We start from the raw sequence: 72089 nt of genomic DNA on the forward strand, positions 1-72089 counted from the left end.
ACCAAGAAGAATACCTTATTCCAATATACAGTAAACCCCTCAGGACAGGAAACTTCACAAATCTAGATGATGAAAGCCCCATGCTACAGTTTCAAAACCTTGAAAAACTAAAGGAGGTCCAATTATCTCTGAACCATCTACGGCATGGAGTAACATTTGGAGGGGCCACCCTCGTTGCGATAACATTTCTTTGTGTCTTTTTCGTTTATCTCTACAAGCAAATCAGGCCAACGGTAGACAAGAAAGCAGCCGAATTCCTGCCGGAGCTCCTCACAGCTACAAGAGTGGACGAGAGGACAGACAACGAAAGCATCCCGTCAATTAACATCAGCCATGAGAAGACAGATCGAAGTACCAAACCAACGTTGAGAATCGAGCTGCCAGAACATCAAACGAGGACGCTTGAAACTCAGGGGGGAGACGTTACACGCGAGACTCCCTGGTAACACGTACTTCAACATCGACGCCCAACAACGTGGACGACGACGCTCACCGAGAAAGACGCCGGCGGCAGGCCAACACGCCACAGCGATCAACCGCCGCGATCGTTGAACCACGGAGGTGATGACACAGCATAGCAACAGCCAGGCGAACCAGCGAGTCGACCCCAGACGTCCAACAACGTGGACGCCGATGCCGATGCGATGGATTTATGCTGATTAATTAAATTGAATTGATAAAAGGGACAGTTGAGGGAAAATTAGTTTAGTTCGTATTGTATTGTAACAGTGTAGAGTCACGATTAAATTTAATAAATGTTTTTTTTTTATGAATGTTAGTGAACATCCATAGCTTATATATATATATAATATATATATATATATATATATATATATATATATATATATATATATATATATATATATATATGTATATATATATATATATATATATATATATATATATATATATATATATATATATATATATATACAGGGTGTTTGTTTCCGGACTTTAAATAATTTGGGGGCGGATAGGTCTTAATGAGACATGAAAAAGTGCTCAAGGAACATGGGGTCGCAAATCACTGCTAAGTGAGTTATTCAAAATTCTATGATTTTTAACATGCAAAACTTCAAAAAATTGTATCTCAGCTATCTTTGATCAAAATCTCAATCTTTTTGCATGAATTGAAAGCGTGAACCATTGTGCTGTTATGCTTCTTGGACAAAAACTCGATTTAAAGTGATTAGCATGCTTAAATTTTGGAAAGTTTGCGGCAAAAGCAGAAAAAAATGCTCTTTTTTTAGGTATTTTTGTTGTTTTTTAATAAAAACACGTAGTAAAGTAGAAAAGTGATATTCCACAAAAGATTGTTTATGTTGTTTTCTACCAAACTCTCTTTGGGACCAACATTGAATTTTTTGTAGTTTGGCCACAATAATTAATTCAAAGTTAGGTAAGAAACTCATCGAATTGCGAAAAACATCGCCCCGATTTCATTGAACCGTGCTTTGGCAGCACTTCCCGTTCGTGTGCTTGCTGTTTACTCTCTCAACAGCAGGCAAGAGAAACTATTGCAACGCACATGCATAGCCAAACATTGCCACACAACCAACCAACTCGTCCTGATTGGTGTTATGTTTGGTCGTGCATAACAAACATTGCACCAATCTGGGTGAGTTGGTCGTTCGGGTGGAGAGCCGGAGAAGTTTGTAGCCATGACCATGCCTCTGTTATTGTTGATGTGGAGAATGCGCACAGTTCAAAGCGGCACATCGAATTTCCGCTATGACGGAAAGCAATGCGGAGGTTGCGTGCGAAAGGACGCGCGCAAGATTTTTGAAACATTGCTATGCTAGTAGCGATACCAATGTTGGTCGCAGAGAGCAAGACGAGCTGCGTGGTGTTTAAAATCCTCTGCCGAGTTGGGTTTCCTTGCACTCGCAGTCAAACTGCGGTGCTATTCAGATGGGGTGGGGTTATGCTGACGAAGTCAGATATTATTTTATTGATTTTAAATAAGTAATTTAATGAATAATTCCATAATTAATGTGTGTTAATTAAATAGTGTTGTATAATTACAGCTAATTTGCTAAATAAGCTGTGATTATTCTTTTTTCTGGCATTACATACCATCGGGTACACAGTCTGTTCTGTACTATTTAAGGTATGAATGGGAGATATTAAGGATGGATTATTGCGGGAAGTTGGGGGTTTAAAATAAATGTTCGGTAATTTAAGATAACATTGGGCGGCATTCTGAGGGAAGTTGGGTCTTCCCAATGAGTGTTCGGTAATTTTAGGTGATATTGGGGGACAGTCTTAGGAAAGTTGGGTCCTCCCAATAAGTGTTCGGTAATTTTAGGTGATATTGGAGGGCATTCGAAGGGAAGTTGGTTCCTCCCAATAAGTGTTCGGTAATTTTAGGTGATATTGGAGGGCATTCGGAGGGAAGTTGGTTCCTCCCAATAAGTGTTCGGTAATTTTAGGTGATAGTGGGAGGCATTCTGAGGGAAGTTGGTTCCTCCCAATAAGTGTTTGGTAATTTTAGGTTATATTGGGAGGCATTCTGAGGGAAGTTGGGTCTTCCCAATGAGTGTTCGGTAATTTTATGTGATATTGGGGGACAGTCTTAGGAAAGTTGGGTCTTCCCAATAAGTGTTCGGTAATTTTAGGTGATATTGGAGGGCATTCGAAGGGAAGTTGGTTCCTCCCAATAAGTGTTCGGTAATTTTAGGTGATATTGGAGGGCATTCGGAGGGAAGTTGGTTCCTCCCAATAAGTGTTCGGTAATTTTAGGTGATAGTGGGAGGCATTCTGAGGGAAGTTGGTTCCTCCCAATAAGTGTTTGGTAATTTTAGGTTATATTGGGAGGCATTCTGAGGGAAGTTGGGTCTTCCCAATGAGTGTTCGGTAATTTTAGGTGATATTGGGGGACAGTCTTAGGAAAGTTGGGTCCTCCCAATAAGTGTTCGGTAATTTTAGGTGATATTGGGCGGCATTCTGAGGGAAGTTGGGTCTTCCCAATGAGTGTTCGGTAATTTTAGGTGATATTGGAGGGCATTCGGAGGGAAGTTGGTTCCTCCCAATAAGTGTTCGGTAATTTTAGGTGATATTGGGGGACAGTCTTAGGAAAGTTGGGTCCTCCCAATAAGTGTTCGGTAATTTTAGGTGATATTGGGCGGCATTCTGAGGGAAGTTGGGTCTTCCCAATGAGTGTTCGGTAATTTTAGGTGATATTGGGGGACAGTCTTAGGAAAGTTGGGTCCTCCCAATAAGTGTTCGGTAATTTTAGGTGATATTGGGCGGCATTCTGAGGGAAGTTGGGTCTTCCCAATGAGTGTTCGGTAATTTTAGGTGATATTGGAGGGCATTCGGAGGGAAGTTGGTTCCTCCCAATAAGTGTTCGGTAATTTTAGGTGATATTGGAGGGCATTCGGAGGGAAGTTGGTTCCTCCCAATAAGTGTTTGGTAATTTTAGGTTATATTGGGAGGCATTCTGAGGGAAGTTGGGTCTTCCCAATGAGTGTTCGGTAATTTTAGGTGATATTGGGGGACAGTCTTAGGAAAGTTGGGTCCTCCCAATAAGTGTTCGGTAATTTTAGGTGATATTGGGCGGCATTCTGAGGGAAGTTGGGTCTTCCCAATGAGTGTTCGGTAATTTTAGGTGATATTGGGGGACAGTCTTAGGAAAGTTGGGTCCTCCCAATAAGTGTTCGGTAATTTTAGGTGATATTGGGCGGCATTCTGAGGGAAGTTGGGTCTTCCCAATGAGTGTTCGGTAATTTTAGGTGATATTGGAGGGCATTCGGAGGGAAGTTGGTTCCTCCCAATAAGTGTTCGGTAATTTTAGGTGATATTGGAGGGCATTCGGAGGGAAGTTGGTTCCTCCCAATAAGTGTTCGGTAATTTTAGGTGATAGTGGGAGGCATTCTGAGGGAAGTTGGTTCCTCCCAATAAGTGTTTGGTAATTTTAGGTTATATTGGGAGGCATTCTGAGGGAAGTTGGGTCTTCCCAATGAGTGTTCGGTAATTTTAGGTGATATTGGAGGGCATTCGGAGGGAAGTTGGTTCCTCCCAATAAGTGTTCGGTAATTTTAGGTGATATTGGAGGGCATTCGGAGGGAAGTTGGTTCCTCCCAATAAGTGTTCGGTAATTTTAGGTGATATTGGAGGGCATTCGGAGGGAAGTTGGTTCCTCCCAATAAGTGTTCGGTAATTTTAGGTGATATTGGGGGACAGTCTTAGGAAAGTTGGGTCCTCCCAATAAGTGTTCGGTAATTTTAGGTGATATTGGGGGACAGTCTTGGGAAAGTTGGGTCCTCCCAATGAGTGTTCGGTAGTTTAAGGTGATATTGGGGGACAGTCTTAGGGAAGTTGGTTCCTCCCAATAAGTGTTCGGTAATTTTAGGTGATATTGGGCGGCATTCTGAGGGAAGTTGGGTCTTCCCAATGAGTGTTCGGTAATTTTAGGTGATATTGGGGGACAGTCTTAGGAAAGTTGGGTCCTCCCAATAAGTGTTCGGTAATTTTAGGTGATATTGGGCGGCATTCTGAGGGAAGTTGGGTCTTCCCAATGAGTGTTCGGTAATTTTAGGTGATATTGGGGGACAGTCTTAGGAAAGTTGGGTCCTCCCAATAAGTGTTCGGTAATTTTAGGTGATATTGGGCGGCATTCTGAGGGAAGTTGGGTCTTCCCAATGAGTGTTCGGTAATTTTAGGTGATATTGGAGGGCATTCGGAGGGAAGTTGGTTCCTCCCAATAAGTGTTCGGTAATTTTAGGTGATATTGGGCGGCATTCTGAGGGAAGTTGGGTCTTCCCAATGAGTGTTCGGTAATTTTAGGTGATATTGGGGGACAGTCTTAGGAAAGTTGGGTCCTCCCAATAAGTGTTCGGTAATTTTAGGTGATAGTGGGAGGCATTCTGAGGGAAGTTGGTTCCTCCCAATAAGTGTTTGGTAATTTTAGGTTATATTGGGAGGCATTCTGAGGGAAGTTGTGTCTTCCCAATGAGTGTTCGGTAATTTTAGGTGATATTGGGGGACAGTCTTGGGAAAGTTGGGTCCTCCCAATGAGTGTTCGGTAGTTCAAGGTGATATTGGGGGACAGTCTTAGGGAAGTTGGTTCCTCCCAATGAGTGTTCGGTAATTTTAGGTGATATTGGGCGGCATTCTGGGAGAAGTTGGGTCTTCCCAATGAGTGTTCGGTAATTTTAGGTGATATTGGGCGGCATTCTGAGGGAAGTTGGGTCTTCCCAATGAGTGTTCGGTAATTTTAGGTGATATTGGGGGACAGTCTTAGGAAAGTTGGGTCTTCCCAATGAGTGTTCGGTAATTTTAGGTGATATTGGGCGGCATTCTGAGGGAAGTTGGGTCTTCCCAATGAGTGTTCGGTAATTTTAGGTGATATTGGGGGACAGTCTTAGGAAAGTTGGGTCCTCCCAATAAGTGTTTGGTAATTTTAGGTGATATTGGGCGGCATTCTGAGGGAAGTTGGGTCTTCCCAATGAGTGTTCGGTAATTTTAGGTGATATTGGGGGACAGTCTTAGGAAAGTTGGGTCCTCCCAATAAGTGTTCGGTAATTTTAGGTGATATTGGGCGGCATTCTGAGGGAAGTTGGGTCTTCCCAATGAGTGTTCGGTAATTTTAGGTGATATTGGGGGACAGTCTTAGGAAAGTTGGGTCCTCCCAATAAGTGTTCGGTAATTTTAGGTGATATTGGGCGGCATTCTGAGGGAAGTTGGGTCTTCCCAATGAGTGTTCGGTAATTTTAGGTGATATTGGGGGACAGTCTTAGGAAAGTTGGGTCCTCCCAATAAGTGTTCGGTAATTTTAGGTGATATTGGGAGGCATTCTGAGGGAAGTTGGGTCTTCCTTATGAGTGTTCGGTAATTTTAGGTGATATTGGGGGACAGTCTTAGGAAAGTTGGGCCTCCCAATAAGTGTTCGGTAATTTTAGGTGATATTGGGCGGCATTCTGAGGGAAGTTGGTTCGTTCCAACGAGTGTTCGGTAATTTTAGGTGATATTGGGGGACAGTCTTAGGAAAGTTGGGTCCTCCCAATAAGTGTTCGGTAATTTTAGGTGATATTGGAGGGCATTCGGAGGGAAGTTGGTTCCTCCCAATAAGTGTTCGGTAATTTTAGGTGATAGTGGGAGGCATTCTGAGGGAAGTTGGGTCTTCTCAATAAGTGTTCGGTAATTTTAGGTGATAGTGGGAGGCATTCTGAGGGAAGTGGGTTCCTCCCAATAAGTGTTCGGTAAATTTAGGTGATATTGAGGGACAGTCTTGGGAAAGTTGGGTCCTCCCAATGAGTGTTCGGTAGTTTTAGGTGATAGTGGGAGGCATTCTAAAGGAATTTGGTTCATCCCAATAAGTGTTCGGTAATTTAAGGTGATAGTGGGAGGCATTCTGAGGGAAGTGGGTTCCTCCCAATAAGTGTTCGGTAATTTTAGGTGATATTGAGGGACAGTCTTGGGAAAGTTGGGTCCTCCCAATGAGTGTTCGGTAGTTTAAGGTGATATTGGGGGACAGTCTTAGGGAAGTTGGTTCCTCCCAATAAGTGTTCGGTAATTTTAGGTGATATTGGAGGGCATTCTGAGGGAAGTTGGTTCCTCCCAATAAGTGTTTGGTAATTTTAGGTGATAGTGGGAGGCATTCTAAAGGAATTTGGTTCTTCCCAATAAGTGTTCGGTAATTTAAGGCGATAGTGGGAGGCATTCTGAGGGAAGTTGGTTCCTCCCAATAAGTGTTCGGTAATTTTAGGTGATAGTGGGAGGCATTCTGAGGGAAGTGGGTTCCTCCCAATAAGTGTTCGGTAATTTTAGGTGATATTGAGGGACAGTCTTGGGAAAGTTGGGTCCTCCCAATGAGTGTTCGGTAGTTTTAGGTGATATTGGGGGACAGTCTTAGGGAAGTTGGTTCCTCCCAATAAGTGTTCGGTAATTTTAGGTGATATTGGAGGGCATTCTGAGGGAAGTTGGTTCCTCCCAATAAGTGTTTGGTAATTTTAGGTGATATTGGGAGGCATTCTGAGGGAAGTTGGGTCCTCCCAATGAGTGTTCGGTAATTTTAGGTGGTAGTGGGAGGCATTCTGAGGGAAGTTGGTTCCTCCCAATAAGTGGTCGGTAATTTTAGGTGATAGTGGGAGGCATTCTGAGGGAAGTTGGTTCCTCCCAATAAGTGTTCGGTAATTTTAGGTGATATTGGGAGGCATTCTGAGGGAAGTTGGTTACTCCCAATAAGTGTTCGGTAATTTTAGGTGATATTGGAAGGCATTCTGACGGAAGTTGGTTTCTCCCTATAAGTGTTCGGTAATTTTAGGTGATATTGGAGGGCATTCGAAGGGAAGTTGGTTCCTCCCAATAAGTGTTCGGTAATTTTAGGTGATATTGGAGGGCATTCTGACGGAAGCTGGTTCCTCCCAATAAGTGTTCGGTAATTTTAGGTGATATTGGGAGGCATTCTGAGGGAAGTTGGTTCCTCCCAATAAGTGTTCGGTAATTTTAGGTGATATTGGAGGGCATTTTAGGTGATAGTGGGAGGCATTCTAAAGGAAGTTGGTTCTTCCCAATAAGTGTTCGGTAATTTTAGGTGATATTGGAGGGCATTCTGACGGAAGTTGGTTCCTCCCAATAAGTGTTCGGTAATTTTAAGTGATAGTGGGAGGCATTCTGAGGGAAGTGGGTTCCTCCCAATAAGTGTACGGTAATTTTAGGTGATAGTGGGAGGCATTCTGAGGGAAGTGGGTTCCTCCCAATAAGTGTTCGGTAATTTCAGGTGATAGTGGGAGGCATTCTGAGGGAAGTGGGTTCCTCCCAATAAGTGTTCGGTAATTTTAGGTGATATTGAAGGACAGTCTTGGGAAAGTTGGGTCCTCCCAATGAGTGTTCGGTAGTTTAAGGTGATATTGGGGGACAGTCTTAGGGAAGTTGGTTCCTCCCAATAAGTGTTCGGTAATTTTAGGTGATATTGGGAGGCATTCTGAGGGAAGTTGGGTCTTCCCAATGAGTGTTCGGAAATTTTAGGTGATAGTGGGAGGCATTCTGTGGGAAGTGGGTTCCTCCCAATAAGTGTTCGGTAATTTTAGGTGATAGTGGGAGGCATTCTGAGGGAAGTGGGTTCCTCCCAATAAGTGTACGGTAATTTTAGGTGATAGTGGGAGGCATTCTGAGGGAAGTGGGTTCCTCCCAATAAGTGTACGGTAATTTTAGGTGATAGTGGGAGGCATTCTGAGGGAAGTGGGTTCCTCCCAATAAGTGTTCGGTAATTTTAGGTGATATTGAAGGACAGTCTTGGGAAAGTTGGGTCCTCCCAATGAGTGTTCGGTAGTTTAAGGTGATATTGGGGGACAGTCTTAATGAAGTTGGTTCCTCCCAATAAGTGTTTTGTAATTTTAGGTGATATTGGGAGGCATTCTGAGGGAGGTTGGGTCTTCCAAATGAGTGTTCGGTAATTTTAGGTGATAGTGGGAAGCATTCTGACGGAAGTTGGTTCCTCCCAATAAGTGTTCGGTAATTTTAGGTGATATTGGGAGGCATTCTGAGGGAAGTTGGTTCTTCCCAATAAGTGTTCGGTAATTTTAGGTGATATTGGAGGGCATTCTGACGGAAGTTGGTTCCTCCCAATAAGTGTTCGGTAATTTTAGGTGATATTGGGAGGCATTCTGAGGGAAGTTGGTTCCTCCCAATAAGTGTTCGGTAATTTTAGGTGATATTGGAGGGCATTCTGAGGGAAGTTGGTTCCTCCCAATAAGTGTTCGGTAATTTCAGGTGATAGTGGGGGACAGTCTTATGGAAGTTGGTTTCTCCCAATAAGTGGTCGGTAATTTTAGGTGATAGTGGTAGGCATTCTGAGGGAAGTTGGGTCCTCCCAATAAGTGTTCGGTAATTTTAGGTGATAATGGAAGGCATTCTGAGGGAAGTTGGTTCCTCCCAATAAGTGTTCGGTAATTTTAGGTGATATTGGAGGGCATTCGGACGGGAGTTGGTTCCTCCCAATAAGTGTTCGGTAATTTTAGGTGATAGTGGGAGGCATTCTGAGGGAAGTTGGTTCCTCCCAATAAGTGTACGGTAATTTTAGGTGATATTGGGGACAGTCTTAATAAAGTTGGGTCTTCCCAATGAGTGTTTGGTAATTTTAGGTGATAGTGGGAGGCATTCTCAGGAAAGTTGGTTCATCCCAATAAGTGTTCGGTAATTTTAGATGATAGTGGGAGGCATTTTGAGGGAAGTTTGTTCCTCCCAATAAGTGTTCGGTAATTTTAGGTGATATTGGGGGACAGTCTTAGGGAAGTTGGTTCCTCCCAATAAGTGTACGGTAATTTTAGGTGATATTGGAGGGCATTCTGAGGGAAGTTGGTTCCTCCCAATAAGTGTTCGGTAATTTTAGGTGATAGTGGGGGACAGTCTTATGGAAGTTGGTTTCTCCCAATAAGTGGTCGGTAATTTTAGGTGATAGTGGGAGGGCATTCTGAGGGAAGTTGGTTCCTCCCAATAAGTGTTCGGTAATTTTAGGTGATAATGGAAGGCATTATGAGGGAAGTGGGTTCCTCCCAACAAGTGTTCGGTAATTTTAGGTGATATTGGGGGACAGTCTTAGGAAAGTTGGGTCCTCCCAATAAGTGTTCGGTAATTTTAGGTGATATTGGAGGGCATTCTGAGGGAAGTTGGTTCCTCCCAATAAGTGTTCGGTAATTTCAGGTGATAGTGGGGGACAGTCTTATGGAAGTTGGTTTCTCCCAATAAGTGGTCGGTAATTTTAGGTGATAGTGGTAGGCATTCTGAGGAAAGTTGGTTCCTCCCAATAAGTGTTCGGTAATTTTAGGTGATAGTGGGGGACAGTCTTATGGAAGTTGGTTTCACCCAATAAGTGGTCGGTAATTTTAGGTGATAGTGAGAGGCATTCTGAGGGAAAATGGTTCCTCTCAATAAGTGTTCGGTAATTTTAGGTGATAGTGGGTGGCATTCTGAGGGAAGTTGGGTCCACCCAATAAGTGTTCGGTAATTTTAGGTGATAATGGAAGGCATTCTGAGGGAAGTTGGTTCCTCCCAATAAGTGTTCGGTAATTTTAGGTGATAGTGGGGGACAGTCTTATGGAAGTTGGTTTCACCCAATAAGTGGTCGGTAATTTTAGGTGATAGTGAGAGGCATTCTGAGGGAAAATGGTTCCTCCCAACAAGTGTTCGGTAATTATAGGTGATATTGGAGGACAGTCTTAGGGAAGTTGGGTCCTCCCAATGAGTGTTCGGTAATTTTAGGTGATAGTGGGAGGCATTCTGAGGGATGTGGGTTCCTCCCAATAAGTGTTCGGTAATTTTGGGTGATATTGGAGGGCATTCTGAGGGAAGTGGGTTCCTCCCAATAAGTGTTCGGTAATTTTAGGTGATATTGGGGGACAGTCTTAGGGAAGTTGGTTCCTCCCAATAAGTGTTCGGTAATTTTGGGTGATATTGGAGGGCATTCTGAGGGAAGTGGGTTCCTCCCAATAAGTGTTCGGTAATTTTAGGTGATATTGGGGGACAGTCTTAGGGAAGTTGGGTCCTTCCAATGAGTGTTCGGTAATTTTAGGTGATACTGGGAGGAATTCTGAGGGAAGTTGGTTCCTCACAATAAGTGTTCGGTAATTTTAGGTGATATTGGGGGACAGTCTTAGGAAAGTTGGGTCCTCCCAATAAGTGTTCGGTAATTTTAGGTGATATTGGGGGACAGTCTTAGGAAAGTTGGTTCCTCCCAATAAGTGTTCGGTAATTTTAGGTGATATTGGGGGACAGTCTTAGGAAAGTTGGTTCCTCCCAATAAGTGTTCGGTAATTTTTGGTGATGTTGGAGGGCATTCTGATGGAAGTTGGTTCCTCCCAATAAGTGGTAATTTTAGGTAATATTGGGAGGCATTCTGAGGGAAGTTGGGTCTTCCCAATGAGTGTTCGGTAATTTTATGTGATAGTGGGAGGCATTCTGAGGGAAGTTGGTTTCTCCCAATAAGTGTTCGGTAATTTTAGGTGATAGTGGGAGTCATTCTGAGGGATGTTGGTTCCTCCCAATAAGTGTTCGGTAATTTTAGGTGATAGTGGGAGGCATTCTGAGGGAAGTGGGTTCCTCACAATAAGTGTTCGGTAATTTTAGGTGATATTGGAGGACAGTCTTAGGAAAGTTGGGTCCTCCCAATGAGTGTTCGGTATTTTTAGGTGATAGTGGGAAGCATTCTGAGGGAAGTTGGTTCCTCCCAATAAGTGGTCGGTAATTTAAGGTGATAGTGGGAGGCATTCTGAGGGAAGTTGGGTCCTCCCAATAAGTGTTCGGTAATTTTAGGTGATATTGGAGGGCATTCTGAGGGAAGTTGGTTCCTCCCAATAAGTGTTCGGTAATTTTAGGTGATATTGGGAGGCACTCTGAGGGAAGTTGGGTCTTCCCAATAAGTGTTCGGTAATTTTAGGTGATAGTGGGAGGCATTCTGAGGGAAGTTGGGTCCTCCCAATAAGTGTTCGGTAATTTTAGGTGATATTGGAGGGCATTCTGAGGGAAGTTGGTTCCTCCCAATAAGTGTTCGGTAATTTTAGGTGATATTGGGAGGCACTCTGAGGGAAGTTGGGTCTTCCCAATAAGTGTTCGGTAATTTTAGGTGATAGTGGGAGGCATTCTGAGGCAAGTTGGGTCCTCCCAATAAGTGTTCGGTAATTTTAGGTGATATTGGAGGGCATTCTGAGGAAAGTTGGTTCCTCCCAATAAGTTTTCGGTAATTTTAGGTAATATTGGAGGGCATTCTGAGGGAAGTTGGTTCCTCCCAATAAGTGTTCGGTAATTTTAGGTGATATTGGAGGGCATTCTGAGGGAAGTTGGTTCCTCCCAATAAGTGTTCGGTAATTTTAGGTGATATTGGGGGACAGTCTTAGGGAAGTTGGTTCCTCCCAATAAGTGTTTGATAATTTTAGGTGATAGTGGGAGGCATTCTGAGGGAAGTGGGTTCCTCCCAATAAGTGTTCGGTAATTTTAGGTGATATTGGGGGACAGTCTTAGGGAAGTTGGGTCCACCCAATGAGTGTTCGGTAATTTTAGGTGATAGTGGGAGGCATTCTGAGGGAAGTGAGTTCCTCCCAATAAGTGTTCGGTAATTTTAGGTGATATTGGAGGGCATTAGGAGGGAAGTTGGTTCCTCCCAATAAGTGTTCGGTAATTTTAGGTGATATTGGGAGGCATTCTGAGGGAAGTTGGTTCCTCCCAATAAGTGTTCGGTAATTTTAGGTGATAGTGGGAGGCATTCTGAGGGAAGTTGGTTCCTCCCAATAAGTGTTCGGTAATTTTAGGTGATATTGGAGGGCATTCTGACGGAAGTTGGTTCCTCCCAATAAGTGTTCGGTAATTTTAGGTGATATTGGGAGGCATTCTGAGGGAAGTTGGTTCCTCCCAATAAGTGTTCGGTAATTTTAGGTGATATTGGAGGGCATTCTGAGGGAAGTTGGTTCCTCCCAATGAGTGTTCGGTAATTTCAGGTGATAGTGGGGGACAGTCTTATGGAAGTTGGTTTCTCCCAATAAGTGGTCGGTAATTTTAGGTGATAGTGGTAGGCATTCTGAGGGAAGTTGGGTCCTCCCAATAAGTGTTCGGTAATTTTAGGTGATAATGGAAGGCATTCTGAGGGAAGTGGGTTCCTCCCAATAAGTGTTCGGTAATTTTAGGTGTTATTGGGGGACAGTCTTAGGAAAGTTGGGTCCTCCCAATAAGTGTTCGGTAATTTTAGGTGATATTGGAGGGCATTCTGAGGGAAGTTGGTTCCTCCCAATAAGTGTTCGGTAATTTTAGGTGATAGTGGGGGACAGTCTTATGGAAGTTGGTTTCTCCCAATAAGTGTTTGGTATTTTAGGTGATAGTGGTAGGCATTCTGAGGGAAGTTGGGTCCTCCCAATAAGTGTTCGGTAAGTTTAGATGATAATGGAAGGCATTCTGAGGGAAGTTGGTTCCTCCTAATAAGTGTTCGGTAATTTTAGGTGATATTCCTCAGAATGCCTCCCACTATCACCTAAAATTACCGAACACTCATTGGGAGGACCCAACTTTCCTAAGACTGTCCCCCAATATCACCTAAAATTACCGTACACTTATTGAGAGGAACCCACTTCCCTCAGAATGCCTCCCAATACAGTCGAACCTCCATGAGTCGATGTTCCTTGACTCGATATCGACTCATGGAGGTAAATTTTTCCATACTGAAAAATAATTTCTGGGTTACTATGATGGTCCCCCAAAAATGCTTCCCAAAAGATTTTTGTTCCACTACTCGATATTTCCTTGAGTCGATGGTCCCTTCAATATCGACTCATGGAGGTTTTACTGTATTACCTAAAATTACCGAACACTTATTGAGAGGACCCAACTTCCCTCAGAATGCCCTTCAATATCACCTAAAATTACCGAACACTTATTGGGAGAAACCAACTTCCCTCAGAATGCCTCCCACTATCACCTTAAATTACCGACCACTTATTGGGAGGAACCAACTTCCCTCAGAATTCCTTCCACTATTACCTAAAATTACCGAACACTCATTGGGAGGACCCAACTTTCCTAAGACTGTCCCCCAATATCACCTAAAATTACCGAACACTTATTGGGAGGAACCAATATCACCTAAAATTACCGAACAGTTATTGGGAGGAACCAACTTCCCTCAGAATGCCTCCCACTATCACCTAAAATTATCGAACACTTATTGGAACGAACCAACTTCCCTCAGAATGCCTCCCACTATCACCTAAAATTACCGAACACTTATTGGGAGGAACAAACTTCCCTCAGAATGCCTCCCACTATCACCTAAAATTACCGAACACTCATTGGGAGGACCCAACTTACCTCAGAATGCCTCCCAATATCACCTACAATTACCAAACACTTATTGGGAGGAACCAACTTCCCTGAGAATGCCCTCCAATATCACCTTAAATTACCGAACACTCATTGAGAGGACCCACTTCCCTCAGAATGCCTCTCAATATCACCTAAAATTACCGAACACTCCTTGGGAGGACCCAACTTCCCTCAGAATGCTTCCCAATATCACCTAAAATTACCGAACACTCATTGGGAGGACCCAACTTCCCTAAGACTGTCCCCCAATATCACTTAAAATTGCCGAACACTTATTGGGAGGAACCAACTTCCTTAAGAATGCCCTTCCACTACCACCTAAAATTACCGAACACTTATTGGGAGGAACCAATTTCTCTCAGAATGCCTCCCACTATCACCTAAAATTACCGAACACTTATTGGGAGGCCCCAACTTCCCTCAGAATGCTTCCCAATATCACCTAAAATTACCGAACACTCATTGGGAGGACCCAACTTTCCTAAGACTGTCTCCCAATATCACCTAAAATTACCCAACACTTATTGGGAGGAACCAACTTCCATCAGAATGCCTCCCACTATCACCTAAAATTACCGAACACTCATTGGGAGGAACACACATCCCTCAGAATGCCTCCCACTATCACCTAAAATTACCGAACACTTATTGGGAGGAACCAACTTCCCTCAGAATGCCTCCCACTATCACCTAAAATTACCGAACACTTATTGGGAGGAACCAACTTCCATCAGAATGCCCTCCAATATCACCTAAAATTACCGAACACTTATTGGGAGGAACCCATTTCCCTAAGACTGTCCCCCAATATCACCTAAAATTACCGAACACTTATTGGGAGGAACACACTTCTCTCAGAATGCCTCCCCATATCACCTAAAATTACCGAACACTCATTGGGAAGACCCAACTTCCCTCAGAATGCTTCCCACTATCACCTAAAATTACCGAACACTTATTGGGAGGAACCAACTTCCATCAGAATGCCCTCCAATATCACCTAAAATTACCGAACACTTATTGGGAGGAACACACTTCCCTCAAAATGCCTCCCACTATTATCTAAAATTACCGAACACTTATTGGGAGGAACCAACTTCCCTAAGACTGTCCCCCAATATCACCTAAAATTACCGAACACTTATTGGGAGGAACCAACTTCCCTCAGAATGCCTCCCACTATCACCTTAAATTACCGACCACTTATAGGGAGGAACCAACTTCCCTCCGGATGTTCTCCAATATCACCTAAAATTACCGTACACTTATTGGGAGGAACTGACTTCCCTCAGAATGCCTCCCACTATCACCTAAAATAACCGAACACTCATTGGGAGGACCCAACTTTTCTAAGACTGTCCCCCAACATCACCTAAAATTACCGAACACTTATTGTGAGGAACCAACTTCCCTCAGAATGCCTCCCACTATCACCTAAAATTACCGAACACTTATTGGGAGGACCCAACTTCCCTAAGACTGTCCCCCAACATCACCTAAAATTACCGAACACTTATTGGGAGGACCCAACTTTCCTAAGACTGTCCCCCAACATCACCTAAAATTACCGAACACTTATTGTGAGCATCCAACTTCCCTCAGAATGCCTTCCACTATCACCTAAAATTACCGAACACTCATTGGGAGGAACCAACTTCCCTCAGAATGCCTCCCACTATCACCTAAAATTACCGAACACTCATTGGAAGGACCCAACTTTCCTAAGACTGTCCCCTACTATCACCTAAAATTACCGAACACTTATTGGGAGGACCCAACTTCCCTCAGAATGCCTCCCACTATCACCTAAAATTACCGAACACTTATTGGGAGGAACCAACTTCCCTCAGAATGCCCTTCAATATCACCTAAAATTACCGAACACTTATTGGGAGGAACCAACTTCCCTCAGAATGCCCTCCAATATCATCTAAAATTACCGAACACTTATTGGGAGGACCCAACTTTCCCAAGACTGTCTCTCAATATCACCTAAAATTACCGTACACTTATTGGGAGGAACCCACTTCCCTCAGAATGCCGCCCAATATCACCTAAAAATACCGAACACTTATTGGGAGGAACCAACTTCCCTCAGAATGCCCTACAATATCACCTAAAATTACCGAACACTTATTGGGAGGAACCAACTTCCCTCAGAATGCCCTCCAATATCACCTAAAATTACCGAACACTTATTGGGAGGAACCAACTTCCCTAAGACTGTCCCCCAATATCACCTTAAACTACCGAACACTCATTGGGAGGACCCAACTTTCCCAAGACTGTCCCTCAATATCACCTAAAATTACCGTACACTTATTGGGAGGAACCCACTTCTCTCAGAATGCCTCCCACTATCACCTAAAATTACCGAACACTTATTGGGAGGAACCAACTTTCCTCAGAATGCCTCCCACTATCACCTAAAATTACCGAACACTTATTGGGAGGAACCAACTTCCCTCAGAATGCCTCCCACTATCATCTAAAATTATCGAACACTTATTGGGAGGAACCAACTTCCCTCAGAATGCCTCCCACTATCATCTAAAATTATCGAACACTTATTGGGAGGAACCCACTTTCCTAAGAATGCCTTCCACTATCACCTAAAATTACCGAACACTTATTGGGAGGAACCAACTTCCCTCCGAATGCCCTCCAATATCACCTTAAATTACCGAACACTTATTGGGAGGAACCAACTTCCCTAAGAATGCCTCCCACTATCACCTAAAATTACCGAACACTTATTGGGAGGACCCAACTTTCCTAAGACTCTCCCCCAATATCACCTAAAATTACCGAACACTCATTGGGAAGACCCAACTTCCCTCAGAATGCCTCCCAATATAACCTAAAATTACCAAACACTTATTGGGAGGAACCTACTTCCCTCAGAATGCCCTCCAATATCACCTAAAATTACCGAACACTTATTGGGAGGAACCAACATCCCTAAGACTGTCCCCCAATATCACCTTAAACTACCGAACACTCATTGGGAGGACCCAACTTTCCCAAGACTGTCCCTCAATATCACCTAAAATTACCGAACACTTATTGGGAGGAACCCACTTCTCTCAGAATGCCTCCCACTATCACCTAAACTTACCGAACACTTATTGGGAGGAACCCACTTTCCTCAGAATGCCTCCCACTATCACCTAAAATTACCGAACACTTATTGGGATGAACCCACTTCCCTCCGAATGCCCTCCAATATAACCTTAAATTACCGAACACTTATTGGGAGGAACCAACTTCCCTAAGAATGCCTCCCACTATCACCTAAAATTATCGAACACTTATTGGGAGGAACCCACTTTCCTAAGAATGCCTCCCACTATCACCTAAAATTACCGAACACTTATTGGGAGGACCCAACTTTCCTAAGACTCTCCCCCAATATCACCTAAAATTACCGAACACTCATTGGGAAGACCCAACTTCCCTCAGAATGCCTCCCCATATCACCTAAAATAACCGAACACTTATTGGGAGGAACCCACTTCCTTCAGAATGCCTACCACTATCACCTAAAATTACCGAACACTTGTTGGGAGGAACCCACTTTAATAAGACTGTCCCCCAATATCACCTAAAATTACCGAACACTCATTGGGAAGACCCAACTTCCCTCAGAATGCCTCCCAATATAACCTAAAATTACCAAACACTTATTGGGAGGAACCAACTTCCCTCAGAATGCCTCCCACTATCACCTAAAATTACCGAACACTTATTGGGAGAACCAACTTCCCTCCGAATGCCCTCCAATATCACCTAAAATTACCGAACACTTATTGGGAGGAACCAACTTCCCTTCGAATGCCCTCCAATATCACCTAAAATTACCGAACACTTATTGGGAGGAACCAACTTCCCTCCGAATGCCCTCCAATATCACCTAAAATTACCGAACACTTATTGGGAGGGACCAACTTCCCTCAGAATGCCCTCCAATATCACCTAAAATTACCGAACACTTATTGGGAGGACCCAACTTTCCTTAGACTGTCCCCCAATATCACCTAAAATTACCGAACACTTATTGGGAGGAACCCACTTCCTTCAGAATGCCTCCCACTATCACCTAAAATTACCGAACACTTGTTGGGAGGAACCCACTTTAATAAGACTGTCCCCCAATATCACCTAAAATTACCGAACACTCATAAGGAAGACCCAACTTCCCTCAGAATGCCTCCCAATATCACCTAAAATTACCAAACACTTATTGGGAGGAACCAACTTCCCTCAGAATGCCCTCCAATATCACCTAAAATTACCGAACACTTATTGGGAGGAACCAACTTCCCTCAGAATGCCCTCCAATATCACCTAAAATTACCGAACACTTATTGGGAGGAACCAACTTCCCTAAGACTGTCCCCCAATATCACCTAAAATTACCGAACACTCATTGAGAAGACCCAACTTCCCTCAGAATGCCGCCCAATATCACCTAAAATTACCGAACACTTATTGGGAGGACCCAACTTTCCTAAGACTGTCCCCCAATATCACCTAAAATTACCGAACACTCATAAGGAAGACCCAACTTCCCTCAGAATGCCTCCCAATATCACCTAAAATTACCGAACACTCATTGGGAAGACCCAACTTCCCTCAGAATGCCTCCCAATATCACCTAAAATTACCGAACACTTATTGGGAGGACCCAACTTTCCTGAGACTGTCCTTCAATATCACCTAAAATTACCGAACACTCATTGGGAAGACCCAACTTCCCTCAGAATGCCGCCCAATATCACCTAAAATTACCGAACACTTATTGGGAGGACCCAACTTTCCTAAGACTGTCCCCCAATATCACCTAAAATTACCGAACACTCATTGGGAAGACCCAACTTCCCTCAGAATACCGCCCAATATCACCTAAAATTTCCGAACACTTATTGGGAGGACCCAACTTTCCTAAGACTGTCCCCCAATATCACCTAAAATTACCGAACACTCATTGGGAAGACCCAACTTCCCTCAGAATGCCTCCCAATATAACCTAAAATTACCAAACACTTATTGGGAGGAACCAACTTCCCTCAGAATGCCTCCCACTATCACCTAAAATTACCGAACACTTATTGGGAGGAACCAACTTCCCTCCGAATGCCCTCCAATATCACCTAAAATTACCGAACACTTATTGGGAAGAACCAACTTCCCTTCGAATGCCCTCCAATATCACCTAAAATTACCGAACACTTATTGGGAGGAACCAACTTCCCTCCGAATGCCCTCCAATATCACCTAAAATTACCGAACACTCATTGGGAAGACCCAACTTCCCTCAGAATGCCGCCTAATATCACCTAAAATTACCGAACACTTATTGGGAGGACCCAACTTTCCTAAGACTGTCCCCCAATATCACCTAAAATTACCGAACACTCATTGGGAAGACCCAACTTCCCTCAGAATGCCGCCTAATATCACCTAAAATTACCGAACACTTATTGTGAGGACCCAACTTTCCTAAGACTGTCCCCCAATATCACCTAAAATTACCGAACACTCATTGGGAAGACCCAACTTCCCTCAGAATGCCGCCCAATATCACCTAAAATTACCGAACACTTATTGGGAGGACCCAACTTTCCTAAGACTGTCCCCCAATATCACCTAAAATTACCGAACACTTATTGGGAGGACCCAACTTTCCTAAGACTGTCCCCCAATATCACCTAAAATTACCGAACACTCATTGGGAAGACCCAACTTCCCTCAGAATGCCTCCCAATATCACCTAAAATTACCAAACACTTATTGGGAGGAACCAACTTCCCTCCGAATGCCCTCCAATATCACCTAAAATTACCGAACACTTATTGGGAGGAACCAACTTCCCTCCGAATGCCCTCCAATATCACCTAAAATTACCGAACACTCATTGGGAAGACCCAACTTCCCTCAGAATGCCGCCCAATATCACCTAAAATTACCGAACACTTATTGGGAGGACCCAACTTTCCTAAGACTGTCCCCCAATATAACCTAAAATTACCGAACACTCATTGGGAAGACCCAACTTCCCTCAGAATGCCGCCCAATATCACCTAAAATTACCGAACACTTATTGGGAGGACCCAACTTTCCTAAGACTGTCCCCCAATATCACCTAAAATTACCGAACACTTATTGGGAGGAACCAACTTCCCTCCGAATGCCCTCCAATATCACCTAAAATTACCGAACACTCATTGGGAAGACCCAACTTCCCTCAGAATGCCGCCCAATATCACCTAAAATTACCGAACACTTATTGGGAGGACCCAACTTTCCTAAGACTGTCCCCCAATATCACCTAAAATTACCGAACACTCATTGGGAAGACCCAACTTCCCTCAGAATGCCTCCCAATATAACCTAAAATTACCAAACACTTATTGGGAGGAACCAACTTCCCTCAGAATGCCTCCCACTATCACCTAAAATTACCGAACACTTATTGGGAGGAACCAACTTCCCTCCGAATGCCCTCCAATATCACCTAAAATTACCGAACACTTATTGGGAGGAACCAACTTCCCTTCGAATGCCCTCCAATATCACCTAAAATTACCGAACACTTATTGGGAGGACCCAACTTTCCTAAGACTGTCCCCCAATATCACCTAAAATTACCGAACACTCATTGGGAAGACCCAACTTCCCTCAGAATGCCGCCCAATGTTATCTTAAATTACCGAACATTTATTTTAAACCCCCAACTTCCCGCAATAATCCATCCTTAATATCTCCCATTCATACCTTAAATAGTACAGAACAGACTGTGTACCCGATGGTATGTAATGCCAGAAAAAAGAATAATCACAGCTTATTTAGCAAATTAGCTGTAATTATACAACACTATTTAATTAACACACATTAATTATGGAATTATTCATTAAATTACTTATTTAAAATCAATAAAATAATATCTGACTTCGTCAGCATAACCCCACCCCATCTGAATAGCACCGCAGTTTGACTGCGAGTGCAAGGAAACCCAACTCGGCAGAGGATTTTAAACACCACGCAGCTCGTCTTGCTCTCTGCGACCAACATTGGTATCGCTACTAGCATAGCAATGTTTCAAAAATCTTGCGCGCGTCCTTTCGCACGCAACCTCCGCATTGCTTTCCGTCATAGCGGAAATTCGATGTGCCGCTTTGAACTGTGCGCATTCTCCACATCAACAATAACAGAGGCATGGTCATGGCTACAAACTTCTCCGGCTCTCCACCCGAACGACCAACTCACCCAGATTGGTGCAATGTTTGTTATGCACGACCAAACATAACACCAATCAGGACGAGTTGGTTGGTTGTGTGGCAATGTTTGGCTATGCATGTGCGTTGCAATAGTTTCTCTTGCCTGCTGTTGAGAGAGTAAACAGCAAGCACACGAACGGGAAGTGCTGCCAAAGCACGGTTCAATGAAATCGGGGCGATGTTTTTCGCAATTCGATGAGTTTCTTACCTAACTTTGAATTAATTATTGTGGCCAAACTACAAAAAATTCAATGTTGGTCCCAAAGAGAGTTTGGTAGAAAACAACATAAACAATCTTTTGTGGAATATCACTTTTCTACTTTACTACGTGTTTTTATTAAAAAACAACAAAAATACCTAAAAAAAGAGCATTTTTTTCTGCTTTTGCCGCAAACTTTCCAAAATTTAAGCATGCTAATCACTTTAAATCGAGTTTTTGTCCAAGAAGCATAACAGCACAATGGTTCACGCTTTCAATTCATGCAAAAAGATTGAGATTTTGATCAAAGATAGCTGAGATACAATTTTTTGAAGTTTTGCATGTTAAAAATCATAGAATTTTGAATAACTCACTTAGCAGTGATTTGCGACCCCATGTTCCTTGAGCACTTTTTCATGTCTCATTAAGACCTATCCGCCCCCAAATTATTTAAAGTCCGGAAACAAACACCCTGTATATATATATATATATATATATATATATATATATATATATATATATATATATATATATATGGAAAACATGGAAAAGTGATTTGTTGATATCTTTGTCATCTTTCATTCAATTTTTCTTGGCTTATTTGAAACAAAATAAATGATACTTACACCAGGGTGGCAACATCGACATAGCAACAACAAAGTAAGGCGCCGTGCCACATTGGACGAACGAGCAGGCGCTATGAGGAATTGCACTTTGGCAAACGCATAAACTGATGACACGCATTAATCGATTCGACCGATCACCCGATCGACGACGGACCCACAGAGGAACAGTTACCAGGCGGATAGGTTTGCTGAGTTGACATAATGAGTTTATAAAAGCCACTTTCAGTGTCTAGAATAAGTTAGTCTTAATCGTGAGTTGTAACTTAGTGTTTAATTGAATAAAATTATTTTTTTTATCGAATGCTAGACAGCATTCTAATTATTGGCGCAGTCTTCGGAAAAGTGTGTGGAAGTAGTGAAGGACTTTGAGTGAAAATAGTGAAACCAAAGACATTACGAAATTTCCAACTTTAGCAAACTTCAGTGTGAAGAACCGGATCATCGGCAACAATCACAGTTGAGGGAATATCATTCTGTTTGAGTGATTCGGAAGCGACAGAAGGACCCACACGCAACAACCTACAACCCACGGGACAACCACGAGACGACTCCGGGATGAAAATTATTCTCCTGTAAGTAAAACCTTCTTTTTTTAAATCATAAAGTGATCGAAAAGAACCACATTCAAATAACCAGTGCTAGTGATACGAGTGAAGAGGGCATATCTTTCATTTCCATCCACGGCATTTAATTATTTTCATACGCGATCAGTCGCACAATAAACCCAAGTGAAACGGGAAACATAGTGTCTAGTGACAAAACAAAGAAAAAAAAACTACAATCATGAATAATGGTTACCAAGATCAACAAGACGGGGAACTGCCAGACGTTCCATCGCCAACACTTGAAGAGCAGCTAATTGATCAAATTACTCAGCTCACAAACAATCAAAACATGCTGATGCAAATGATTGCCGAACTGAAGGCAAAAAACGACGATCCGTTCCTAGCTTTTAGAACACCGGATCCCGTCAAAAATCTGCCCACATTTGGTGGCAATAAAAAAGAAACTAGCGCATGGCTAGAAGATGCAGAAAATACTCTTGACTTATTTAAAAGACACCGATCAAGAAAGCGATGGAATGACGGTACACTCCGCGGACTCTAGTGACGATTATTACATACGTTACACTGAGAGACCTATAAACTTTTTCAGAACCCAAGTGATTTTCAGAATAAGTGGCAACGATATCAACACGTACGAACAAATCTTCCCCAGATATCATAGACACATAATCGCCAAGAGTGAATTTACAGAAGAGGATATAGTCGAAACCCTTAAGCAAAAACTTAACCCTAGAGGAATAAGCTGCATTAAAATTCCTATATCTCTAGCTCAATTACTCCAAGAAACATTTAAAAAACATTTCTCATCTAACAAAATCTATAAAGTATTCATTTCAGAAACTTTACTACAGGACGTGAGAATGGACAACGAGCAGGACGAGCTCGTGAGAGAAACACACAACTATGGGACAGAGGACCCAGCACAGAGGACCCAAAGAGAACCGAATACAAATCTTACAACAATATTTCTTCCCACAGCTCGACCGAAAGCTTAAAATTTTTTATGAATCTTGCGATATCTGTAAAAGAGCCAAATATGACAGAAGGCCACCAAAATTAATTCATAAAAGCGTATTTGGAGATAACCCTTTCGATCGAGTACACATTGACATATTTTTTCTCAAAGGGCAAACGTGGCTTACTATAGTAGATTCTTTCTCAAAATTTGCAAACGCGATCCCATTACCATCCAGAACAATAGTCGACATAAAAAACGCTATTACAGAGCACATACGACATTTTGGCAGACCAAAAACTATAGTAGGTGACCAAGAGCCATCTTTCAGGTCAATTGATTTTATCGGGTTTTTGAACGACTTAGGCATCGAAATGCATTTCGCTAGTAACTCTAACTCCAACGGAATAGTAGAGCGTTTCCACTCTACACTTATCGAAATTTACAGAACGAACAAATCGAAGTTTGAAAATTTGAATACAACAGAAATGATCAACATCGCGGTTGACATTTGTGGTAGTTTGGTACTCATCAAGTAGGCTGATGACAGGAGTTCAATTCATGACCACTCCAACTGTCAAGAAGCAAGCACGGAACCCACCACAAATGGCAGACGAAGATCGGATCTTACTGAATTTCAATGAAGATAAAGAATAATTCGAAGACTCTTTAAACGAAAGCCCTTCGCCCGGCCCCAGAACCAATGAATCGGCCGGATTTCAGTACCATGGAGATGACGAAGAAAAATGAAAATCAAACGAAGCGATCAAATCTAAAGTGGCAGACCACCTCAAGATGCACGAGAAACAAAATAAAGTCCTTCACGGACAACCGGTTGGTTGGTCCGGTGGAGGCACGACTACTAAAGCCCTTCACGGACAACCGGCTGGTTGGTCTGGTGAAGGCATGACTAATAAAGTCCTTCACGGACAACCGGCTGGTTGGTCCGGTGAAGGCACGACTACTAAAGTCCTTCACGGACAACCGGCGGGTTCTTCCGGTGAAGGCACGACTACTAAAGTCCTTCACGGACAACCGGTTGGTTGGTCCGGTGGATGCACGACTACTAAAGCCCTTCACGGACAACCGGCTGGTTGGTCTGGTGAAGGCATGACTAATAAAGTCCTTCACGGACAACCGGCTGGTTGGTCCGGTGAAGGCACGACTACTAAAGTCCTTCACGGACAACCGGCTGGTTGGTCTGGTGAAGGCATGACTACTTAATAAAGTCCTTCACGGACAACCGGCTGGTTGGTCCGGTGAAGGCACGACTACTAAAGTCCTTCACGGACAACCGGCGGGTTCTTCCGGTGAAGGCACGACTACTAAAGTCCTTCACGGACAACCGGCTGGTTGGTCCGGTGGAGGCACGACTACTAAAGCCCTTCACGGACAACCGGCTGGTTGGTCTGGTGAAGGCATGACTAATAAAGTCCTTCACGGACAACCGGCTGGTTGGTCCGGTGAAGGCACGACTACTAAAGTCCTTCACGGACAACCGGCGGGTTCTTCCGGTGAAGGCACGACTACTAAAGTCCTTCACGGACAACCGGCTGGTTGGTCTGGTGAAGGCATGACTAATAAAGTCCTTCACGGACAACCGGCTGGTTGGTCCGGTGAAGGCACGACTACTAAAGCCCTTCACGGGCAACCGGCTGGTTGGTCCGGTGAAGGCACGACTACTAAAGTCCTTCACGGACAACCGGCTGGTTGGTCCGGTGAAGGCACGACTACTAAAGTCCTTCACGGACAACCGGCGGGTTCTTCCGGTGAAGGCACGACTACTAAAGTCCTTCACGGGCAACCGGCGGGTTCTTCCGGTGAAGGCACGACTACTAAAGTCCTTCACGGACAACCGGCTGGTTGGTCTGGTGAAGGCATGACTAATAAAGTCCTTCACGGACAACCGGCTGGTTGGTCCGGTGAAGGCACGACTACTAAAGTCCTTCACGGACAACCGGCTGGTTGGTCCGGTGGAGGCACGACTACTAAAGCCCTTCACGGACAACCAGCTGGTTGGTCCGGTGAAGGCACGACTACTAAAGCCCTTCACGGGCAACCGGCTGGTTGGTCCGGTGAAGGCACGACTACTAAAGTCCTTCACGGACAACCGGCTGGTTGGTCCGGTGAAGGCACGACTACTAAAGTCCTTCACGGACAACCGGCGGGTTCTTCCGGTGAAGGCACGACTACTAAAGTCCTTCACGGGCAACCGGCGGGTTCTTCCGGTGAAGGCACGACTACTAAAGTCCTTCACGGACAACCGGCTGGTTGGTCTGGTGAAGGCATGACTAATAAAGTCCTTCACGGACAACCGGCTGGTTGGTCCGGTGAAGGCACGACTACTAAAGTCCTTCACGGACAACCGGCTGGTTGGTCCGGTGGAGGCACGACTACTAAAGCCCTTCACGGACAACCGGCTGGTTGGTCTGGTGAAGGCACGACTACTAAAGTCCTTCACGGACAACCGGCGGGTTCTTCCGGTGAAGGCACGACTACTAAAGTCCTTCACGGACAACCGGCGGGTTCTTCCGGTGAAGGCACGACTACTAAAGTCCTTCACGGACAACCGGCTGGTTGGTCTGGTGAAGGCATGACTAATAAAGTCCTTCACGGACAACCGGCTGGTTGGACCGGTGAAGGCACGACTACTAAAGTCCTTCACGGACAACCGGCTGGTTGGTCCGGTGGAGGCACGACTACTAAAGCCCTTCACGGACAACCAGCTGGTTGGTCCGGTGAAGGCACGACTACTAAAGCCCTTCACGGGCAACCGGCTGGTTGGTCCGGTGAAGGCACGACTACTAAAGTCCTTCACGGACAACCGGCTGGTTGGTCCGGTGAAGGCACGACTACTAAAGTCCTTCACGGACAACCGGCGGGTTCTTCCGGTGAAGGCACGACTACTAAAGTCCTTCACGGGCAACCGGCGGGTTCTTCCGGTGAAGGCACGACTACTAAAGTCCTTCACGGACAACCGGCTGGTTGGTCTGGTGAAGGCATGACTAATAAAGTCCTTCACGGACAACCGGCTGGTTGGTCCGGTGAAGGCACGACTACTAAAGTCCTTCACGGACAACCGGCTGGTTGGTCCGGTGGAGGCACGACTACTAAAGCCCTTCACGGACAACCGGCTGGTTGGTCTGGTGAAGGCACGACTACTAAAGTCCTTCACGGACAACCGGCGGGTTCTTCCGGTGAAGGCACGACTACTAAAGTCCTTCACGGACAACCGGCGGGTTCTTCCGGTGAAGGCACGACTACTAAAGTCCTTCACGGACAACCGGCTGGTTGGTCTGGTGAAGGCATGACTAATAAAGTCCTTCACGGACAACCGGCTGGTTGGACCGGTGAAGGCACGACTACTAAAGTCCTTCACGGACAACCGGCTGGTTGGTCCGGTGGAGGCACGACTACTAAAGCCCTTCACGGACAACCAGCTGGTTGGTCCGGTGAAGGCACGACTACTAAAGCCCTTCACGGGCAACCGGCTGGTTGGTCCGGTGAAGGCACGACTACTAAAGTCCTTCACGGACAACCGGCTGGTTGGTCCGGTGAAGGCACGACTACTAAAGTCCTTCACGGACAACCGGCGGGTTCTTCCGGTGAAGGCACGACTACTAAAGTCCTTCACGGGCAACCGGCGGGTTCTTCCGGTGAAGGCACGACTACTAAAGTCCTTCACGGACAACCGGCTGGTTGGTCTGGTGAAGGCATGACTAATAAAGTCCTTCACGGACAACCGACTGGTTGGTCCGGTGGAGGCACGACTACTAAAGTCCTTCACGGACAACCGGCTGGTTGGTCCGGTGAAGGCACGCTTAAACATTCAGGCCATTGTGTATGAAGAAAAGCTCTTCTTATAAAGAAAAGGAGCCATCTTTATAAAGAAAAGGAGATGTGGTAGTTTGGTACTCATCAAGTAGGCTGATGACAGGAGTTCAATTCATGACCACTCCAACTGTCAAGAAGCAAGCACGGAACCCACCACAACATTTATAATAATACATTTCATCAATCGACGAAACGACAACCGCGTAGTTTAATTTTTAACGAATCAAAAGTCATAAATATGGAAGAAATTACGGAAAAATTCAAAAATCTGCATTCGGCGGTAAAAGTAGAACTTCTTAAGAGGAAAACTAAATACGAGGAAAAACACGAAAACAAAGAAAAACCTAAACCCCTTGAAGCCGGAGAAAAGAAATACGTTAAAATATCTCAAAGATTAACCAAAGATAAAGACCCATTCAAACTCATAACAATCCAAAATGATAACGATTTAACATTTCGCGATACAAACGACATTAAAATCCATAAAAACCGAATAAAAAAGTAATAAAATAATCAAATCGATAAATCTCTAATTTCAGATTCATATCAATCGTCACTGCAACAGTTTACCAAGACATTAGCAACCATAATGGATTAATAACCATCAACCTACATAAAGTTAGAATCAGAACAGGATACCATAGAATCATTCATAAAGTAGATCTCAATGATGTACAATCAAACTTGTTATATATTGAAAATGTCAGTAATCTATTAAATATTACAGACCACCTAGCAGATACATTTCTATATAAACTTAATATTGCAAAAAGCAAGCTGAACAGCCTATATCCAAAACGTCATAAGAGAGGATTAGTAAACGCGCTAGGAACCGTAATAAAGTTTGTAGTAGGAAATCCAGATAACGAAGACCTTGAACTTGTACAACATAATTTGGAAAAAATCGAATCAACCGAGAATCGCATTATAAGCAACCAGGATAGACAGATTAAAATCAATAACTCTTTACAAAAAAACGGTTAATAAAGTATCAATTACAATAGCCAAGATTGCCAAACGAATGAGTACGGACAGGGAAACATTCAGGAAAGATGTAGGAGAAATTAACTTGATTCTAAATTTGGATATAATCATTAAAATTCTTGAAGACATAGAAGAACAAATTATTTTTTCAAAATCAAACATCCTTAACAAAAACATTCTATCCCGCTTAGACAAAGATTATATCATTGGATTTTACAAAAAGCAAGGGATCAAACTTTATTTTGATGACGAAATCTTGGAATCTGTTAAATGTATTACAACACTGAAAGACGAGCATATTGTTTTTATAATAAAACTACCAGTTGTAGAAAATCAGGAATATCAGCTCATTCAACTAGAGGCAACAAACATCAACGGGAGCAGAATCAATTTGGAGACCCAGTATGTGGCTAAATTCAGAAAGTCCATGTACAGTAGACGTTCGCTCGGTGCAAACGGTTTAACTGCAATGCTTTTTAACTGCAAGTCCGCTAAGTGCAACAATTTTGCAGTTATCGCACCGCTATCTGTCAAAAACAAAACGTCAACAACGTTGCGATGTTTTTTGGATGCACTACAGCTGCATTACGATGTTTTTGAGTGCATTCTAGCTGCGTCCAACAGCAAGTGATAACTGTTTGACGGCTGTCAGTCGTTGCAGTTAGCGATTTTCATTCGATAACTGAAACATAAACATGTTGCACTTATCGAACGTCTACTGTACAAGCAGAGCGAGAGATGCGTGTTATGCGACAACACTCACAAATTAGCCGATGAGTGTGTCTACAACATATTAACCAACCAGGCGGCAAAGTGCAACATGTCCAAGGATACAAACCAATTAATTCTAAAAGAGATCATCCCAGGTACCATCCTTCTTGATACCCGAGTTAGGGTACACGTTTACGACTCTTGTGGAGATGACCGTATTATAGCGGCTACCACAATAATTGAAACGGAAAATTGCACGGTAAAAATACACAATCAAACGTTCTTGCAAAACTTCCAAACCTTATCGAATGCCGAGTTTTCCACACCAATTTTTGGGAAACGTATTGAAGCAAACAAGCAGACCGCCGATGTAGAAGAAGTCCATCAGGCACACTTGGAGAACTTGGAGGAGATCGCAAGGATCCGATTGCAGTTGTCCAATTCACAAATGATCGGAGGAGCCACTATTGCCTCCATAACCATTTTTCTTTTGATCATAGTCTATCTTCACAGATTCAGGAAGCAGTGCTTTGGTAAACCAACAAACACCAAGGCAGAAATCATTGCGGACAAGGTAACCAGTCTGGAGACGATATCATCAGAGGGAAAGCCAACACCTTCAAAGTTCATCCCTCTCCCAAGGCTTACAAGGTTAGAAGTCCAGGAGAAGTCGAACGAGGACGCCCGACACTTAAGGGGGGAGACGTTAGGAGGAAGCCGGCCCCAGAACCCCAACACCAACACAGATAGAAACACCAGGGTGGCAACATCGACATAGCAACAACAAAGTAAGGCGCCGTGCCACATTGGACGAACGAGCAGGCGCTATGAGGAATTGCACTTTGGCAAACGCATAAACTGATGACACGCATTAATCGATTCGACCGATCACCCGATCGACGACGGACCCACAGAGGAACAGTTACCAGGCGGATAGGTTTGCTGAGTTGACATAATGAGTTTATAAAAGCCACTTTCAGTGTCTAGAATAAGTTAGTCTTAATCGTGAGTTGTAACTTAGTGTTTAATTGAATAAAATTATTTTTTTATCGAATGCTAGACAGCATTCTAATTATTTATATATCGGCCAAAAGTTTGGGGTCACTATCGTAAAACATGGAAAAGTGATTTGTTGATATCTTTGTCATCTTTCATTCAATTTTAATTCTTCTTGACTTATTTATATAACTTTTTTTTCTAGATTTTTCAGCTAAGTTCTGTACAAAGCAGTTGAAAGCTAATAGAAAATGGGTCATATTACCGCTCTCATCTTAAAATTTGGTCGACCCAATTTCCAGCGACACTGCCGTAAGTTTATATTCATTTTTTAGAAAATTTGGTAACTTAACCCAAAGTTTTTGAAAAAGTTTCTTTTAAATCATGTTCAAAGTTTCTTTGACTTATTATCTTTTGAATGAAACCTAGGGTTTTGAAATCGGACGCAAATTGGCGAAGATATGGGCCTAAAAAATGACATGTTTTTGAGGGGGTGACCCCAAACTTTTGACCGGGAGTGTATATATATGTTGAGTTTCATTAAATATCATTAAAAAAATCAATATTAAATCAGTAATATCTTCTTAACGGTGCAGCTTAGAAAAATGTTACCGAAGTACTTTTTGCTTGCAAATTTGATGTACTTACATAAAATTAGGGTGACAAACTTTTTTGACTTTTCTTAATAGCTTTTTTGAAAATCGTATTTTTTTTATTTTTTTTTTTTTCATTGTTACTTATTTTTCTCCAGAACAACCCACTGTGCACTAGATAGCATTTTCAGTCAGCTATAACATAAGGATAATTAAAAAATTATTGACATGTAACTTTTAAGGGGAAATCAATATTTTAGTTCAAAACACAAAAACCAAACTATTTTTTACCGTGCATATTTTCTCCATATAGCACCAACAATTCTGGAGCTCGATTTGAATAGGTCGTATGTGCTTTTGTCGATTAAAAATTCGATCAGTTGGATTCACTTATCATAGCGAAAACCGTTGAAATTGAGCAAAGTTTATACATACAGCAGAATCCTCACAAAACAGGCTTTCTGTTCCATCATTAAAAGTTTGCAAAATATCTGCCATATTGTTACAATGACTAGAATAAACTGATCGAATTTTATATCGACAAAAGCACATACGACCTATTCAAATCGAGCTCCAGAATTGTCTAAAACTCTATGAAAAATGCACATGATATCTTCAAAAAATTGTATCTCGAAAACGATTTGTCCGATCGGTTTGGTGTCTTCGGCGACCAAACCGATAGGACAAATCGTTTTCGAGATACAAATTTTTGAAGATATCATGTGCATTTTTCATAGGCCCTTCTCATAAGTCACGCTAGATTCAAAATGGCGAACGAAGTATGCAAAACGGCTTTTTTCTCCCCCAAAGACTTGTATGCAAGGTTTTATTCAAATAAAAAATATGAAAAATTATTGTAGGGTATTTTAACCAATAGTGGACCCCTTAGTAGCTGAAAATTGTTCTGATCGTTAAAACAGTATGATATTCCAATTAAATTGCCCTGTCAACGTTTGCACAGCAAGTTCTATGTCTTTCCTGCACATTGCACACAAAAACCTTACCAAACCACCCTATATTTCCCATAAAATAATCATTTCAAATCTGGCTCAAATTATCCTATAGTGGTCCCCCCGGGGTCCACTACAGGATTGTTGGGGTCCACTATAGGATAAATCGTATTCTCTTACCATGTTAAAACGGAGACAATAGTGGACCCCCTTGGATTTAACCAATAGTGGTCCCCCAGATTTGTTTACATTTACAAATTTGTTCAAAAAATCAAATTATTGCTTTCCAGCGTAGCTCCACCACTTGTAACTACTGGCTAGGAACATGATCCATCGTCTCCCGGTGGAAGTTCACCGGTAAAAACAGATTTAAGCAGGAAAATTAGGAAAAATATAAGGGGGTCCACTATAGGTAAGGGGTCCACTATTGGCTAAAATACCCTATGTTGCTTTCACAACAAAACGCGCTGCCAACTTCCAGTCGGCATTTCTGAATCATCGCGACGAATCAAGCACCACCTCTGCTGCTGTTTGTGTTAGTGAGATCGGAGAAACATCAGACCCCGCCAGCTGATTGGCTGGCGACGACTCTGGCCACGGACAGTGGTACCGCCATAGGCCAAAAATCGAAAAATTAATTTACTAAATCATGAGTTTGTATAATTTTTATAAACCAATTATGCTCCCAAGAATGCAGAAAAGCCATTTTTATGTAAGGTTCTGTTGCATATTTTGCTTGAGAGCGTGGGTACTGTTATGCAATTTTACATTCTCAAAATTTGTCGAAAAATCACATGACTATTGAGTTGTACACCGCGTCTTCGTATAACAAAACCAAGTAAATATTCAATTGGTTTTCAACGCAGAGAATCAAAATAGATGTTTATCTTCCAATTCGAAGCGCCAAAAAGCGGTTCTGGATGTTTTTGGACCAATGCGGATGTGAGTAATAGGCACATAATTTTACCCATAGAATATATACATAATAAAAATTCATGTTAAATTTCAAACATGTTCTTAACCACATTTAATCAATCGTCCGCCAGCAAATGATCAGATTTGAGTGGGAGAATCAACCTGTGAAGGTTGTAGCTGCAAATATCTGCATGCAAGTTTACTGGATGTATTGGAAGTTACCCGTTATTTTTATAAAAAAAAACATGTATTAAAATAACTACAAAATTATATATACTAGTATTTCTGTAATTGTCTGACATACGTACCAAAATGACTGAATTTTTTACAGGAGATATTTCAATGCTTTCTACAGTAATTGAGGAATATTTCATTTAAAAAAAACTTTGAAAATGTTTTTTTTTAATTATGAACAAAAATACACTTCTGGAGGTATGACACGAATGTACCCTGGGGTGTAAAGTGTCGTTAATAAAGCAAAAAAAAAACTTCTGGAGGTATGACTTGAGGTATGAATAGTTGCATAACAAGCATTCTCATTTGGCCTCTTCAAAAATTACCTCTGTAATTGTCGAATTTGATAAGAAGTTTTGCATTTGCTGCCAACATTTACAAAATTTCTTCAAAATCCATCCAGTACCTAGAACTGTAGTGATATGTACTGGAAATAACTCTTTATATTCCCTTCCCAAATCGGAATATTTATACAATTTATTAACGTTAAATTTTAGTATACAAATTGATTTCTTTGATACTATTGCAGGCGTCGAATATATTGCTATGAGGAGGGGTATTTGTATATATTTCTTTTATTGGGTTAGAGCTATATTTGATCAAAATTCCACGTACTACATACAGTTCCAATGCAATTGTAAGAAATAAATACGACTGGACAAATACTTGAATCTTTTTCACTGTGCAAAACGCAGACCCATGAATTATGACACATAACTATTCATGAAGCAATATATTTATGGTTGAAAACTTTCCTTTTAACGTACGTTTTGTGAATTAATCTTGAATATTTGTTTGAAATAATTTCAGCAGTAATTGATTCTATAATTGCACTATTGTTACTATTGTTTCAGAATTATTACTTTTGGGCATTATGTACTGTAGTTATACAGAATAATTCGATTTGAGATGATTTGTCTGTGTTTCGACAATGCAAACTACCTTATTTCTGAGAAAAAAATCTTCAGTTTTTTTTTATTTTATTGCAGCAGAAATTAAACCTATTAATAAATTCAGTATTAAAAGGCTAATACTGATTCTATTCACAAGAATCTATTATGATACTGCCGTGCTTTACATGTTTCAACGTGTAATACTTAGCAGAAATCCCTCAGAAATTATTAAACATATTTGATTACTGATTTCTTTGCAAAATAAAGGGTTTTATTGATATTTTCATTTATCATAAATAAAAATGTTCAAAGTTGATATTTTTTCAAGAAATGGTCATGAAAATGTACTGGAATATCCTTTTTTAGTCATAACATGCTATTTCTAGTCACTTATAATGATTCTGTCCTTCAAAAACCGAAGAAAATGATTTATGACCGCTTCCCTGAACAAATGGAACCACTGTGCGACGGTTTCTGCCGCGACGGATTCAAATCGTCGCGTTCGATAAGGGGGGAAATCGTCAATACTCGTTGCTGAAATGATATGGAACCGCTCAATTAGTAATTTTTGTGTGGTATTGTAAATTTGACTTATTTTCCTCTATATGGGTGAAAATGTCAAACCGGAATAACTTTATTCGTCGTGAGAAAATATTACATTTAATAACGTCGTATCAAGTAGCAATATATTGTTGATAAACGTTAAAAATTTCATTCAATTCGGTTCACTGGTTTCCAAGATATGACAGTTCAAAAATTAGTTGTCTGAAAAATAGTGTTTTACGAGAACGGTTCTAGCTTTGCGAAAGATTAACCAATAGAGTTCAAATTTGTACCAATGATGCATAGGTAATAGGTTGGCAAACAGTCAAAATTTGAGGATTTTTCAGAAGCCGTAGCCACTATACCACCAAGCTCGTAGAAAGAGAAATTTCTAAATTTATTTCACCCAAAGTTGTCTACCTATAAAGCTTTCCAAATTATTCAACTTAGGAAAAAGAAAAAGACAAGATTGACTAAAACTGTATCTTTCTATTGTAAAGCTCAATCAAAAACCAATTTTTCTTAAAACCATACAATGAAAAAGAAGGTACTACACCGTCTTCAACCAGAAAATTGTACAGACTGAACAAGCACTAGCATTAGGCAAATAGACTACACAGACAACCAGAGATGGAAAATGATGAAGATTGCAGCTGAGCTGGCACAAACCAAAACAAACTTACTGGCAAGCACTCGCATGTGATTCGCGAAGCTTCGTGAGTTTTTTTTTTGCATTTTGATGAAAAACGCATTTTAACGACTAGCTGTGCTGCTTTTCAGGAACAATGAAGCATAAAGCATTAGTTTATGTTGGATAATCACTAGATTTGCTATTATAACCACAATAATGCGGAAAGTGCAGCACCTCCACTAGTTCTTCACGAATAAAAACTCATGAGTGTTTCTGTTTTTGTTTTGCTTCTTACTCACGAAGCAGGCGGGTGCGAATAAACTCACACACTGTTTACTCTCGGAATTGTGAGAAAGCCTTGTGTTGGCTTTACACTCGCGAATTGCTTCATGATGAGAGTAATTCCATCACTGGTTATTCGTGCTCACTTCTAACAAAAAATACAAAAATAAGAAACATAACAAACAACCTTTCATTCCTTTGTTTTGAGTAGGATGAAAATGGAAGCGTATATTCTTAGTAAGGGAACAGACACCCTACAAGGTAGAATAAAAGGATCGACCAAGGATGCATACAAATCCGAAGTGGTAAATTCCAAAAAATCTATTATTTAAAACTTTCTTGAAGGAACATTTTCAGTAACATTGACATGAACTTTCAATGGGGTACGTTCACAGTTGTCAGCAGGAGTAGAATCACAGAGAACAGACATCCAAGTCCAGTTCCAAAATTGTGTAAGGAATTTAACGGCCAATTGAAATCGCCAACACAAGTGGCAAGAGCGTGGCGCTGCAATCTATTAATTTCCCATACTAATTTTATTCACCTCTTGAAATGTTTCAATTCACCACTGACTGTGGCAATATGGTGTTTGGCGGCGTTAGTGTTGTCATCGTGTATTGGTTTGCAACCTTACTCAAGTGAAGATTCAAATCCTTACACAACTTTCTGAGAGGAATTTATTCTGGCCTGGATGTCTGTTCTCTGTGGTAGAATCATTTTTATTTTGTATGACAAAAAGCATCTAAATTCAAATATCTCGAAATTAAGAGCTTTCCCCGAAAAAAATATCTGGTAGGCACAAAAGCGGTCATCATTGTGCACATTCACTACCAAATATTTTTTACGAAAAATGTGTTCCATTGCGAGAAATTCGCCTCTAGATGCGTTTCGCCATACAATATTTTTGCGGTTTACTTTTTAGCCATTTTTTGTGCATAGAAGCTAGCGCCACTTTGGTCGATGCGGACAGTAGGAAATCAGCCAAAGCATTTAATGCATTGTGTGTTGCTTGATAGTCAGAGCCAGCCCAAAGGATCCCAACAACCTTCTCTCAAAGTTGAAAGATTTTCCACGAAGCAATCCAAAACGAAGCCACATTTGAATGGAGGAAAATGCAAAATAATCAGCAAACCGTATACACACACGTACACGCGCCATGCAAGACAACCCGCTCAAGCAAATAGAAAAGAATCTTCTTTTAAGCTTCAATAAGTTCAATCTGGGATAATGCCCTCTATATTCCGCAAAGCCAGCAAAACTTTGCACATGATGGAATTTTTTGTACGAAGAACAGCATACGGTCTGTCGGGTCGTTGTATGTTATGTACTGCTCCTGCTGTGCCATCATGGAAACAACCAACCAACCAACCAACATTTTCTTGCATAAGAGAGGGCCTTCGTTTTCCAAGTGGCCCCACATTTTCATCACGTTACTGAACTTGAAACTCCTGATGGTCCTCAACACGAGCGAGGAGAGATGTGCAAAATGTTGAAACAGATTTGAGAAAGGACTAGATTGCCACAACAAAACACACTGCTTGAAATTGTGTTTTTCTCTGTTTTCAAGATTGGTGGTCGTGCTGCTCCAGGAAGCCACCTCAAATGGGGATTCTCTGCAGGTAATGGAAGATGCCCTTCTCTTCGGCGGCTGTGGAACTAAACTATGTAGTATGGAAATACGGTCAAAACCCATATGGTGGTTTGTAGTGGATGCAAGAAAAGCATTTGGATTTTTTTTTTTCATTTGACTTGAATAAATAACAAGTTCCTTGTAGTGCAATCACCGAGCAGATTGATTATTTAAAAAAAACCTTATTAAAAGATTAAATTTTCTGATATATTTATTGCAACAAAAAGATAACCAGAATCAACGAATAAACAGAATAGAATAAAGTAGAATAGAGTAGATTAATTTAAAATGTAGTAGAATATAGTAGAGTAGACTAGACTAGAATAGAATAGAATAGAATAGAATAGAATAGAATAGAATAGAATAGAATAGAATAGAATAGAATAGAATAGAATAGAATAGAATAGAATAGAATAGAATAGAATAGAATAGCATAGAATAGAATAGAATAGAATAAATTAGAATATAAAAGAGTACCAGAGTAGAATAGAATATACTGATGCAGTTTTGAGTACAGTAGAGTAGACTGGAGTAGAAAAGGATCGACCAGAGTAAAGAAGAGTAGACTAGAGGAGACTAGAGCTGACTAGAGTAAGCTAAAAATTGCGTCAGGTAAAAGTTCACTTCACCATATTATCTGGACGTCCAGAATCCGTTCTGACCATTTTGCTTTGCATTTGCTGTTTCCCTTCTTTGAAAGCATTCCACATCCTCGGGCCGAGTGATGCTTGTAGGGATCATCCCGTCTATAAAGTAAACTGCCTCCGATCATATCGTCCTGTACGCACTGGCACTGGCCACACGTATTGCCATAAACCAGAACGTGCTTGTTAGCCTCATTCTGTTCTGCTTCAGATTCAATGTTGCAGCCCTGGCAGCAACTCCATACCTAAATATCGATTCGATGATGCTACATCCGCCAGGAGACGTCTCTTGCTACTTCTAGCAGCTCCGCGATGCGACCATGCCTAGGCAAGTTCACCCTGGGAATAGGAGACCACCGATGTACTGGTTGACTCAAGTGATTGCGAACCTGCGCTGTGCCTGCCTACGGGCCAGGAGGCGGATGCAGCGAGCACGTACTGATGAGTAGCAAAATGAACGCCGGGTTGTGTTCGCCACTGCTAGAGTTAGAGTGCCAATACGAATCCGTTGAGTGATGCCTACAGGATGGTAATGGCCAAGACCAGAGGTGAGTGCCTCCTTTCGTAGGACAGCTGGGGACTGGGGCTGACGATAAGGTGAGGGTCACCGATAAGGAACTTGCGGGGAAAGCAAAATCCCTTAGCGTAGGTAAGGCCCCAGGTTCGGACGGAGTTCCGAACCTGGTCATAAAAGTAGTTATTGCAGAGGTTCCCGGGATGTTCAGGTCTGCTATGCAGAAATGCCTGGACGAGGGAGTTTTCCCAGAGGTTTGGAAGCGGTAGAGCCTGGTACTATTGCCAAAGGCGGGGAAACCACACGGAGACCCGTCGGCATATAGAACAATATGCTTGATCGACACGGCGGGGAAGGTACTTGAGAAGAACATCCTCAACAGACTGTTGAGACACACCGAGGGTGTAATGGCAGCCAGTTCGGCTTCCGGAAGGGGAGGTCAACCGTAGACGCTATCTTGTCGGTTACAAAAATTATGGAAAAATCACTATTTGTATGGAAAAATCGTCGATTATTATTTAGGTATTGCCATACCTGATGTCATTATTCACGTGTTATGCACAGAATACACACTAGTTATTATTTTAGGTATTTTACCTCTTATGTAGGGCTTCTTAATACCTCGTTCAGGTTGTAGGTATTCGGTTTTCCATACCTGAGTTTGTTATTCTTCAGCTATTTTCTCCTGCTCGGGTAATGGAGACAGAGTAAACTAGAGGAGACGAGTGGAGAATAGAGTAGGCTAGAGCAGACGAGAAATACAGACTAGAGGATACTTGAGCATACTAGAGGAGACTGTGGACTAAAGTAGCCTAGAGGAGACTAGAGGATAATAGAGTAGTTTAAACATAAATTCATATAAATAAAAACATTCTTTTTTATCCATAGCAAACCTAGCCTGTTACCTTACTGGATTAACTTCAACAATGCGAGTGGACTATGAATCTTTTTCACTCCAAGATCAAAGGATCAATCGACACCACACAATAAATAAAAAGGAAAAACATTTTTCGCACCCAAAAACTTCTGAAACAATGCGATTTATTTACTCCATGTGTATCGATTTCCATTCACAGGACGTAGTGAAATCTCCGTACTTACTGTTCCAGGGTAAAACAATGAAAGCCAAAAACAGGACATTGATAACGCCCAACTATCCGCCCTGACTGGAGGATATAGAATTTCACCAGGAAACAAGTTCAACTTTCGGCATGGCTCGAGGCCAAATTGTGATGCTGGAGGTAATTGAAACCAACCGAGGAACTAACCACGACACGCCATAACACAGCGCAAACCCCGGAGGACTCAGGGAGGGGAGGACAATTCACTCCAAAGTGGTAAAGTTTAGCTTAGATCGTGTTACCCTCGACCGCAGTGGCAAGCACTGGTACACGCCAAGCATGTTGGTTCGTAATGTTAAGCTCTCTATTGGGGAACCCATTTTGGCGAAACTTTCACCCAAGTTAATTCAAAATAAACCGACCGTTGAATGAATCGCTTCTACGTACGATGCAACTGCAACATCATCGGGGATACTAAATTCCGGGGCTTAACGCAAGTGTTTCACTTGCGAGAGCGAAGTCCAAAATCTCGTTCCACATAGAATGTTGATAACTAGGTGGATATATCCACTAAACTCGTGGGGGGATTACGACTCGATGTGTGCTCTGGGTTCGATGTTGCATTCAGACACGTGGTCATCGATAAAACCTATTAGATAACCACAGCGGTTGTTGTGGTTGTGGCTGTTATGTTAGAGGGTTTGCTTTGTATGTATAGTAATGACAATCGATTCACTTTTTACACGGGAGATATGGATTAGAGTGGGTCAACGTTGTATGGGAAAATAAAAAAAAAACTTGATCGCATCAACCCGGAACCAAGTTTTTACAATCAATATTAACTTCCAAAACATCTGTGCAAAATTTGGGAACAATTGGTTGCGTCCCCGTATTCCGCATTGCAATTGATATTTGTATGGGATTTAATATGAGAAAACTTACTTTTTCGCATTTTGCTCAAAAGAGGCTTATTTTTTCCTAAAGTATGTAACCGATGATGTTGAAATACAGCTTCAGATGTAACGAAAAACTTTATCGAAGACCGCAAAGCAGTCCGACCATTGTGACAAAGGTTATAGCACTCAGATCGCCTGATGGTGCTTAACATTTCACATGTAAAGGAATAAGATCAATAATAAAATCTCAATTTTAGGCCTAAATTACCAAGCGTATAACTTTTTTCACAAGCGTCGGACCACTTTATGGTCTTCAGCAAAGTTTTTCGGGATATTCTGGGCTATACTTAAACGTAATGAATTACAAAGTTTTAGACAAAAAATTTCAACTTATGAGAAAAAAGCAAAAAAGTAGGATTTCCCATACTATATCCCATACAAATTTCAATTGCAATGCGGAATACGGGGACGCAACCAATCGCTCCCAAATTATGCACAGTTGTTTGAGACGCTAAAAGGAATCTAAAATGCTTTGTTCCAAAAAATCGACCTTGTTGACCCAGGCTAATGGACATACGACGTGTAGGTAGGGTGCGAGCCTATCTAAACTTCTAAACAATACGATACGATAAAAAATAGAAATGCAGCAACACTAATTGCATTATATTCCAAACTTTCAAATCTCTCTTCTTCTCTTGGCGTAACGTTCTCACTGGGACAAAAAGCCAGCACTGCCACAGTTAGCAACTGAGAGTTTCCTCTGCCAATAACCATTTTGCATCGGTACATCGTGTCGCAGGCACAAACATACTCTAATACTCTATTCTCAAGGCAGTCAAGGAAATTATCATTACGAAAAGTACCTGAACTAACCGGGAATCGAACCCGCAACCCTCAGCGGGGTCTTTCTGAATGCCCGCGTGTTTACCGCTGCGGCTATGTGGGTCCTTATGCCCTTTACGGTATATCTCGCGCTGTGCTTCTATTTAATGCCATTTGGCGTAATGCCGTTTGGTATTGCGCCTTGCAAGAAAAATATTTGTTTTACACTTTTACCAATCCGTCGAAGGTGTTTGCTTCCTTGCTTCTGACACAGTGGAGCACCTAGTACATCAAAACTGATCAAAATTATTTTGACGTATTTTCGCAACCCAAATGCAACCCTAATTAGGGTAATTTGCCAATTGTTGCACGGCTAAAAACTCGCCTATTGTTGCACACTCCATGCTTTTCTTATGGGGTGTGCAATAATTGGCGAATTTTTAGCCGTGCAACAATTGACAAATTACCCTAGTAATGAAACGTATTTCATAGTTTTCAATGAATTTTATAACAATAAATTCACCTAGCAGTGAGAAACAACCAATCTAACCGACTTCAACAAGATTTTTTTGCCTTTCTCGTACACTAAGTGTACTGGAAAGGCTATATGTTCACTCCAAAAATGACTTTTTGATAGAAGGCCCGGAGGGTCGAGTCACATATACCAATCAACTCAGCTCGACGAATTGAGGTGATGTCTGTGTGTGTGTATGTATGTGTGTGTGTGTGTATGTGTGTGTGTGAGTATGTGTGTGTACAAAATAAACTCACATCACTTTTTGGCAGTAAACCTCAACCGATTTTTATGACCGACGGTTCATTCGACGCGGAATCTGGTCCCATTGTTTCCTATTGAAAATGGTTCCGATCGGTTCAGCCGTTCCGGAGTTATGGCCATTTAGGTGTTCCGGATCGGTACCCCAGGGAGGGGTCAGATATGAAAATGCTACAAAACCATGCATGCGACATATCAGACCGCGGCTTTTTCGATAACCTGACGAACGGTAAGCAGGAAAATACTGTCAGTCCATATCTGAACCAGTAGTATTCCGGAATCGGTTCCGGATGTCCCGCCGGAGGTGGCCAAACATAAAAGTGAGCCAAATCCATGTATGCGACACATCAAATAGCGGCTTTTTCGATAACCTGATGAACAGTGAGCAGGAAAATAGCCTTTGACCCAGCAGGGACTACTGGTAGTGTTCCGGAACCGGTTCCGGGTGCCCCGCCGGAAGTGGTCAAATATAAAATTGAACCAAACCCATGCGTGCGACACATCAAATCGCGTCTCTATAGATAACCTGATGAACGGTTAGCAATAAAATGGAATCAGACTATATTTAGAAAACCAGTAGTATTCCGGAACCGGTTCCGTGTGTCCCGCCGGAAGTGGTCAAATGTAGATGGGAACCAAACCCATGCATGCGACACATTAAATAGCAGCTTTTCCGATAACCTGAAGAATGGTAAGCAGGAAAATAGCTTTAGATCACAGCAGAGACTACCGGTAGTAATCCGGAACCGGCTCCAAATGACCCGTCGGAAGTGGCCAAATGTAGATAGGAAACAAACCCATGCATACGACACATTAAATTGCAGCTTTTCCGATAACCTGAAGAACGGTAAGCAGGAAAATAGCCTTTAATCACAGCAGAGACTACCGGTTGTGTTCTGGAACCGGCTCCGGATGTTCCGCCGTAAGTGGTCCAATATTAAAGTGAACCAAACCCATGCATGCGACGCATCAAATAGCGGCTTTTTCGATAACCTGGTGAACAGTAAGCAGGAAAATAGCCAGCAGAGACTACCGGTGGTGCTTCAGAACCAGTTCCGGATGTTCCACCGGAAGTGGTCAAATGTAAAAGTGAACCAAATCCATGCATGCAACACATCAAATCGCGGTTCTTTAGATAACCTGATGAACGGTTAGCATGAAAGTGGTTTCAAACCATATTTGAGACAACTAGTAGTATTCCGGAGCCGGTTCCGGGTGTCTTGCAGGAAGTGGTCAAATGCGTATAAGAGCCAAACCCATGCATGCGACATATCAAACCACGGCTTTTTCGATAACCTGATGAACGGTTTACAAAAAAATAGTCTCAGATCACATTAGAGACTACCGGTAGAACCCGTTTTGTATGTCCCGGCAGAATGACCAAAATATAAAATGAATCAAATCCATGCATGCACATCAATTTTCGGTTTTTCAGAAAACCTGTTCAACAGTTAGCAAGAGACTAGTCTCAGACCATATTTGACAATAGGTACAGTCTTGGAACCGGTTCCGGCTATCTCACAGGAAGTGGTAAAAACAGTGAAAATAATCAATGCAAGCGATAAATATGTGTAAGAGAACAAAATCTTGACAAAACTGATGCAGGCTCATCAAATCACATCTTCTCATATACCTGAGGTGTAAATATACAGTAGAATGGGGGTTCCATGAGAAAATTGAAATTTAATCGCATCAACCTCGAGCTAAGTTTTTCAATCCCCTTTTGCGTCTAAAATTGCTGCGCAAAATTTTGATCCGACTGATTGCTCTACGTGCTCTGTGATATGGTTCTAATTTGAATTGGATTCAGTACGAAAAATTTCACTTGCTTCCATTTTTTGGTCAAATTGTTTGAATCTAGTAACCAATGATAATAAAATATAGCCTGAAGTGTGCAGGAAAAAGTTCATCGAAGACTGTAAAGTGATTTTTGCTTGTTATTATCGTCTTGGTATTGATGGTATTCCAGTAATAATAAAGGTGGTCACGCAGTCAACTAAGAGGTCTGATATTTTTCAGCTCTGCCTATACATTGAACATAACACCGGAAATATGTGCCATCAGTAACTCGATGATGGCTTGGATTCTTGCTTTTATAAATAAATTATTCACAGGATTCAGGATGCTTACGTCGACGGAAAGATCATGAGTACATATTCGACGAGAAAGGCACTATCACCACTAGGTGGATTAATCCGGGTTTTTAATAATACAATCATTCCATAGAAAATCGATATAGTGTGTCTCCGAACATCGTGATACTTGGTGGTTTTGTAGTTTATCGAAAATAATTAGACCCGTATTTTTTTTATTTTGTCATTAGGGTGACCAATTTTTTTGTTGTAAAAATCAAGATTTTTCGAAACTAATTTTTTTCAAAAAATCACAGCTTTTGAATCAATTGACCGATTTTAAACTTCTTTTTTTTGCTTGAAAGCTGTTGAATTCTAGTTTTCAGCAAAAATACGTTCAAAGGGCCAAATATTGTTTTTAGGCAAATAATATCATATAATAATATAATTATCACGATTTTTTAAAAGTGTTGCAACTTTTGAAATCGGAAACATCCGGAAGGTTTTCTTTCTGCATTTGAAAGAGGAACAATAGTTTTATCATACACTAAAAGAAGATTTCCCGGAAACAGCCGGAAAATCAACTTATTTCATTTTGAATGTATGGTAAAGGATTTCATCAATTTTTTTTTCAATATTTTCATATATTGTATGTAAACTTAACGTCAATTTGTTTGGGTTTCAAATTAACAGAATAACAACATTACCCTTCTTTAAAAAACTGCATCGTTGAATTGATTGACTATGAATTTTATTCACTTTGTACGGTCAAAACTAGCACGCGCTGTGAGTTATATCAAAGAAAACGGCTAAAATTCAGCTTCACTAAACCTCTTCTGATAAGCGTAAACAAAACATTTGGACACTGCTTAGCTGTCAAACGATTACACGATAACTACACTTGGCAAAAACACTATGGAAAACCCAATTACTTCATTTTGAGTTTTCCCACTTATGATCAGGTTTTGATATGATTTACTCCAATGTGCGGCGCGCAAATTTCACGACGAAAGAAAAACTTTACAAAATATTCGCAATATAAAGGCCATTTGGCAAAACGGCCATTAGGCATTAAAAGGATTATGCATGAAAAATCAATGTCGACTTATTTAATTTCGATTACAATACCGTTCAAACGACGTAGGGTTTTTGACCCCGTTCTCGGCACTACAGGTAAACAAAAGTGTGCATTACCTAAATTCGCAACGAAACGACCGTTTTCGTCCACTTCTTTCATCTAAATCAGATATAGCGCATTTAGTTCACCACTGGACTATCGCACGAGTTTTCAAGAGTGCGAAAACGTAAATAAAAGTGCGCGATTACAACTAATCAACTCGGTGTGTTCAGAGCACTTATTCAGCATAAATCAAAGAAATAGTGCGCCGAAGACATCAACTGGATTTGATGCAATCGCGCACTTTTATTAACGTTTTCGCACTTATGAAGACTGAGTGCGCTGTCCAGTGGTGAACTAAATGCGCAATACCTTATTGTGTGAACTTATTGTAAACAGTTATTGTTGTGAAAATTTTGTGCTGGAAAGTTGATTTTAAACAAGTTTACTGCACCTAATCCAGCGCCCATTCCCGGTACCAGTGCCGAACTTCCAGCAAAATCAAACGGGAAATCACTTCGGCACCCATCTTTGTGCTGACGAAGTGCACTCGTCTGCGTGTAATAGTTGTTTTGAGCACTTGTGCGGTTTCAGGTCAGAGTGAACGTGTAGCTCATTGATTGTGGATCCCGTTGCGGAAATGATTTTCTACGTTAGTGCGTTTGGAAAATATGCGACAAGTGATATTTTGATTTGTTTTGTTGTGAGGTGCCGGGAATTGACGCGGGTGCCCAAGTAGTTCGAAACCCTATTCCTACAAACGACGAACATATTCATTTCGCTCTCTCTATAGAGTGACTGGAAGGGAGAGAGGCGTCCATGTCAAAATTGGTACAGCGATCATCTGTCTAATCCATACAAATTCCCGTTCCAAACGAGCAGGAGACCTGTCAAAACTGGAACATGACGCCACTCTTCCTTCACTCGATTTTAAGAAATTAATGGAAGATTGCCGAGAGCCGAGATGAATCTTTGAAGAAATCTTGGGAAGAATCCATGGAGAAATCCCCGCGGGAATGCTGAGAGAAATCTAGAGAATACCCAGAAAGTATCTCAGGAGGAAGAATTTTGAAAAGAATCCCTGGAGGATTCCCGGTAGGAATCTTTGAGAAAATCTGAAATCTCATGATAAAAATCAAATCAAGAGAAGTTTCTTGCACTACTTTTTTCTAGCTTCACTTATTTTTCGTGAAGTGAAATTTTGTACCTGAAATTTGGGGGTCCGGAGCCCTGGCCACCCCCCCCCCCCCCTTGAATCCGGCACTGGGTATGAGCATAACAAATGATAGCGATACTCGCCTTACCGATCTTCGAAGGTCTTACTTCGCTAGTTAGTACTAGCACCGAAAATTAAAACACTCGCGATAGTACAACCGAGACCGTTTATCACACGCGCCGGGGGTAATGAACTTCGGATGATGTCATCGACCGACCAACGGAACAGAAATCGAACGTGGTTCTGTCCAGTTCAATGTGTATTTTCTTAATATTCTACTATATACATTTGACCTCGTCAAAACTTACCTTTGTAATTGTCAAATTTCATTAGAAATTTTGCATTTACTTCTAACATTGACAAAATTTCCCCAAAATCCATCCAGCAACTAAAATTGTAGTGCTGAAAGAAGAAGGAGTAAATATGTTCTATGAGTACTTCATTACTGGATAGCAAAAACCCGACTAAAATGGTTCTCGAGTAATCCGAACGGTACAAGAAGACGTGGTGCGCAGCTAGCTAGGTGGGTCGACCAAGTGGAGGACGATCTGCGGACCCTACGCAGCGTGCGGAACTGGAGACAAACAGCCATGGACCGAGTGGAATGGAGACGGCTACTATGTACAGCAGAGGCCACCCCGGCATTGAACGTGTCCGTGTCTTTTTTCTTATTTCTGAGGAAAAAATCTTCGATTTTATATTTTTAAATAAAATCTACTAATAAAATCCCAATTATAATGCTAATACTGATACTAGTCACAAGCAACTATCATGATACTATCGCGTGATACAAGTTTTAACTTGTTTAACTACTTAGCAGAAACTGTCATTATTCGACCCACTCTTCATAATAATTAAAAACCCAGATTAATCCACCTAGTGGTGATAGTGCCTTTCTCGTCGAATATGTACTCATGATCTTTACGTTGACATAAACCGATCCTGAGAACACTTATACGCTTAATACGATTCTTGTAAAATTTGACCTCCTTATGAACCAAATTGTGCACAGTAATTTTAGACGCAAAAGAAGATTGGAAAAACTTTATTCAGTGGTGATGCGATTAAATTATAATTTTCCCATCCTACTTTATATTAACACCACAGGAATTTGAAATGGTGTGGCTTGATAAGATTACTTTGGTTACGATTTTATTCTCTTGTACATATATGAAGACTTTGACTATTTCCTCACTTTTAATCTTCCCTAACGATTACCAGGCTATCAAAAAAGCCTTCTTCTTCTTCTTTATGGCTTTACGACCCCACTGGGCCTTGGCCTGCCGCGCTTCAACTTAGTGTTCTTTGAGCACTTCCACAGTTATTAATTGAAGGGCTTTCTTTGCCTGCCATTGCATGAATTTGTATATTGTGAGGCAAGTACAATGATACACTATGCCCAGGGAGTCGAGAAAACTTTCCCGACCGGATCGGGAATCAAACCCGCCGTCTCCGGATTGGCGATCCATAGCCTTAACCACTAGGCTAACTGGAGACCCAAAAAAGCCACGATTTGATTTATTGCTAACTTTGTTTTGTTCACTTTCATAATTCCACTATTAGAAGTGCCGCATGCTTGGGTTTGGTTCAATTATACGTTTGACCATTTCCGGCGGACTCCTGAAACCGATTCCATGGCACTACTGGTTGTCCCAAATATTGTATATGGCTATTTTCTTGTCAACTGGTTATCAGGCTGTCTGAAAAGCCGCGAATTGATGTATTACATAGGGAGCATCCATTAAGAACGTCACGCTGAGAGTGGGAATTTTCGAAGCTTCCCCTTCCCTCTTCGTACGGGTTTTTTTTCTATACCTAACCCGGGAGCGGTCGCGTCGTGTACTGAGTACACGCACCATGAAAAAAGCTCACTTGTAGTACAAAGCGTGTGCGGTGCGTAGTTTCGCTGAGGGTGGCTGAAGACGCTACTGCTCGAGGGTTAAAATAGATTGTCACACTTTAACAACCCCCCCCCCCTCCCCTTAGGATCGTGACGTATGTACTTAATGGATGGCCTCATGCATGATTTTGGTTTACTTCTATATTTTACCATTTCCGGCGGGGCACTCGTTACCTGTTCTTCAACACTACCGGTTCTCCCAAATGTGCGTCTGAGACTTTTTGCTGACAATCTGTCAATTAGTTAATTGAAAAAGCCGCGATTTGGTGTGTCACATGCATAGATTCGATTCACTCTTATATTTTACCACTTATGACGAGACACCCAAAATTGGTTCCCGGACAGGAGCTGTTGTCCCAAATTTGGTCTACGACTATTTTTTGCTAACCGTTCATCAGGTTATCGAAAAAGCCGCTGTTTGATGTGTCGCATGCATGGGTTTGGTTCACTATTATATTTGGCCACTTTCGGTGGGACATCCGGAGCCGGTTCCGGAACACTACCGGTTCAGATATGGTCGGAGACTAGTTTCTTGCTAACCTTTCATTAAGTTATCAAAAAATCCAAGTTATCCAATGTGGTCTGAGCCTACTTCCTTAATAACCGGCCATCAGGGTACATATTGGAAAAGCCGTGATTTGATGTGTCGCATGCATGGGTTTGGTTCACTTTTATATCTGGCCACTTCCGGCGGAACCCCCGGAACAGGTTCCAGAACACTACCGGTTCATATATGGTCTGATACTGTTTGTTTGTTTGTTAATGTATTTACGACACTTTACACCTGAAGGGTGCATTCGTGTCGGATGGTCTGATACTGTTTTCCTGTTAACCGTTCATCAGGTTATTGCAAATGCCGCTGTTTGATGTGTCGCATGCATGGGTTTGGTTTTCTTTTATATTTGGCCACTTCCGTTGGACCCCCGGAACCGGTTCTGGAACACTTCCGGGGTATGGTCTGATACTGTTTTCCTGCTAACCTTTCATTAGGTTATCGGAAATGCCGCTGTTTGATGTGTCGCATGCATGGGTTTGGTTCTCTTTTATATTTGGCCACTTCCGTCGGGACCCCCCGGAACCGGTTCCGGAACACTACCGGTTCAGATATGGTCTGATACTGCTTTCCTGCTAACCTTTCATTAGGTTATCGGAAATGCTGCTGTTTGATGTGTCGCATGCATGGGTTTGTTGTATTTTCATGAATAATAATTCTGGCCTTCAAAAAATGAAGAAAATTATTTATGACCGCTTCCCTGAACAAATGGAACTACTGTGTGACAGTTCTTTGACGTCTAGCTGTTGCAGTATCGAACGTCTACTGTAGTAGGTACTACATAGAATGCCCATTTCATAAAGATTAATGTGCTTAAGCGTGAAAACGATGACAACAATCAATGTTTCTTGGTCATTCTTAAATTTGATTTTTATATGAAATATTCAAACAACCAACGTTTTTCAGCTCGGTAGGCAAATGCTTCCTGTGCAGTGCAAGAAACTTTTCCTAATTCAAAATGGCACAATTACCTACCTACCCCACCTTCTTCATCGCCAGATTGGCAATTTGTTGTTTTCGAGAGCAATTAGGGCACTTATTGCCCTGAGTCATGGCATCATCATGTAGCCCGTAATTTTCGTCCATTTCGTTCCATTATCAGAGGATGAGGATGCCTATTTGGCGCAGGTGGAGTAGTTGGACACTCTCTTGAAGAGAGCGTCTTATAATATCTCAAAGCAAAAAGGAAAACTTTTGAGGAATGCTTTTTGTCCTCGGAAAATTAATTGGATGCTGCACTTTGAATTGCTTCCGACATTATAGCGTCGAACGCCTGGTAATGCAATGGATCATTGAAGCCGACTTTTCCGCTACTCACCGCATCAAAACAAAAGCACCACCGTATATGGACGGTAACACAGTGACAGCAGTCGAGTTACGTCAAACACACAAGGCTAGGGTGGCGCTATCTGTTCATTTCTTAGCGGCCGTTTTAGTTATTTTAGTGATCCATTAGACAGACATCGTCAAATTTTAACAGTTTTGACTACATAAAAGTCACACTTGAATTAGATTAGATTTGAATGTTTATGTGCTCAACGTCCTACATACCAAAAATCGATTTGAGGTTTCAGCAAAATTTTGCTGAATTTTGCCGAGCTGAAGGTTTCAGCAAAAATTTTACTGAAATTCAGCAAAATTTGCTGATTTGTTCAGTTGGTTGTAGGACGAAAGGTCGAAGGTCAAAAGGTCGAAGGTCAAAAGGTCGAAAGTCAAAAGGTCGAAGGGTCAAAAGGTCGAAATAAAATGGTCGTTCTTTTGAGTTATACTATCACAACGGTTATTTTGAATTTTACTTTTGATATTTCCAAAGAGATCTACTAAAATATCTAAAGATGTTGATATCAACGTTACGTTGTACTGTTTTTATGAACCTCAGGTTCGCTGGTTGTGTTTACGAAGAGATTTGTGCTTTCGAAATCGTGAGTAGGTGCCAAAGTCGGCCATTGTGGCGGCCATTTTGGGATTCTAACAAGTCTGTCCTTAAACTGGCACCAAAAATGTGTTCAGATTATCGAAACATATTATAATCAGCTTTTTATTAACGCAAAAAGATTGAAAATTGGTCGACTGTAACGCAAAATATTTGAATTTCAGTAAATTCCATATTTTTAAAAACTGTAGAACTCGATTTTAAGTTAAAACTCAAAAACTGCTCTACTTAAAATTTTTTGAAGCACGATTATGCATCATAAATTTCGGTCGTTGATAGAAGTTCACGACTTTCGTTTTATTTTGTAAACTTGTGTTATAGACTCTGCATTTTTTATACTTTATACGTAATGTTTCTGTTCGTTTTGACTTTTCCTTTTAATTCCATGCAAATATTCATATTGATTATGAGTGACGGAGTGCGTAAAAGATTATGGCGTACGTACATCATCGCGCTGCAGGTACTTGAATAAATTTGAAATCCGCTTCTCGAACTTTTTTTGACCTTTCATCCTTCTTCCTTTGGACATTTTGTCCTAGTGTTTTTTTTGTATTACAACTTTTCGACCTTTTGACCCATTGATTTTTCGACCTTTTGTCCTAATTATATTATCATGTCAACCTTTCGACCTTTTGACCACTTGCATTTCCGATCGTTCGCCTAGTTTTTTTTTTTCATTTCGACCTTTTGACCCTTCTACCTTGTGCCCTTTCGACCTTTTGACCGTCGACCTTATGGCCTTCGACCTTTTGACCTTCGACCTTTTGACCTTCGACCTTTTGTCAGCGTATCATAGAATCGGCATAGGGCTGCAAAACGGTGAGTCGATGTGGAGAGCGTCCAACATAGCTCTGATCCTCACAAGTTCCTACCTCATGCTTCCACGGATCAATCGATGACAAAGACCGCCAGCTAAGAGTTGTGTGCTTAGCTGGTAGTGCAGCCTAGGCACTGTTGTCCTTCTGACTTCAGCAAGATTGAGGAGGTACGTCCCGAGCGTCTGTTCACCAAGGAGGTGCGGCTCAAACAGCGTCTGTTCTGGCATCCAGCGGCTGAATATGAAACGCTGTATCACATAAGCTATACCTATGGTGGCAGCCCCACCAACGCGATGTAGGCAGCGCGACCCCGGTAAGGTAGCCTGTCGAAGCCCTACACCACCACGAAAAATGAAGATAATAGAAGAAAATGCGAACGATACTCTCGGAAACCGACCCGGCAACGAAATAAGGACTATGATTCGAAACTCGGTACCTGGATCGTCAGGACCTTAAATGAACCTGGACTCGGATCACTATCTCGTAGTTAGTAAGATTCGAGCTCGGTTATCAACCGTGTCGGACTCTAAGAACCGGCGATCGATGCGTTTCAACATCCAGCGTTTTTCAGCAGACGGTACGGTAGCTGACTATCACCAGAACCTCCACCAGAACGTGCCTCTAGAGCCGACCTACTGATACCTGATCACCAGAACCTGGACGAGCGGATAAGTGAAATCAACGAGAGCGATAATCTCAACACTCTGTGGGAGTCTATCCACGGAGCGATGAGTACGGCATCGCGGGAGGTGATAGGCACTGCTCCAAGACGACCTAGGAACGGGTGGTTCGACGAGGAGTGTCAGAGGGTACCGGATGAGAAGAATGTCGCCAGAAGCCGGATGCTGGTGTCTGGGACCCGGCAGAGCAGGGAGCGATATAGGGAAGCGAGAGCAGCCGAAAAACGAATCCACTGCAGAAAGAACACCATGAGGAAAATGTGATTGCTCAGGCGCAAGTATGGAGCAGAATGATATGCGGAGGTTTTACGAAACTGTCAATGGCGTGCGGAGAAAAACAGCGCCTTCTCCCGTCATGTGCAACGACCGTGAAGGAAACTTGCTGACAGACAAAACAATGGTGGCTGCCAGGTGGAGAGAGCACTTCGAGGAGCTGTTGAACAGTGGGAATGGAAGGATGACAGACAGAATTCGAATCGACGACGACGACGGACAAGCTGTGGAACCTCCAACGCTAGACGAGGTCAAGACAGCCATTAGAGGACTGAAGAACAATAAGGCTGCTGGGAAGGACGAACTCCCGGTCGAGCTTCTCATGCACAGCAGTGAGCAGCTGAATCAACTCTTACACCGTATTATATTGAATATATGGGAAGAGGATGAACTGCCTGCTAGTTGGTTGGATGGTCTCATTTGCCCTCTATACAAAAAAGGGCATCGACTGGAGTGCGCGAATTACAGAGGAATAACACTTCTCAATTCAGCGTACAAAATTTTGTCCGGAATTCTGTTTAACAGGCTGAGGCCGATTGAGGAGTCCTTCGTCGGCGAATACCAGGCGGGTTTTCGTGAGGGCCGATCAACGACGGATCAGATGTTCACCGTGCGGCAGATTATCGATAAATTTCGGGAGTACAACTTGCAGACCCATCATCTGTTTATTGATTTCAAGGCGGCGTATGATTCAGTGAAGAGAAATGAGTTATGGCAGGTTATGAACGAACATGGATTTCCGGCGAAGCTGATTAGACTGATTCGTGCGACGCTTGACGGATCGAAATCAAGTGTACGGGTTGCGGATGAAATTTCGTCATCGTTCGTAACCTTAGACGGGCTGGAGCAGGGCGATCCACTTTCGAACTTACTGTTCAACATAGCGCTGAAAGGAGCGATAAGGAGAGCTAGTGTGCAAAGGAGCGGAACCATTGTCACGAGGTCGCATATGCTCCTGGGATTCGCGGATGATATCGACATCATCGGGATCGACCATCGGGCCGTGGAAGATGCGTTCATACCTTTTAAAAGGGAGACTGCACGGATTGGACTAACGATTAACACCACAACGACCAAGTACATGATTGCTGGTGGTAAACATCGGTCTGGCCGTGGTAGTGGTGACGAAGTGGTGCTAGGTGATAAAAAGTTTGATGTTGTGGACGAATTTGTTTATCTTGGTACTCGTGGTCGCATGAACCACGAATTGTACCAAGTATATGAAGAGATGGATAATATCCATATAGTGAAGCGATATAAAACACGACAGGCTGCGGTGGGCTGGGCACGTAGCTCGTATGCCGGAGGAACGACAAGATAAAATCATATTCAGCAGAGAACCAGGAAGGGGTCGTCGGCTTCGTGGTAGGCCGCGCACACGGTGGCTTTTTGCAGTTGAGGAGGACCTAAGGGCTCTAAACGTTCAGGGTGACTGGAAGCGATTGGCCCAGGACCGAGACCAGTGGAGGCGAATGCTTCATTCGGCGTAGACTCACCACGACGAGTTGTAGCCCATTAAGTATCAAGTAAGTAAGTATCATAGAATCGTTCGAGATCAGCTATGGCAGATTATGCACCAATACGGATTCCCGGATAAACTGACACGATTGATCATAGCGATGATGGATCGAGTGATGTGCGTAGTTCGCGTATCAGGGACACTCTCGAGTCTCTTCGAATCTCGCAGAGGGTTACGGCAAGGTGATGGTCTTTCGCGCTTGCTGTTTAACATTGCTTTAACGGGTATAATAAGGAGAACGGGGATAAACACGAGTGGAACGATTTTCACGAAGTCCGTTCAGCTACTTGGTTTCGCCGATGATATTTGAAACGATGGCGGAAACTCCGACTAAAGGATGAAGCTAGGCGAATCGGATTAGTCATTAATGTGTCGAAGACAAAGTACATGATGGCAATGGGCTCTAGGGTCTAGGAAGGAATTAACGCGCCCGCCACCCCGAACTTCTATCGACGGTGATGAAATCGAGGCGGATGAAGAATTCGTGTACTCGGGCTTGCTGGTGGCCGCCGACAACAACACCAGCAGAGAAATTCAGAGACGCATTATGGCAGGCAATCGAGCTTACTTTGGACTCCCCAGAACTCTACGATCGAACATGGATTGATGGCACAAATTTCCCGAATGGAGGAGAACGTGCCTCTAGAGCCGACCTACTGATACCATCTACGGCGAATCTACCGCAGATGAAAGACGGAACGTGGAGAAGGCGAATGAACCACGAGCTGAATCTGAATTGTTTCTGAAGGGATGAGCGAGAGTAGTGAGTAGCGCGGCTGTGCCTGTGATTCTACGGAAGATTTCAACCGTTTTTTCAACCCGTTAAAAGCTCTCTGCATAACCAGACCCATTCTTTGATGTCGCGAAGCCTCTGACATTCGGAATCTTGGCCACTGGACAACTGTATCTCCCTTCCGAGGCTATTTTCTGGAATCGTATTTGTGCCAATTTGAGACGATTGTTTGCCAGACATTGTGAAGTTCATTTGAAGTGTCAAACAGTCAAGTACTCACGGCGTATTCATTTGCCTCTGTCGTCGTATCAAAGCGCTTCTCAACACAATGGTCAAAGGCAAAACAAACATATCGGTGCCGCTGGGAAGAAACAATGATGGGAACAACGTGAAACGATCCAGAGACGACCTCGACAAATCTGAAGATGATCAAATTGACGACTTGAATGATCTCTTCGCTCGGATGCAGAGTATGTTCCAAACCACCAATGGCAAAATAGATGTGTGCAAGGCGGACCTTCAAACGGAGATTTCGACGCTGCGAGATGATGTTCAGCAGTTCAAAGCGGAATGCACGTCTAATATCAACAAACTCTCAGATTCATTGACTAGAGTGCGTGCTAATATTCATCAAACCAACGAAAGGATTAGTGCTGCTGAGAAGTCGAATGATTTGATATTGGCCGGTGTTCCATACGTTCCTAACGAGGACGTGGATACAATCGTTCAAAGAGTTTCAGCTGCACTTGGATACTCTGAACATACTATTCCACTGACGTTTTCGAAGCGATTAGCCAAACTACCTATCGCAAATGGTGCTACTCCACCGATAGCCATACAGTTCGCTTTCAAATTGGCTAGGGATGACTTCTACCGGCGATATTTCACAGTGCGCAACTTGTCGTTGATTCATATTGGGTTCAACGTCGACAAACGCATATATGTGAATGAAAATTTGACGGACCAAGCACGGCGAATCAAAGGGAAAGCAATCAACTTGAGACGTACCGGGAAGCTGCATGCCGTTTTCACCAAAGACGGCAGCGTATTCATCAAGCCTACGCCGGAGGATGATGCCGTTCTAGTTCGTTCGATAGATGAGTTGGAATCTTTTACCCCTTCCTCGTAAATACTCATGTCCTTCCCGTTGTCCCTTGCATCTTTTCCTCTTTTTTCCGTGTCTCCATCCACGCCTAAAAGTTACAATATGAAATAACCTTTCCTATTAGTTTTTGCATATTCCTGCCAAGTAAGTCCTTGTTTCCGATCCTTGAGTTTTCCATCTTATCTTCCTTCCTAAAAGTAAGACTGTTTTTGGACCGCAACGTTCCTGATCATGCTGCTGTTGTTGCTGGATGCTGCTTGGTGCTGGTGCTGGATGCTGCTGTTGGTGATGCTTATGTTAAGATAAGATATTGAGTCCGATCTTCGGTAGATTCACTACAAAAATGATCTTCGATAAATGATGAATGAACTTTTGGATGATTGTGAAATTATTCTTTACTCATTGCTTAATTTAATAGTTGATTTCCTTGGGTTGGGCTGTTTAGAGTGTTCGTGCTGTTTGAAGCTGTTGTTACTCTATCACGATGTCGGGTGAGAATTTCAGTAATGCCTCTACAAATGTGTGTATTCCACGTGTTGTAATGAGCTGTGCATTGGACTCTAAATATCTAAATGTTTGCCATGTAAATATTCAAAGCCTTTGTGCGCGCCAGCTAAGTAAATTTGAAGAATTTAAATTGTGCTTCCACAATAGTGCTATCGACATAATCTGTTTAAGTGAAACCTGGCTTACTGATAATATTCCTGATTCCCTCATAGAAAATGAAGGGTACAACCTGGTTAGAAATGATCGCATCTATAGCCGTGGAGGTGGTGTCTGTATATATTATAAAAGTTTTATAAAATGTAGATTGCTCTCTGCTTCAGAAATAATCCTTGGAGATGGTGATACGTGTCGAACTGAGTTTATTTTTGTCGAAATTATGCATCATTCCAATAAATTCCTGCTTAGTGTTTGCTACAATCCTCCAGGAATTGATTGTTCAGGAGTCATGTTCAATAAACTTGCTGATTTATCTTTGCAATATGAAAATGTTTTACTGTTAGGCGATTTCAATACAAATTGGAACAAAACAGACAGTAAAACAGAACAGTTGAAAAGTTGCCTTGAATACTATGGCTTGAAATGCTTGAATTCATTAAACACACATTATTTCAATGGAGGTAGCTCATTGATAGATCTTGTTTTAACAAATAACTCCGAGTTTGTGTTGAACTTAAATCAAGTCTCTGCACCTGCGTTTTCGAAACATGACGTACTATTCTGCACCATCAATGTTAACAAAGTTGAAGAAGAAGTTAATGGTGTATATCGTGACTATAGTAGAATTAACGTACCTCGTCTTGTTGAAGCTTTCGATAGTATAAACTGGAACCTTCTGTACACTATAAACGATACTGATTTGGCTTTGAACTTTTTTAATATTCAGCTCATAAGGCTATTTAATGAATTTGTCCCCGTTCGCACCTTCAAACCAAAAAAGAATCCTTGGTTTAATCATGAAATAGCTAGTGCAATAGTGGAACGCAATATTGCTTATCGTCTTTGGATTGCTGATAGAACTGCTTTCAACCATAACCAATTTAAACGAATGCGTAATAAAGTTACTAGTTTGATAAATAATGCTAAAACTAGATATGTATCAAACAATGTTACTGCGTCTAACTCCAGTAAAGATCTGTGGAAAAGAATTAAAAATTTGAATATTACCAAACCTTCTGACTGCTCTAATAAATTTGATAATAATAATGACGAAATCAATGATTATTTTTGTTCCAACTTTACCTCTGATGAGGAACTACTTCCGGTGCCACCTAGCAACAAGTATGGTTTTAAATTTTCAGAAATTTTACATGATGATATCATTATAGCAATCAATTCTATTAAATCTAATGCAGTTGGTTTAGATGAAATACCTTTACGGTTTGTAAAGCTCTTGTTTCCCTCTATTTGCCCGATGATACATTATATTTTCAATTTAATTATATCTACTTCTAAATTTCCGCAAGCATGGAAGACTTCTAAAGTAATCCCAATAAAAAAGAAAGCTAGAACTTTAAGCTTGGATAATCTCCGCCCAATTAGCATTTTGTGCGCAATATCCAAAATATTCGAAAGAATTCTAAAAAACCAAATCCAAGCTCATATTGAAAGTTTTGGCCTTTTGCATCCTTTCCAGTCAGGTTTTCGTAAACAGCATAGCACAACTTCTGCATTCCTTAAAGTACACAATGACATTCATTCGGCTATTGACAAAAAAGGTGTTGCGTTTCTTTTTCTTATCGATTTTTCTAAAGCTTTCGATAGAGTGTCACATACAAAGCTCCTTAAGAAATTGTCTTCACAGTTTTTATTTTCTCGTTCAGCGGTAAATCTTATGCAATCATATTTAACAAATCGAAGCCAAACGGTTTTTGCGGACGGAGTGTATTCTAAGACATCTCCTATTATGTCTGGAGTACCACAAGGTTCTATCCTTGGTCCCCTATTGTTCTCGTGCTTTATTAATGACTTACCAAACGCGATGAAGTATTGTCAGATACACATGTTTGCCGATGATGTGCAATTATATTTTACTTTAGATAAAGGTAATATTTCATGGATGTCCCGGTTGATTAGTGCTGATTTAGCAAATGTCATGAGTTGGGCGAACAAAAACTTGTTACCAATTAATGCCTCCAAAACCAAAGTAATGTTCATATCCAGACATACCCACATTGACTCTCTACCAATATTTTATTTGGGCGATGATAAATTAGAATACGTCGATAAGGTTTCCAATTTAGGCTTCATAATTCAGAATAATCTGGAATGGGACAGTCACGTTAATAACATGTGTGGAAAAATTTATGGTGGTTTGCGATTACTGAAATTATCTTCAAATATGCTGCCTACTAATGTTAAGTTGCAACTGTTCAAATCATTATTACTACCCCACTTGATATACGGTGATGTATTTCTTTTGAATGCTTCCGCCAGAGCAATTGATAGGCTTAGAATTGCACTTAACTGTTGTGTTCGTTATGTTTTTAACTTGTCAAGATTTTCAAGTGTATCTCATCTGCAATCCAAATTAATTGGATGTCCATTCCACGAATTTCTTAAGATGCGACCATGTTTAACTCTATTCAAGATAATTAGATTTTCAACTCCACAATATCTGCACCAAATCCTTAATCCTTTTCAAAGCCTTCGTATCAGAAACTTCATAACACCCTCGCACAATACAGCACACTATGCAAATACGCTATTTGTAAGAGGCATAATTTACTGGAATCTTCTACCAAACGAAATAAAAAACCTTAATTCTTTTAGTAGCTTTCAGCAAGAATGCGTTAAATGGTTTAGCAGGGGAAATCAACATTAGTGAATATCTAATCAGAAATGTAGAAATGTAAGATAAGTTGTTATTTTTCTTGATCGTGACTAATTGTAGCGCTTTAAAAGGAATGATCCTTAAGCTACATTGATTTGTTATGGAAATAAAATAAAATAAATTGAATCAGTACCTGAGAGAACCAACCATCGTCCGTACCGTGAAAATCGGGAGGCTACGGTAAGCGGGACACGTTACCAAGATGTCGAAAAACAACCCGGTAAAAATGGTTCTCGATGGCAATCCGACCGGTACAAGACAACGTGGTGCGCAGCGAGCGAAAAAGATCGATCAAGTGGAAGACGATCTGCGGACCCTTCGCAAAGTGCGTGACTGAGACACCTACGTGCGTGACGACTCCTACGTACAGAAGAGGACACTCAGGCCTTATTCTGAGTTGTAAGTAAAGTATGGCCAGTAGTACACAGGGTCAAATATTTGACAAGGAAAGAACTCAAGAAACAACATCAGTTTGACACTAATGAAAACTCGATCGAGGCAAACAAGATGTTTGAGCATTGGTTTCTTTTTGGACAAATACTTGACCCTGTGTACTAACAGCTTGAGTAAGTCCAAGTGATGTTTGTCAGTGTATGTTATGTTGTTATCAAAAAGGAATCCCTTGAAGGTCATAATCATCTTAAAAAACAATGAAACTCAATTGGTGATGTGAGACAAAGCGAAGCACCCATATTCGACTCAATATACAATAGTTCTAGAGCATTATTATACGTGCTATTGCAGCAGTTGCATACGTGCCATGGATGATGATCGGCTACTGCGGTACTGGAAATTTGATAAAAAGTCACATGGGGCAGGAATGCGTCCACCGACGGAGCAGTTTCTATAGGATTTTATCATTGCTTCAAAGATTCTGTAATTATATTGATGTATTTCTTTCAGAATTCTAGTGCCATAATTGAATTGTCATTTCTGTCCCATGCAATTTGGAATTTACCAGAATTTCCTTGTAAACAGCACATCGCCCTGACACTGCTTGTAACGAAATGATTAAGAATTAAAGAAACACCAGTTTGCAGAAAAGTTCGCTTCAGTTCGTTAACGTGCGACATAAAGGTCTTCAAACTATGCACGTGCTTCAAAAGAAAAATAAAAGCTCAAATTCTAAAATAGCAACTGTTCGCACATGTTAGGGCAAAAACCTCTCCACAGGAATAGAACATAGTTTCCGAGTCGCCTAAAGTCCTCGAGGTATCTTCCTCTGCACTAATGTTCAGCATGATGATAACGATGATGATGATGATTGGTGCAAAATTAGTCCCCCTCCCCATTCATGGTCCCCAGTTCGGTTCACCGACATTCGAACTCGACCTCGAATAGCTTGGTAAAAGCTCCGCGCGGCTCCGGATGCTGAAACGTTTCATGGGACACCGACCAACCGTATAGTAGCACGTGCGTGACCAATCCCCTATGTACTATTGAACCCGGAAGCAAGCTCAAACTATCCGGAAAACCACATAATTTTCCCATGGAAAGAGCGTAACAGCAGAAGCAGCATGTTCGCCAACGGGTTCGCAGATGCCCTGCAGTAAACGAGCTTGGGTCGAGATATGATAGAAGCACATTTTCTGTCCTTCCTAACAAGGCGAGACAGTTGGCCTTCCGCATACATATGATTCAAGTTATGAAGTGGAATCGGATTTCATCCTCTTTGATTTATAGTTTTTCCCCGGCTGGGTGTCTCCGGCTGGGCTGCTGGTTACACCCGACTTCCTTCCATGTGGTCCAGAAGGAGAGGAAATCCCTAAGTACGTATGAACGTTAACCCGCTTAACCCTCATCCTTGGAAGGGGTTTGTGAGTGAACGTTACGATGCTGTTTTCAAGATCTGCTAAAGCAATGGGAGTGCGATGCACCAGCATCTTTCTGTGTTGAGTGCATTCTTGTTAAAGACGTTTACCTAGTGGGTGGTGTAGAGTGAACTGTACTGAAGTGGATGCTTTAAAATATTTCTGGAGAAAAGTGGTAATAATTTTCCAAGTCATTGATCCCATTCGATGGAAGGAAATAATGTGAAGATTGAATATACATTTTGATTTATGGACTGAGGTTTAAAAGAAATCAAACGGGTTAATATTAAAAATAACAAAAGCCTATTGGGTCAAACAGTATTTTCCACGCCCCCTTAGAATACTCGACATGCTCCGGTAGGACATTTCTATTATTCTGTCATATCAACGCATCCTCTGGCCCCTTTGCCTATCTGCGCTGTCCACTCTCCACTCCGCTAAGCGATACATCTAGGGTAGGTAATCATGAGTTGAACCAAAGTGCGGCTTTCTGAAGCGGCGGAAATTTTGACCGATTGTTTCTCCCTCATGGAAATAATTTACTACGGTAAAATCTCATGTACACGAAAGCATTTTGTTAAATGTTAAAAAGTTTGTATTTGCACCAAATTTCATTGAAAAAATCAATACCGTCTACCGCATATAATCTGAACACTTTTTAATTTGACCCCATCTAATCTGCACATCGTTCAAATTAAAAATGGTTCAAACGTCATTCTGCTCATGGAACGGGGTGAAACGGAACGCTGAATCAAAACAAAACAGCAAAAAGGGTTACCATCAGTGTGTTTTTCGATGCCCACAGGGATACTAGAAGATCAAATAAAAAAATGAACCCCGTTGGTTTGCATGAGGTGTCGTTCAAACCAACGGGGGTAGACGGTAATTCTTCAACAATGGTTTTAATCTGAATTTGAACCATCGTAATCATTATTTGAACCAATTGTAATCTTAACTTGAACCACTGGCGGTAGCAGCTCACACAACAGCCAATTTCATGGTAAACGATTGAAAATCACATGGAGCTGCTATTTCTGATAATTATTTTCCATTAGGCAGTGGAATCTCAACTCAGAATGTTTAGAACTCTTCAGGAGTTTGGGCCCTAAATTTGGTTGAAATTTGGAATTTTTCATCCCCAAGAGTGACCAAAGCTACCACTAGCGTAGTCTGCCGGCCAACATTGGAAGCTCGCCCCCGTTTACTAGTTCAAAATCAAGATTACAAAAGGTTCAATTCAAGATAACATTCATGACAAATTTAAATTGACATTTAATGACAGATTTAAATGTGCGGCACAGTGCGCAAAAAAGTGCTTACCTCGACAGTTGCAAATTTATGACCTGAAATGCGATGTTTAAATCGAAATTGCAAGAAAACGATAAGAGCTAGAAGTTTGGTTTCAAAGAACTAATTGTAGAGTGAAACAGGGGCCACAACTTTGCCAAAGAAAGAATTTTAATTTATTACGCATGTTTCAAAGATAATTGATAAAAACAAATTAAAACACACTATTTTGGAGCAATTTTGCTCTAGAAAACTTACTCATTTTACTAAACCAATTGATTCAAAGATGCCATTTGATAGAAAATTCAATAATCTTTCGGATAAGGGTAAAAAAATTGCGATAAGTTTGACCATTTTCAAGTTATAGCCAGTTAAGGCAATGAGAATCAAAAACATGGGAAGTTCAATAACTACGTAACGGTTGAGATTTGACCATATGCGTAGAACAATTTTTTTCAGCATTTATGATCCTCTATCACCCTTTAAAAAGTTTGCACTCAGGAACCTAACACCCTGTATATAAAAATGAGTTTGAAGACCCTTTGAGGCAACAAAACTCACGATCGGATAAACCGATCAGCATGACTCTTGCACGGTTCGACCCGTATTCTTGGTGGCAGTGTTTATATGTGGAAAAAGTTATCAAAATTATCAAGAAAAATACGAAAATAGTGAAGTTAATGATTTTCAATGAGCTGGGAAGAAATTCACCATGATCGAAATAAAACTAATCTAGAGGGCGGTCAACAGTTGTAAAAGTTTGCCGAGGCAGCTAGTAAATATAAAAATGTGTTTGAATCCCCTTTGAGGGAAAATAGCTTAAATACTGATTTTTTTTATGAGCAGGTTGAGACAAGATCCAGTTTTTATTCTAGTTTTGATAAAATGGGACACACAATTCAAAATCCGGATTGTTCCGGAATTATTCCGGATTCCCTTGGGGTACCAATGTTATGCCATTTGAGGTATTTGTATCAAAACTATTTTTTTCTCTATGAAACTACAGTGTATCAAACTATTGTCCGTACAGCAATTTTTTGGTCAAAATAATTTATCATTTAAATGTTTATAACTTTTTGAAACGTCAATCAAAAACGCTGAAATTTCGACCAATTATAACCCATATATTAAAGCTCCATTGGTAAAATTTTGAGCGAGATCGTATAAGTTTTCTGAAAGTTATAGAACTTTTAATAATACTTATAAGATGTTTGAACACATTTTTAGAACATTATATCTCAATATGTACTTGATGAAACTTTTTCAATTTTTTTGTGTGTTACAGCTTATACCTAAGGCTTTCATATGCAGCTTCGTTTAAGGTTTTATATTCACTACAAAAAATATGAAAAATCTGTATATGTTCAGAGTCTCATTTGAAAATTTATCATATTTTGATCAATAAAAGTGCCAAGTGTTTTCAACTTTTTTAAACTCTCTTAATGTAATATTTTTATACAGGACCTACTAAACTACATATGAAGAGTAGGTCCTATGGATTTTTCGTTCAGGTAATGCACTTTTATTGGTGGAGAACGTTTGGCAGATTATATGTGCCAAATATGGTAAATTTTTAAACATCGTCGGCTACATAAGCACATTTTTCTTATTTTTTGTAGTGCATACAAAACCTCAAACATAGCTGCATATGAAGGTCTTAGGTAAAAGATGTAACACAAAAAAAATTGAAAAAAATTCATCAAGTACATATTGAGATATAATGTTTTAAAAATGTGTTCAAACATCTTATAAGTTTTACTAAAAGTTCTATAGCTTTCACAAAACTTATTCGATTTCGCTCAAAATTTTACCAATGGAACTTTTATATATGATTCATGATTGGTCAAATTTTCAGCGTTTTTGATTGACGCATAAAAAAGTTATAAACATTTGAATGAAAAATTATTTTGACAAAAAAAATGCTGTACGGACAATTGTTTGATACACTGTACTTTGAAACATTGAGAAAAATTTAAACCTTATCGAAGCTGATTCGATCAGTAAATTATTTGAATATTTGGAGTTCCTCTGGATGTTCCTAGATTCTCTGGAAGGTCCCCGGGGGAACCTGTAGTAGAGGCCACTTGCAATTTCACTCCAAACCATATCATGCGACAGCTCTTTCTTCATGATTTTTCGCGAATAGGCTACTCATGGCTATATAAAGGGTCATCGACCACTTTGGCCACTTCCGGAACCTCCGGGGTGCCCTGGTCGAACCTGTAGTAGAGGACACATACATTTTTACTCCGAAATATACCGTGCGACAGCTCTTTCTTCATGATTTTCCGTGAATAGGATTTCCATGGCTATAAAACGGGTTATCGACCACTTTGGCCACTTCCGGAACCTCCGGGGTGCCCTGGCGGGATCTGTAGTAGAGGACACATGCATTTTTACTCCGAAACATACCGTGCGACAGCTCTTTCTTCATGATTTTCCGTGAATAGGATACCCATGGCTATAAAAATGGTCATCGACCACTTTGGCCGCTTCCGGAACCTCCAGGGTGCCCTGGCGGAACCTGTAGTAGAGGACACATGCATTTTTTTTTCTGCAAAACATACCATGCGACAGCTCTTTCTTCATAATTTTCCGTGATTGAGATTTTCATAGCTATGAAAAGGGTCATCGACCATGTTGGCCACTTCCGGAACCTCCAGAGTGCCCTGGCACCTGTAGTGCGTTTATATACCTAAACATACCGTACGGCAGCTCTTTCTTCATGATTTTCCGTGAATAGGATTCTCATGACTATAACAAGGACCATTGGTCACATTGGCCACTTTCGGAACCTCCGGGGTACCCTGGCGGAGGCTTAGATAGAGGACACGGCGAAATCTGTAGTAGAGGACACATGTATGTTATCTTCAAGATATACCGTACAACAGCTCTTTCATCGTGGTTCTCTGTGAATATGATTTCCTCAGCTATGGGAAGAGTCAAATGGTACCACTTCCGTCATTTCCTAGATGTTCTGGTGGAACATGTTGTAGAGGACATTTATTTTTGTTTTTGCTTCAATATATACAGTAAGGGCCCGATTTTGTCAGCCCAATTTGGCGATAAACTTTTGGCTCTCGTTATCCTACGGTCAAACTTTAACCAATTCATTAAGGTTTATCATCAAATTTTAGCTAAGATGCAGAACATAAAGGAATAAAAAGCTTGAAAAACTGTTTTGATTTTTGAGGAGAACAAAAAATGTATTCCGAAAAGGGGCTGACAAAACCGGGTCACTTATGTACCGTGCAACAGCTCTTTCTTCCAGGTTTTTTGTGCATAGAATTCACATGACTATAAAAGCATCATTGATCACTTAGACCGCATTCAGAACCTCCAGGGTGCCCTGGCGGAACCTGTAGTAGAAATTACTGTAGTGTCTTCTGGAGTCTATAATGGGCACGACTTCCACTGATGATGATACCGTAAATATTTAGTGATCACATGTAAACCAAAGAACATTATGAGTAGGTATCAAGATAAAGCTGACTCTCCACATCTTTATTTTGAAGGAACCTACGAGATAGGGAGATATTGAAATGGAGAACGACTTTGTTATGTACACTAGAATGAAAACGCCTCCAACACCAGGAAAACCCGTTAGCAAATATATGTGAATACATTCCACAAATCGATAGAGAAAAAACTTAACATGTAACCAAGGCGGAAACTGTTCGAATAGCGTGTGAAAATATTTCTTGCTTCTTCAAGGTAAAGCTACATTTCCATTTATAAACACTGCTATTATTTTGAACGATTTCACATAGTGTTTAACTTTTTACCACGACCTTCGAAAATTCTCAGATTTTGTTCATAGATTGATAACAATATTCACTATGTTCGCTCATAGGAGAACAAAGATACAGCATGTCAAAGTTGGCTATGTTGTATGGAGAACGGCTATCACTGCTATTTTTATGAACAACGTAGTATGTATTGTATGTACATGTTATCATAATTATTTATATGAAAAGTCGAAAATACTTGTGAGAAGGGACAAGAAAGAAGAGTAGTACCGTCAGTGTGTGCATGTGCCGCTCATGACCCAATAGCCGCTCACTGTTGCAAAAATCAAGTTTACACGCATAAATACACTGTTTTCGGTGCTGATATTCTTGGACAATATAAATTAGACGAGAGCAAAGCCATTTTATGCAATATTTACCGGATAACATAAATTTTAAAAACAAAACAATGAAATTTTTTGAGCGGCTATTGGGCCCAAAAAAGCTGTAGCTAATTTCTTACTTACCTTACCGGTCAGGCTAAGGCCGGGGTGGCCTCTGCTGTACATAGTAGCCGCCTCCACTCCACTCGGTCCATGGCTGTTTGTCTCCAGTTCCGCACTCTGCGTAGGGTCCGCAGATCGTCCTCCACTTGGTCGACCCACCTAGCTCGCTGCGCTCCACGTCTTCTTGTACCGGTCGGATGACTCTCGAGAACCATTTTAGTCGGGTTGCTATCCGACATCCTGATGACGTGACCCGCCCACCGTAGCCTCCCGATTTTCGCGGTATGGACGATGGTTGGTTCTCTCAGCAGCTGATGCAGCTCGTGGTTCATTCGCCTTCTCCAAGTCCCGTCTTCCATCTGCACTCCGCCGTAGATGGTACGCAACACCTTCCGTTCGAAAACTCCAAGGGCGCGTTGGTCCTCTGCACGAAGGGTCCATGTTTCGTGCCCATAAAGGACGACCGGTCTAATCAGCGTTTTGTAGATGGTTAACTTCGTGTTACGGCGAACTTTATTCGATCGTAGAGTTCTGCGGAGTCCAAAGTACGAACGATTTTCTGCCACAATGCGCCTCTGAATTTCTCTGCTGGTGTCGTTGTCGGTGGTCACCAGTGAGCCCAAGTACACGAATTCTTCAACCGCCTCGATTTCATCACCGTCGATATGAATTCAGGGTGGCGGGCGCGGTGATTCTTCCCTGGAGCCCTTTGCCATCATGTACTTTGTCTTCGACACATTAATGACTAATCCGATTCGCCTGGCTTCACTCTTTAGTCGGATGTACGTTTCCGCCATCGTCTCAAATTTACGAGCAATAATATCAACATCATCGGCGAAACCCAGCAGCTGAACGGACTTCGTGAAAATTGTCCCACTCGTGTTTATCCCCGCTCTTCTTATTACACCGTCCAAAGCAATGTTGAACAGCAAGCACGAAAGACCATCACCTTGCCGTAACCCTCTGCGAGATTCGAAGGGACTCGAGAGTGTCCCTGATACTCGAACTACGCACATCACTCGATCCATCGTCGCCTTGATCAACCGTAATATCAGTTTATCCGGGAATCCGTATTCGTGCATAATCTGCCATAGCTGTTCTCGATCGATTGTATCATACGCCGATTTGAAATCGATGAACAAGTGATGTGTGGGCACGTTGTATTCGCGGCATTTCTGCAACACCTGGCGGATGGCGAACATCTGGTCCGTTGTAGCGCGTTCACCCATAAATCCAGCCTGATATTGCCCCACGAACTCTCTTGCAATCGGTGATAGACGGCGGCATAAAATTTGAGAGAGTATCTTGTAGGCAGCGCTCAGTAGTGTGATCGCGCGGTAGTTCCCGCAATCCAACTTGTCGCCCTTTTTGTAGATGGGACAAACGATACCTTCCATCCATTCCTCCGGTAATACTTCCTCCTCCCAAATCTTGGTAATGACCCAGTGTAGTGCTCTTACCAGTGCTTCTCCACCGTATTTTAGAAGCTCGCTTGGTAGTTGATCTGCTCCAGCGGCTTTGTTGTTTTTCAACCGGCCAACCTCCTCCTCAATCTCTTGAAGGTCAGGGGCCGGAAGTCTTTCGTCCTGTGCACATACTCCTAGATCGATTACCACGCCACCTTCGGTACTTGCAAAGTCGCCATTGAGGTGCTCATCGTAATGCTGCCGCCACCTCTCGACCACCTCACGCTCGCTCGTGAGAATATTCCCGTGATTATCTCGGCACATGTCGGCTTGTGGCACAAAGCCTCTGCGCGAGCGGTTCAGCTTCTCGTAGAACTTTCGTGTGTCCTTAGCGCGGTACAGCTCTTCCATCGCTTCGCGATCTCGTTCTTCCTGCTGGCGCTTCTTCATCCGGAAGACTGAGTTCTGCCTGTTCCGCGCCTGTTTGTAACGTGCCTCATTCGCTCTCGTACGGTGTTGCAGCATTCTCGCCCATGCTGCATTCTTCTCGTTTTTCAACTGTTCACATTCGCCGTCGTACCAGTCGTTTCTGTGATTCGGAGTCGCGAAGCCTAGTGCTGTAGCCGAGGTACTACCTATGGCGAATCGGATGTCCCTCCAGCCATCTTCAAGTGTAGCTGCGCCAAGCTGCTCTTCCGTTGGTAGGGCCACTGCTAACTGCTGCGCGTAGTCTTGAGCCACTTCTACGTTACGAAGTTGTTCGCGGCGCGGCGTTCGACCGTTCGACTTCGACGAGTGGTGATAACTGTCGAAAGTTTTGAGCGCATGCATACAGCGAATAAGTAGTGATTCGAATCTATATTCCCACTGCGGTATGTGCGGACGTTGGTTATATCCGAGAAGAATTTACCGTCGATTAGAACGTGGTCGATTTGGTTTTCTGTTTGATGGTCGGGTGATCTCCAGGTGGCTTTGTGGATATCTTTGCGGGGGAAGAAGGTGCTTCGGACTACCATACCACGGGAGGCTGCAAAGTTTACGCATCGCTGGCCGTTATCATTCGATACGGCGTGCAGGCTGTTTCGCCCGATTACCGGTCTGTACATTTCCTCCCTTCCTACCTGCGCGTTCATGTCGCCGACAACGATTTTCACGTCACGCGGCGAGCAACCATCGTATGTTTGCTCTAACTGCGCGTAGAACGCTTCTTTCTCGTCATCGGGTCTCCCTTCGTGTGGGCAGTGGACGTTGATGATGCTGTAGTTGAAGAAACGGCCCTTAACTCTCAACATGCACATCCTTGCGTTGATCGGCTGCCACCCGATCACACGTTGTCGCATCTTGCCCAACACTATAAATCCTGTTCCCAGTTCATTGGTGGTGCCACAGCTTTGGTAGAAGGTAGCCGCTGGATGCCCGCTTTTCCACACTTTCTGTCCAGTCCAACAAAGTTCCTGCAACGCCACGATGTCGAAGTTGCGGGGATGTAGTTCGTCGTAGATTATCCTGTCACATCCTGCGAAACCTAGTGACTTACAATTCCATGTTCCAAGTTTCCAATCGTAGTCCTTATTTCGTCGTAGCTAATTTCATGTGTTCCAATAACCGCTCACGCAAAAAATACGTCAAAATCGTAAAATCTGCCGATTTTAGTACACAGTGTGTTTAATCCCTATTATACACACCTACGGAACAGGAAAAAATAATTGTAAAAACATAGAGTTGCAAAAATAATGCACTTTTCCGCAAAAGTCTATTTAAAAGATGCCATAAATTTGTTCGTGAGCGGAATTAGGACCACTTTGGTCTCACACCAAATGTAATACAATCATACTTTTATGAAAAGTTTTACATAAGTCTTGATTTGTATCTGATTGCACTTAGATTGAACTAACATAAAATGGAAAAACATTACAAATTGGCTTAACAGTCATTCAACAGATGATGTTTTTTCTGCGAAACTGGCCTTAGATGAGCGGAATCTGGTACCCTGATGGTACTACAAATGGTGGAAAAGTACTCAAATAAAGGATATCGAGTGTTCTTCGATAACTTTTTACGTCTGTTCAGCTTTGTGAAGATTTATTAGCACAAGGCTTCACAAGTGTTGGTACACTAAGGGCTAATAAGCGTGAGATTCCTATAATAGGAGTGTAAGGGGCATCATGCTACGATTTTCCATCCCTGTGCCAAAATATTCAATGAAACCAATCACCGTTCTGTTGTGAATGCAACTGCTGTGCGCCACTCTACTCATCGCAAGGTATCTATGCTGTCAAAAGGTGGCAGCACTGCTAACAGGCGGAAGCGACGACGACGACCAAGACGACGACGCTTGCGCGTGGCGCCATTTTATCAGAAGTGTGTGAGACTTTGTACCGTATAGATCGTTTCAGTTAATTAAATTTCTTTTCTCGTTGTGAACAAAACTTGTCTTTCAATTCCTCTGCAAATCTCAAATCCAAGAGGTTATTGGCCCAGAGAGTCGCGGGAAGATCAAGTTTTTGCGGTTCGGTAGTGGAAAAGTGAATTTTGGGAAATTAACGTCGGTAGTCGGTCGGTAGTAAACGCGGTCGTGCTTGTTCGGAAACAAGATGGCGGAGTCACACGTCTCAATCGAGAAGCTGAGTGATCAGAACTATACAATATGGAAGTTTAAGATGCAGTTGCTGTTGTCGCGTGAAAAAGTGCTGAAGGTCGTCACGGAAGCAGCGCCGACGGCCCCTGATGCCGCGTGGCTCGCGAATGACGAGAAGGCGAGGGCTCTGATCGGTCTGGCATTGGACGACAGCCAGCTCATTCACGTGATGCAGACGGAAACATCGAAGGAGATGTGGGACGCTCTGAAAGGGTACCACGAGCGTTCGTCCCTTTCGAGCAAAATACACGTGATGCGCCAGATGTTTGCCACCAAGATGCCGGAGGGGGGAAACATCGGAGAACACCTCAAGCAGCTGACGTCATTACGGCTGCGGTTGATTGCGCTTGGGGAGGAGATGAAGGATCCGTCTTTCGTCGCCTTGATGCTGTCGAGTTTGCCAAAATCGTTCGACGGTCTGATCGTGGCCCTTGAAAGTCGGCCGGACGCGGACCTAACGGTTGACTTCGTCAAGGGAAAGCTGCTGGATGAAGGCCGGCGGCGCGCGCAAGACGGGGTGGAAGAAGAAAAGGCGCTGGTGTCTAGTGGACTCGGTGAAAAGAGTCGAAGCAAAAGTGACAATAAAAGTGAGAAGAAGAGAGTGAAGCTGTGCCATTACTGTAAGAAGGAGGGACATTTCCGGAAAGACTGCAGGAAGTGGGCAGCGGACAAAAAGAACAAAGAAAACAGTGAGAACGCAAACATTGCCGCGGAGGCGGAAGAAAGTGTGGATTTGTGCCTGTTCGTCGGGAAAGCGGATGAAGCTGGGTTGTGGTATTTTGATTCCGGTGCCACTTCCCACATGACAAACGACGCGTCGATCCTGAAGCAGCTGGACAAATCGAAGCACTCGTCAATCTCGTTGGCTGATGGCCAATGCATCAAGTCGGCCGGTGTAGGAAGCAGCAGGCTTGTGACCGTGAATGGAGACGGACGTCGCATGAACGTTTCGCTGGACAACGTGTACCACGTACCATCGCTCGCCACCAATCTTCTATCGGTGAGTAAGATTACTGATTTGGGGTTTGAAGTTGCATTCGATAAGAGTGGGTGCAGAGTCCTGAAAGGCGAAAAAGTGCTTTTAGTAGGGGAACGCAAAGGTGGGCTCTATCACCTGAAGCGATTTCCGGAGAAAGTGCTGCTAGCGAACTCGAATCACGGAGTCTCCTGCCTACACCTGTGGCATCGTCGACTTGGGCATCGTGACACGGAAGCGGTGCAGAAGATTCTTCGAAACGATCTGGGGAGCGGCTTGAAGGTGGATCAGTGCAACGTGAAGTCCGTTTGTGGCCCCTGCTGCGAGGGCAAGCTGAGCCGAGAATCGTTCCCAAAAGTGTCAGGTTCGAGAGCATCTGCGGTGGGTGACCTGGTGCACACGGACTTGGGCGGTCCCATGGAGGAGCCAACGGCGCGCGGCAGTCGATTCTTCATGACGATGGTGGATGATTACAGCCGTTACACGGTTGTCTACCTGTTGCATGCGAAGTCGGAGGCCGAGGACCGAGTTCGAGAGTACTGCGCCATGATGAGGAACCAGTTTGGGCGATATCCGAAGGTCATTCGATCGGATGGCGGCGGCGAATATGCAAGTAAGTCGTTGCAGAAGTTTTTTACAGATCACGGGATTGTTCATCAGCGGACGGCTCCGTACTCCCCGCAGCAGAATGGGGTGGCCGAACGGAAAAATCGGTACCTCGTTGAAATGATGCGGTGTCTGCTGGCGGATTCGAAACTGGAGAAGGTGTTCTGGGGCGAGGCGATTTCGACTGCAAATTACCTGCAGAATCGCTTGCCATCGTCGTCTGTGGAGTCCACGCCTTACGAGTTGTGGTATCGGAAGAAGCCGGCGTATGATCATCTTCGAGTCTTCGGGTCGGAAGCATTCGTCCACATCCCGAAGGAGAAGCGGCGAAAGCTGGACAATAAGGCGGAAAAGCTCGTGTTCGTTGGTTACGCGGAGGGGTAGAAAGCCTATCGCTTCGTGAACCTGAAAACGAAAGGAGTCGTGATTAGCAGGGACGCAAAGTTCGACGAGAAGTGTGGTGTTGAAGAGGTGACCAAACAGGAGCCTTCCACGTCAGGAGGAGTAGTGATAGTGTCCCTTGCTCCCACTCCCC

The sequence above is a fragment of the Aedes albopictus genome, chromosome 3 (genome assembly GCF_035046485.1).
Source record: "Aedes albopictus strain Foshan chromosome 3, AalbF5, whole genome shotgun sequence".
Lineage (NCBI taxonomy): Eukaryota > Metazoa > Arthropoda > Insecta > Diptera > Culicidae > Aedes > Aedes albopictus.